This window comes from Argopecten irradians, chromosome 14, assembly GCF_041381155.1.
Source record: "Argopecten irradians isolate NY chromosome 14, Ai_NY, whole genome shotgun sequence".
Classification (NCBI taxonomy): domain Eukaryota; kingdom Metazoa; phylum Mollusca; class Bivalvia; order Pectinida; family Pectinidae; genus Argopecten; species Argopecten irradians.
In genome coordinates, this window is record NC_091147.1 from 30,154,942 (window position 1) to 30,227,030 (window position 72,089).

At 37.4% G+C, this 72,089-nt stretch overlaps 1 protein-coding gene across 1 annotated transcript; it reads right to left on the reverse strand.

Moving 5' to 3' along the window:
- Nucleotides 1-9,639: 9,639 nt before the first annotated feature.
- Nucleotides 9,640-49,139, reverse strand: LOC138307147 (calpain-5-like). The gene is made up of 12 exons (XM_069247777.1): nt 48,742-49,139; nt 37,426-37,630; nt 36,535-36,666; nt 34,345-34,553; nt 34,027-34,219; nt 33,603-33,799; nt 29,104-29,181; nt 26,028-26,208; nt 21,616-21,729; nt 19,630-19,832; nt 17,955-18,073; nt 9,640-9,668 (listed from the first exon to the last, which is right to left on the reverse strand). Exons 1-12 carry the CDS (start codon nt 48,747-48,749, stop codon nt 9,640-9,642), a joined length of 1,668 nt encoding a protein of 555 aa, XP_069103878.1. The 5' UTR covers nt 48,750-49,139.
- Nucleotides 49,140-72,089: the final 22,950 nt, after the last annotated feature.

Genomic DNA, 72,089 nt, shown 5'->3' on the forward strand with positions numbered 1-72,089 from the left:
AGCAGGTTTCACAATGGTGCACCTCTTTTCACAAGGAGGTATATCCATTTTCTGTTCCTTTCCTTTGGGGGTTCATTCAACCTATTGTATTCTCTCTAAATTTGCCATTTGGCTGGGCTGTCTTGCTTCGGACTCTCTACTACGGAAAGATGCTTTCTTATACTAAAGTTGTGGTAGCGCATTGCTGAAGTGCAATTGAGATTTTTCAGTGTAAAACTAATTTTCACAACGTAATACTTTATGGGGTCCCACCCTTGTTTCTCCCCCTTTCCTCCTCAGTTATTTCCCCCTTATGGCTACATAAAGATTTTAGAAGAAGGAATACCACTCTATGTTACTCTCGTCAAGTACGAGATAAGGTACGCTAGGGAGACGGGGTTCACAAATCTTATGTTTGTCAAGGCTACAAAGATGGGACAGATAGCGTGTTTGCATTCTAAAGTTATGGTTAGTATTATATCCTGAAGAGTGGTTTTACATTGAAACACCTCAAATGTCCATTTGAAAGACTTCTTCTCTGAATTTAAGCACGGGATATAACTCATATTGCAATGGTAGCATCTTGTTGGGATGGGAGTTCAAAATTATACAAATGTTGTGGCTGACTTCCTTGGGTTCAGACCCCCAGTTTAAAACAAAATGGTTCCATATCTCTCCAAGGAAGCTTTAAACTAAATTAAAACTTTTCTTTATTCCTACAGAAGAAAATAGATTTTTAAGAATTTTGAAATATTTCCACTGCTAGTCCTCGCCCCTCAGGTCTCCTGGGAGTCAGGGCCAACCATTTACACAAGGAAGTTTCAGCCGAAATTTTGTCAAAATTCATTAAGCCATTCATGACTAGTAGAGATTTTTGTGAAAAAGTTGACAGACGGACTGACGACGGAAACCGGAGGCCGCGGCATAACATAAGCTCATCGGCCCTTCGGATTAGGTGACCTTTATTAATGTCTTTAGAAGCGTGGTGTTGCACGAAACTTGGGTTTGGTTTCTAGTTTCGTATAAGGTTCTACGAAACTCAGAATTGTGTGTCAGCTTCGTTTCAAAACTCGCTATAGAGATTTCAACTGTTTATTGTTGATAAATGCTTCCATTACAATTAATTGATTACATTTGTAATGACACATTTTATCATAAGTAGAATTAATAATAAACAGAAACCCGCTCGTTTATCAAGGATGCAAGCATGAGGTTAAACGGAACTCGGATCCAGTTCCGAGTTACGATTAAGCTTAAACGGAACTGGGGTATGGGTGTTAGATCTGTTTCAGAAAATGCATTATGTGCTACAGTGATTAATTCTGAGTTGTATCGTTGCAGAAAGCTCAGAGTTCGATTCGAATATAACATATGTAATTAAACATGCAATTACAGGTAGGAAACCTATTAAACGGAACTCGGCTCGTTGCCAAGTATTCGTGTTAAACGGAACTCGGGTCTAGTTCCTAGTTCCGTTTAAGCTTAAACGGAACTGGAAGTCGACCGAAAACTAAATTAAAGTGGATTCACCGCTAGTAATCAATGAAAAGGACAACAGGCAACATTTCTCATTTGTCTGATAAAATAATTTTATCTAAATTAAAAAAAAATATCTTAAACGGAACTCTGAACTGGTTCTGAGTTCCGTTTTACTTAAACAGAACTCGGAAATATGAGTTGATCGAAAACTAAATTAAAGTGGATTCATCACTAGTAACCAATGATGAAAGACAACAGGCAACATTTCTCATATGTCTTAGGCATATAAAATGATTTTGTCTAAAATGCTAGAAAATTTCCTTAAACGGAACTCGGAACTGGGAGTTGATCGAAAACTAAATTAAAGTGGATTTACCAATATTAATCCATTGAAAAAGCCAACAGGCAACATTTCTAATATGTGCAAAGCACATTGACAAATTTTATCTAAAATGTTAGAAAATTTCCTTAAACGGAACTCGGAACTGGTTCCGAGTTCCGTTTTACTTAAACGGAACTGGGAAATGGAAGTCGATCGAAAACTAAATTAAAGTGGATTTACCACTAGTAACCCATGAAAATGACAACAAGCAACATTATTCATATGTTTTAGGCATATTGAATGATTGTATCTAAAATGTTAGAAAATTTCCTTAAACGGAACTCGGAACTGGTTCCGAGTTACGTTTTACTTAAACGGAACTCGGAACTGGGAGTTGATCGAAATCTAAATTAAAGTGGATTTACCAATACTTATCCATTAGAAAAGTCATCAGGCAACATTATTCATATATCTTAGGCATATTGAATGATTTTATGTAAATGATAGAAAATTTCCTTAAACGGAACTCGGAACTGGTTCCGAGTTCCGTTTTACTTAAACGGAACTCGGAACTGGGAGTTGATCGAAATCTAAATTAAAGTGGATTTACCAATACTTATCCATTAGAAAAGTAATCAGCCAACATTATTCATATATCTTAGGCATATTGAATGATTTTATCTAAAATGTTAGAAAATTTCCTTAAACGGAACTCGGAACTGGTTCCGAGTTCCGTTTTACATAAACGGAACTCGGAAATGGAAGTCGATCGAAAACTAAATTAAAGTGGATTTACCACTAGTAACCCATGAAAATGACAACAAGCAACATTATTCATATGTTTTAGGCATATTGAATGATTTTATCTAAAATGATAGAAAATTTCCTTAAACGGAACTCGGAACTAGTTCCGTTTTACTTAAACGGAACTCGGAACTGGGAGTTGATCGAAATCTAAATTAAAGTGGATTTACCAATACTTATCCATTAGAAAAGTCATCAGGCAACATTATTCATATATCTTAGGCATATTGAATGATTTTATGTAAATGATGAAAAATTTCCTTAGTTCCGTTTTACTTAAACGGAACTCGGAACTGGGAGTTGATCGAAATCTAAATTAAAGTGGATTTACCAATACTTATCCATTAAAAAAGTCATCAGGCAACATTATTCATATATCTTAGGCATATTGAATGATTTTATCTAAAATGTTAGAAAATTTCCTTAAACGGAACTCGGAACTGGTTCCGAGTTCCGTTTTACTTAAACGGAACTGGGAAATGGAAGTCGATCGAAAACTAAATTAAAGTGGATTTACCACTAGTAACCCATGAAAATGACAACAAGCAACATTATTCATATGTTTTAGGCATATTGAATGATTTTATCTAAAATGATAGAAAATTTCCTTAAACGGAACTCGGAACTGGTTCCGAGTTCCGTTTAGCTTAAACGGAACTCGGAACTCGGAACTCGGAACCAACTTCAGCCTCCCCTCTTCGAATAGGCGAGCTAAAAACTAAATCTTTAGTTACGTATGTAAATACATTAAAGATACGAACCGTTTTTAATTCATTATCTTGCATTTTTTATAGACGCCTCATCTAAATTTCATTGTTTCTTTGTTAGAAATAAATATTGTGCATGAAAACCAGGTAAATCTCTTGAAGTAACGAATAAGAGTACATTGAGAAACAACTGTCAACAATCACAGTTTGTTATTTAAATTTATTTAAACCAACTAACTATCTTAATGTATATTTCAGTACTTAGCAGCAACTAGCCTTTAATATATATATTCTGTATAAATGTTTTGAGAGGCTTATCCATAAGTTGAAAGAACTTGTGCCCGATCCTTTTTGTCAAATACCAAAAAAGGCAAATAAAATATGTTTAAATCAATGAGAAATAGCGGTAGCACATTTTAACTACTGAAATCCAAAATGGCGTCCGGTCGGCCATCTTGTTGACCAATTGGTCCCAAAATGCAATATGCACAACTAGGTCCTAAAGGGAACCTGCATATGAAATTTGAGACGGATCTCTTTCGTACATTGTACTTTCTAAGAAATAGTGGTAACAAACTTTAACTACCAAAATCCAAGATGGCAGCAAGTTGGCCATCTGGTTGACCTATTGTTCCCAAAATGCAATATGCACAACTAGAGCCCTAGGGAAACCAACATGCCAAATATCAAAAATATCCCTTCAGTGCTTTCTGAGAAATAGCGGAAACAAGAATTGGACTGACTGACGGACGGACGGACGGACGATGAAAGGCGATTTGAACAAATGAAAAAAAACTGGAGGTATTTTGATATGATATAGATTAATCACATCTATACTGTATAAGGATTATTAACATTTTGTCAGAATTAACATATTTTCCTTTATACCTCTATATGTAGAAAATACTGTAGGTCTGAAAGTTTGATGAATGTTCTTGAGAAATGATCTACAGAAGTAAATATATACATTTGTAAATATAAACGATAAAAACATACATATATATAAGCGTAGCTTGTTTATTCAATAACGTTGCTGCATGGTGAACAATGGTATAAAATGACCTTTATCCAAGCTGAGGATTATATATCAAAATAACAATAAAATATTACAAAAATCACCTTAAAACATAATACAAAGTTGTGTAGATTATTAAGCTTCAAAAACAATCATTTATTTTCAGCAGAATGCCATATTATCTGTTACAAGCAGCAGTTACTAAAGTCGTAATAAAACTTTAAAAGAAATGAACAGTCAGATCCTAATGCTCACTTTGTTTCATAGAGAATCTAAGAACATCCCATTAGGGGTCACCTTCTACTGACCTTTCAAAATGATCAATAAACTAAACGTTTTGATGGGGACAAAGTAATTTGTAATAGCTGTTAGAATCATTTTCATGTATGCAGACATCTCGATTAAATATTTCATAAATATACATGTTGTGATGAAATAATGGTTTCAGTATAAAGGTCGCCAGAACGTGACCTCTAATAGGATGTTGTCAGAGCTTCTATTACGTTGAGTGATTAAAAGAGTCTGTACATTTTGTAATTCAATCAGAATGCAATAAAATCAATGTTTTCACCTCAAAAGCCAACATCTTGGTAGTAATATAAAATTAAATTTGAACATCCCATGTCAAATAAGTAGTTAAAAGCAAATCAAGAGGCCCAGAGGGCATGTATCGCTCACCTGGTTTGTAATGCCTATGAATGTTCTGAATACAGGTCATTGTTTCTTTTCTGAAGGAATTTGAATATTTACCTCTAATTTCCCTATTGGGCCCCACTCTTTCTTCTCCAGGGAGTCAAAGCCAAAATATATACGAATTCTGTTAACCCCAAAGATGTTTCTGGGCTAAATTTGGTTAAAATCCAAGCAGAACTATCTGACTATTAGCGATTCATAGGATTTACCGCTATTTCCCCTATTGGGCCCTGCCCCTCCTGCCCCGGGGGGGTCAGAGCCAAAATTTATACAAGTTCTGTTCCCTTACCCCCAAGGATGTTTGTGGCCAAATTTGGTTACAATCCATGCAGAACTCTATGACTAGTAGTGATTTAAAGGAAATGTTGACGGATGGACTGACAGACGGATGGACTGACAGACGGATGGACTGACAGACGGAGGACGGACGACGGACGCCGCGACATGACATAAACTCACCGGCCCGAAGGCCAGGTGAGCTAAAAAGGAGGTAGCAAAAATAAAATGGATGATATCTGATCATTTTCACATCATATCGAGCATAGATAATACATAATAGCAGAAAATACATATCAAAAGTTAGCTTCTTTCCAATTCCAATACATTTTGGAAATGTTTTCTTTATATTTGATTTTTTAAACCACTGTGTCTAAACTTACAACGCTCAGATAACGCGGAAAACTGATAATGCACTTGATAAAGAATATGCTTGATAAAAATATCCCAAACAGCTGAAATATATACTAGGCAATAATTTGAATTATGAATTTCCGTTTGAAGATTTCAGTATTTTTTATAAGTTACGCAGACCATGTATTATGAAAATTAAAAGAATGAAGTTATATATTATACAGTATATGACTTTGTGTATAGACAAATTTCTATGAAAATAAGTTCCTCTTTATTTATATAAATATAGTTATTCATTTCATGTAAGATTTGAAGAAACATGTCTTGTTTTATATTTGTAAGCCTAATTTACTGAGCCAATATTAAAAACTTTTATTCTAGCTTCATCAGTCTCATATGAAATGAACACAAGTAAAGATTCTTTTTATCACACAACTACAATGACACTTTGAAGGACTTTAAAATGTAAGCACAGAAAAAAGTACCATGTTCAGCTGTCCTTAAATCCTTTAATAATCACTATCTTTATACCATGGTGGTGAAATGCATCACCACACAGCCCATGTCCTTTAGGGTATACAATAGTGGCATTTACAAAAAGACTATACAGTGACACAAAGTAATATCAGACAGATTATGCTATAAAAATATAAATCAGTATTTGTTCTGCATAGATTTATATTTCACAGAAGATATAAATAAATATATAATTTTATCACTAATTGTCTCCTATCGAGATTACTTTGTAATACTGACCTGGTAGAATACAATAATAACCAATTAATGGATGTACATGTAGAGTCTGAGGTCATTATTTTGGATTCTACAAAGTCAGTATTGTATTGACAAAATTGAAGGCCATTGATTTTTACATTAGATATGGACACAGCATAAATCATTACATTTGCCATTCAGACAGGGATCTTAACACAGACAATAAATAAACAAATGTCTAGAAACAATAAATGCAGCACAATATAAGAAATATGTATATTTATAAGTATACCGGGTATGTATAAAGAAAAATAACAAAAATATCTAGCTAAAAATGAGCAATAAAAAAAATTCACCTTCATAGACAACCTATTGCAACTTTAAAACTATACACACACATTTGATATATCAGACTCAGTTTGTTCAAACGGTGATCAGCTTAATGACACGGATTTAGAAATTTTTATTTTCTTTTAGCTGCAAAATCTGTGATTATATCTTCTCTACAACTTTCAAGAAGGTAAAGAATAAAGTATTTAAGAAATTTTGTCATGTTGACATCAAAAGAAATTACCAGGTATATTCTATGTTTGAATTTGAAAATTGTCTTTAAAATATGATTACCTTTAGAACACCTAGGCACAAATCATCAATAAAAGGAAATACTGGTAACATATTCACAGGTTTCCTTAAAAAAGGTCAGTTATTAGACTATATATAATACTGTTAACTATCTCACACACCTTTATATAAACAAACAAAATCAAAATCAGATCTGTATTGCAAGCCTGCTTAGTATCAAGAGTTATTAGCTACTTAACTAATAATACATATGTTATGATTTTTTTTCACATCTAATAGAATAAAATTTGTCTAAGGGGAAAAAAAGATAAAAAGAGACCAGTTATGGCATCAATAATATCAAAATGGCATTAAGTTAGATAATAGAAATATGATAAACAATAAGAGGCCTTGAGGGCCTGTATTCCTCACCTGGTTTGTAAAATCCAGAAGTTTGGGCAAAGGATGAAACTTAAAGTGTTTGTGGTTGTGGTCTGAATGCCACTATTTAACTCATTCACCCCTGAGATTTCATAATGGACTTGTCTAGCCTTTGATTTAGAAGAGTCTATATGTGTCATCAGGAGTGAATGATTTCAGCAAAATCTGACATCCCTCAAAGCATCACCATCCAGTAGTTTTAACTTAAACAATATCAGTCTGTGACTGTAAGCACTAGTTTGATGCCCATGGCGATGCCCACAACTAGTAATTTCATTGCCGGACTAGTGTTAATTGTAATGAACTAGTCCGATTGGACTGCTGGCTTCCTGCCCAATTAAAATTGTTTTAATTACTATATCTGCAGTGGTCAATTTATTTTCAACATATTTGAGTGCATTCAGACTGGACTTTGGGAAAAAATCGTAAACTAATGATGACCGAATTGCTGAAGCAAAACGGCTGTATATTTATTTTGGACTAGTCTTTAAATGACCGTACTAGTAAAATTTTGAGGTTTACTAGTCCAAAAGACTAACGTCACAGACTGCAATTTATGGCTACTAAAGTAGTGATGTAGGAAATGTTGACGGACAGATAGAGGATGTGAAATGTTGCATCCAAGCATAATTTCACCGGCCCTTCAGGTGAGTGAAACTTTAGTACCGTACTGAATAGTGAATATTGTATACACAAACATATATGACAATCAGAATTTGATATTTCACAATTCCTTGCATAGTTATCAAATCATTTGATTTTTTTCAGAGATACGTAAAACAATGATTTATGATATTAATTGGTATCAATCCAAAATTATAAGTAATGCTACTAATGATTTAGACAGAAAATAAACACATGTATGATACCAAACATAATACCAGACTCCATTTTTTTCTGTCCTATCATCAATGCAGGGGAAGTTCCTATTAGTATTTTCACAAGCACTCACATAATAACAATTTCAATTATGGGAGAACACATTTAATATCATTTGACAGGCATTAACTCATCCATCCCTGAAGACACACTTAGACTCTTCTAAATAGAAGACTAGACCAGTCCATTATGAAATTTCAGGGGTGAATGAGTAAAGCTTTGAAACAGGTCTAACCAGGGATATAACATTCCTATTCTAAATCTAAAAAAGACTTTCACAATAACTAGTCATATGGTTGAGGAAACATAGGTATCTAAAATATTTCAAGTATGAGCAGTTCCTTTATGTACAATAATATAATTTATCATTATTATATAATTCTTTCAGAAGTACATATGCAGGTACCAAATATATCAACTCGCTCCTCACTATATGATAAAATTACTTAAATATCTATATTTGGGAGATAAATAGTTAAAAAAATTCAAAATGAAATGAACTCATTCTAACCAACAAATTAAAGGCACCATTCTATTCTAATAATAGATTTTCTATATTGATAAAAAAAACTATTCTAATAATTGATTTTCTATATTAATAATAATATATTTTCTATAATCAATTTTCTAATATTAACTATAATTCTTCTTAATATTTACAGGTAGTGGTAGATTTCAATCAAAGTTTTATAACATTATTATTCAGTAGTTTTATTTTCAGTATGTTACATCAGGAGGACGATTTATGCTGGTCGGCATGCTTTGGTGGTAAAACTGTAACAAAATACATTTGAACATTGGCACACAGTGAACATGTGTAAAGCAGTAGAACTGTTAAAGGTTTTTTTTATCTATACATTCCCATCATTTGTGACTATTCAGAAGCAACCAACATTAGTCATTTCATCCTTTAATAGCAACTTTAAAGAAGCAAACCAATTATGGCTCGGAATAAGAAATTTGTACGCTGGTTACCTCCCCTTTACAATGACGGCACATTCTTGGTTTGTGTATCATAACTTTGTACCCTGGTTACCTCCCCTTTACAATGACAGCACATTCTTGGTTTGTGTTATCATCACATACAGCTGACCACTGGCCACCTTGTCACCCTGTTTTCCTCGCTGAACAAGCCCCACAGCTGAAATCTTGTCACGGCATTCGTCAACACTGGTAAACACATGCTTCCCCATGTAGGTGTCTCGCAGAACATTGCTGTTCCAGATCTAAAGTTAGAAGTATATATAAGATTTATATATTAAGTGACAAGTTGGGTTACTCTCCGTTGGTATAAGAGGGGTCAACCTGTCACCAAACATAAGACAGACATAACTATACAGTAGGGGGTCAGCTCCTGTCACCAAACAAACATAACTAAACAGACCAAACACAACATAACTAGGGGTCAGCTCCTGTCACCAAACAACACAGTAGGGGTCAGCTCCTGTCACCAAACAAACAGACAGTAACTATACAGTAGGGGTCAGCTCCTGTCACCAAACATACAGACATAACTATACAGTAGGGGTCAGCTCCTGTCACCAAACAGACAGACATAACTATACAGTAGGGGTCAGCTCCTGTCACCAAACAGACAGACATAACTATACAGTAGGGGTCAGCTCCTGTCACCAAACAAACAGACATAACTATACAGTAGGGGTCAGCTCCTGTCACCAAACAGACAGACATAACTATACAGTAGGGGTCAGCTCCTGTCACCAAACAGACAGACATAACTATACAGTAGGGGTCAGCTCCTGTCACCAAACATACAGACATAACTATACAGTAGGGGTCAGCTCCTGTCACCAAACAGACAGACATAACTATACAGTAGGGGTCAGCTCCTGTCACCAAACAGACAGACATAACTATACAGTAGGGGTCAGCTCCTGTCACCATACAAACAGACATAACTATACAGTAGGGGTCAGCTCCTGTCACCAAACATACAGACATAACTATACAGTAGGGGTCAGCTCCTGTCACCAAACAAACAGACATAACTATACAGTAGGGGTCAGCTCCTGTCACCAAACAAACAGACATAACTATACAGTAGGGGTCAGCTCCTGTCACCAAACATACAGACATAACTATACAGTAGGGGTCAGCTCCTGTCACCAAACATACAGACATAACTATACAGTAGGGGTCAGCTCCTGTCACCAAACAAACAGACATAACTATACAGTAGGGGTCAGCTCCTGTCACCAAACAAACAGACATAACTATACAGTAGGGGTCAGCTCCTGTCACCAAACAACAGACATAACTATACAGTAGGGGTCAGCTCCTGTCACCAAACAACAGACATAACTATACAGTAGGGGTCAGCTCCTGTCACCAAACAACAGACATAACTATACAGTAGGGGTCAGCTCCTGTCACCAAACAACAGACATAACTATACAGTAGGGGTCAGCTCCTGTCACCAAACAGACAGACATAACTATACAGTAGGGGTCAGCTCCTGTCACCAAACAGACAGACATAACTATACAGTAGGGGTCAGCTCCTGTCACCAAACAGACAGACATAACTATACAGTAGGGGTCAGCTCCTGTCACCAAACAACACACATAACTATACAGTAGGGGTCAGCTCCTGTCACAAAACAACACACATAACTATACAGTAGGGGTCAGCTCCTGTCACCAAACAATAGACATAACTATACAGTAGGGGTCAGCTCCTGTCACCAAACAAACAGACATAACTATACAGTAGGGGTCAGCTCCTGTCACCAAACATACAGACATAACTATACAGTAGGGGTCAGCTCCTGTCACCAAACAAACAGACATAACTATACAGTAGGGGTCAGCTCCTGTCACCAAACAGACAGACATAACTATACAGTAGGGGTCAGCTCCTGTCACCAAACAGACAGACATAACTATACAGTAGGGGTCAGCTCCTGTCACCAAACATACAGACATAACTATACAGTAGGGGTCAGCTCCTGTCACCAAACAGACAGACATAACTATACAGTAGGGGTCAGCTCCTGTCACCAAACAAACAGACATAACTATACAGTAGGGGTCAGCTCCTGTCACCAAACAGACAGACATAACTATACAGTAGGGGTCAGCTCCTGTCACCAAACAAACAGACATAACTATACAGTAGGGGTCAGCTCCTGTCACCAAACAGACAGACATAACTATACAGTAGGGGTCAGCTCCTGTCACCAAACAAACAGACATAACTATACAGTAGGGGTCAGCTCCTGTCACCAAACAGACAGACATAACTATACAGTAGGGGTCAGCTCCTGTCACCAAACAAACAGACATAACTATACAGTAGGGGTCAGCTCCTGTCACCAAACAAACAGACATAACTATACAGTAGGGGTCAGCTCCTGTCACCAAACAGACAGACATAACTATACAGTAGGGGTCAGCTCCTGTCACCAAACAATAGACATAACTATACAGTAGGGGTCAGCTCCTGTCACCAAACAGACAGACATAACTATACAGTAGGGGTCAGCTCCTGTCACCAAACAAACAGACATAACTATACAGTAGGGGTGGTCAGCTCCTGTCACCAAACAAACAGACATAACTATACAGTAGGGGTCAGCTCCTGTCACCAAACAAACAGACATAACTATACAGTAGGGGTCAGCTCCTGTCACCAAACAAACAGACATAACTATACAGTAGGGGTCAGCTCCTGTCACCAAACAAACAGACATAACTATACAGTAGGGGGTCAGCTCCTGTCACCATTAACAGACAGACATAACTATACAGAAAACAAAACTAGTAGGGGTCAGCTCCTGTCACCAAACAAACAGACATAACTATACAGTAGGGGTCAGCTCCTGTCACCAAACAGACAGACATAACTATACAGTAGGGGTCAGCTCCTGTCACCAAACAAACAGACATAACTATACAGTAGGGGTCAGCTCCTGTCACCAAACAGACAGACATAACTATACAGTAGGGGTCAGCTCCTGTCACCAAACAATAGACATAACTATACAGTAGGGGTCAGCTCCTGTCACCAAACATACAGACATAACTATACAGTAGGGGTCAGCTCCTGTCACCAAACAAACAGACATAACTATACAGTAGGGGTCAGCTCCTGTCACCAAACAGACAGACATAACTATACAGTAGGGGTCAGCTCCTGTCACCAAACATATAGACATAACTATACAGTAGGGGTCAGCTCCTGTCACCAAACAAACAGACATAACTATACAGTAGGGGTCAGCTCCTGTCACCAAACAGACAGACATAACTATACAGTAGGGGTCAGCTCCTGTCACCAAACAAACAGACATAACTATACAGTAGGGGTCAGCTCCTGTCACCAAACAAACAGACATAACTATACAGTAGGGGTCAGCTCCTGTCACCAAACATACAGACATAACTATACAGTAGGGGTCAGCTCCTGTCACCAAACAAACAGACATAACTATACAGTAGGGGTCAGCTCCTGTCACCAAACAACAGACATAACTATACAGTAGGGGTCAGCTCCTGTCACCAAACAAACAGACATAACTATACAGTAGGGGTCAGCTCCTGTCACCAAACAAACAGACATAACTATACAGTAGGGGTCAGCTCCTGTCACCAAACAAACAGACATAACTATACAGTAGGGGTCAGCTCCTGTCACCAAACAATAGACATAACTATACAGTAGGGGTCAGCTCCTGTCACCAAACAAACAGACATAACTATACAGTAGGGGTCAGCTCCTGTCACCAACAAAGACAACTATACAGTAGGGTCAGCTCCTGTACCAACAAACAGACATAACTATACAGTAGGGGTCAGCTCCTGTCACCAAACAAACAGACATAACTATACAGTAGGGGTCAGCTCCTGTCACCAAACATACAGACATAACTATACAGTAGGGGTCAGCTCCTGTTACCAAACAGACAGACATAACTATACAGTAGGGGTCAGCTCCTGTCACCAAACAGACAGACATAACTATACAGTAGGGGTCAGCTCCTGTCACCAAACAAACAGACATAACTATACAGTAGGGGTCAGCTCCTGTCACCAAACAGACAGACATAACTATACAGTAGGGGTCAGCTCCTGTCACCAAACATACAGACATAACTATACAGTAGGGGTCAGCTCCTGTCACCAAACAGACAGACATAACTATACAGTAGGGGTCAGCTCCTGTCACCAAACAAACAGACATAACTATACAGTAGGGGTCAGCTCCTGTCACCAAACAAACAGACATAACTATACAGTAGGGGTCAGCTCCTGTAACCAAACATACAGACATAACTATACAGTAGGGGTCAGCTCCTGTCACCATACAAACAGACATAACTATACAGTAGGGGTCAGCTCCTGTCACCAAACAAACAGACATAACTATACAGTAGGGGTCAGCTCCTGTCACCAAACAACAGACATAACTATACAGTAGGGGTCAGCTCCTGTCACCAAACAGACAGACATAACTATACAGTAGGGGTCAGCTCCTGTCACCAAACAACAGACATAACTATACAGTAGGGGTCAGCTCCTGTCACCAAACAGACAGACATAACTATACAGTAGGGGTCAGCTCCTGTCACCAAACAGACAGACATAACTATACAGTAGGGGTCAGCTCCTGTCACCAAACAGACAGACATAACTATACAGTAGGGGTCAGCTCCTGTCACCAAACAGACAGACATAACTATACAGTAGGGGTCAGCTCCTGTCACCAAACAAACAGACATAACTATACAGTAGGGGTCAGCTCCTGTCACCAAACAGACAGACATAACTATACAGTAGGGGTCAGCTCCTGTCACCAAACAAACAGACATAACTATACAGTAGGGGTCAGCTCCTGTCACCAAACAAACAGACATAACTATACAGTAGGGGTCAGCTCCTGTCACCAAACAAACAGACATAACTATACAGTAGGGGTCAGCTCCTGTCACCAAACAAACAGACATAACTATACAGTAGGGGTCAGCTCCTGTCACCAAACAAACAGACATAACTATACAGTAGGGGTCAGCTCCTGTCACCAAACATACAGACATAACTATACAGTAGGGGTCAGCTCCTGTCACCAAACAAACAGACATAACTATACAGTAGGGGTCAGCTCCTGTCACCAAACTGTCACCATACAAACAGACATAACTATACAGTAGGGGTCAGCTCCTGTCACCAAACAAACAGACATAACTATACAGTAGGGGTCAGCTCCTGTCACCAAACATACAGACATAACTATACAGTAGGGGTCAGCTCCTGTCACCAAACAAACAGACATAACTATACAATAGACATAACTATACAGTAGGGGTCAGCTCCTGTCACCAAACAAACAGACATAACTATACAGTAGGGGTCAGCTCCTGTCACCAAACAAACAGACATAACTATACAGTAGGGGTCAGCTCCTGTCACCAAACAGACAGACATAACTATACAGTAGGGGTCAGCTCCTGTCACCAAACAAACAGACATAACTATACAGTAGGGGTCAGCTCCTGTCACCAAACATACAGACATAACTATACAGTAGGGGTCAGCTCCTGTCACCAAACATACAGACATAACTATACAGTAGGGGTCAGCTCCTGTCACCAAACAACAGACATAACTATACAGTAGGGGTCAGCTCCTGTCACCAAACATACAGACATAACTATACAGTAGGGGTCAGCTCCTGTCACCAAACATACAGACATAACTATACAGTAGGGGTCAGCTCCTGTCAAACCAAACATACAGTAGGGGTCAGCTCCTGTCACCAAACATCACAGACATAACTATACAGTAGGGGTCAGCTCCTGTCACCAAACATACAGACATAACTATACAGTAGGGGTCAGCTCCTGTCACCAAACAGACAGACATAACTATACAGTAGGGGTCAGCTCCTGTCACCAAACAACAGACATAACTATACAGTAGGGGTCAGCTCCTGTCACCAAACAAACAGACATAACTATACAGTAGGGGTCAGCTCCTGTCACCAAACATACAGACATAACTATACAGTAGGGGTCAGCTCCTGTCACCAAACAGACAGACATAACTATACAGTAGGGGTCAGCTCCTGTCACCAAACAATAGACATAACTATACAGTAGGGGTCAGCTCCTGTCACCAAACAATAGACATAACTATACAGTAGGGGTCAGCTCCTGTCACCAAACAAACAGACATAACTATACAGTAGGGGTCAGCTCCTGTCACCAAACATACAGACATAACTATACAGTAGGGGTCAGCTCCTGTCACCAAACAGACAGACATAACTATACAGTAGGGGTCAGCTCCTGTCACCAAACAGACAGACATAACTATACAGTAGGGGTCAGCTCCTGTCACCAAACAGACAGACATAACTATACAGTAGGGGTCAGCTCCTGTCACCAAACAAACAGACATAACTATACAGTAGGGGTCAGCTCCTGTCACCAAACAAACAGACATAACTATACAGTAGGGGTCAGCTCCTGTCACCAAACAAACAGACATAACTATACAGTAGGGGTCAGCTCCTGTCACCAAACAAACAGACATAACTATACAGTAGGGGTCAGCTCCTGTCACCAAACAAACAGACATAACTATACAGTAGGGGTCAGCTCCTGTCACCAAACAAACAGACATAACTATACAGTAGGGGTCAGCTCCTGTCACCAAACAAACAGACATAACTATACAGTAGGGGTCAGCTCCTGTCACCAAACAATAGACATAACTATACAGTAGGGGTCAGCTCCTGTCACCAAACAAACAGACATAACTATACAGTAGGGGTCAGCTCCTGTCACCAAACAAACAGACATAACTATACAGTAGGGGTCAGCTCCTGTCACCAAACAGACAGACATAACTATACAGTAGGGGTCAGCTCCTGTCACCAAACAAACAGACATAACTATACAGTAGGGGTCAGCTCCTGTCAACAAACAGACAGACATAACTATACAGTAGGGGTCAGCTCCTGTCACCAAACAAACAGACATAACTATACAGTAGGGGTCAGCTCCTGTCACCAAACAAACAGACATAACTATACAGTAGGGGTCAGCTCCTGTCACCAAACAAACAGACATAACTATACAGTAGGGGTCAGCTCCTGTCACCAAACAATAGACATAACTATACAGTAGGGGTCAGCTCCTGTCACCAAACAAACAGACATAACTATACAGTAGGGGTCAGCTCCTGTCACCAAACAAACAAAAAATAGACATAACTATACAGTAGGGGTCAGCTCCTGTCACCAAACAAACAGACATAACTATACAGTAGGGGTCAGCTCCTGTCACCAAACAAACAGACATAACTATACAGTAGGGGTCAGCTCCTGTCACCAAACAAACAGACATAACTATACAGTAGGGGTCAGCTCCTGTCACCAAACAAACAGACATAACTATACAGTAGGGGTCAGCTCCTGTCACCAAACAACAGACATAACTATACAGTAGGGGTCAGCTCCTGTCACCAAACAAACAGACATAACTATACAGTAGGGGTCAGCTCCTGTCAACAAACAGACAAGACATAACTATACAGTAGGGGTCAGCTCCTGTCACCAAACAAACAGACATAACTATACAGTAGGGGTCAGCTCCTGTCACCAAACAGACAGACATAACTATACAGTAGGGGTCAGCTCCTGTCACCAAACAATAGACATAACTATACAGTAGGGGTCAGCTCCTGTCACCAAACAGACAGACATAACTATACAGTAGGGGTCAGCTCCTGTCACCAAACAAACAGACATAACTATACAGTAGGGGTCAGCTCCTGTCACCAAACAAACAGACATAACTATACAGTAGGGGTCAGCTCCTGTCACCAAACAAACAGACATAACTATACAGTAGGGGTCAGCTCCTGTACCAACAACGACATACACTATACATACATTAAACAACAACATAATATACAGTAGGGGTCAGCTCCTGTCACCAAACAACAGACATAACTATACAGTAGGGGTCAGCTCCTGTCACAAAAACAGACATAACTAACAGTAGGGTCAGCTCCTGTAGACAAACTATACGCATTGACATACAGTGGTCACCCTGTCACCAACACACAGACATAACTATACAGTAGGGTCAGCTCCTTGACATGTTACCTGTAGACCGCATACAAATGACTTTTGAGATGTTACCTGTAGACCACAGACAAATTACTGTTGACATGTTACCTGTAGACCAGACAAATGACTTTTGACATGTTACCTGTAGACCCATACAAATGACCTTTGACATGTTACCTGTAGACCACAGACAAATGACCTGTGACATGTTACCTGTAGACCACAGACAAATGGCCTTTGATATGTTAGCTGTAGACCACAGACAAATGACCTTTGACATGTTACCTGTAGACCACAGACAAATGACCTTTGACATGTTACCTGTAGACCACAGACAAATTACTGTTGACATGTTACCTGTAGACCAGACAAATGACTGTTGACATGTTACCTGTAGACCACAAATGATCTTTGATATGTTACCTGTAGACCAGACAAATGACTGTTGACATGTTACCTGTAGACCGCATAAAAATGACTTTTGAGATGTTACCTGTAGACCACAGACAAATGACCTTTGACATGTTACCTGTATACCAGACAATTACCTTTGACATGTTACTTGTAGACCACATACAAATGACCTTTGACCTGTTACCTTTACACCACAGACAAATGACCTTTGACATATTACCTGTCCTTTCCTGACGCTCCAGCCCCTCTGCCCTCATGACCTTGACCCTGGTCACCAACTGGACATTTCCACCACAACACTGCCACCAGCTTTTCTGTGGTTTTTCATGAATCAGCGCCCTTAAACAAATAGAAATAAATACGTAGATTTGCAGGAATATGCTCCCTCAAACAAATAAACATATGATCATTCTTTTTTATTTTTTTTTATTTTATTGCATAAAAACATTTTACATATAAACAACTTGTACATATTCATCATTCACTAACTTTCTCATCTCTCATTTTTTTTAAGCATTTTGTTATATGATCATCTTAACTTCAGCATATTATCGCACTATTATTTCCTTTCGTTGTACAAATATATCTCATTCTCTCTCATTTTTATTACAATTACACTAATACTATCGATCTCTTACTTACTCCTATTTCATTCAATATAATGTCTAATATTTCCTTAATGCTTGTTAGGTTGTATATTTTTTTACATCCCTCTCATTGACTCATTCTACATTCTCTCATTCTATTACAATCACACTTCATTTTCTAGTATCGTAGTCAATTTTTCCAATGTCCCATCCAATCCAAAAATGTTTGCTGTTCTGATTAAATTATTTTTAGTGTGTCTGAATATAAAATTTTCGTCATGATCAGTGTTTTGATATTTAATAATATTTTTTGTTTTCCAAATCCACCATTTTGTTGTCATTATGATAAAACTGGTAATGATTTGCTGTTCCTTGTTGAAATAAGTATTCAGTCCTAACATAATGTGTTTTTCTTCCATAATATAATTTGGGGGTAAGTTAAATAGCCTTATAATGACATTTTTAATTTTTTGCCATAGTAATTCAATTTTTGGGCACGAATAAAATAAATGAGTTAAGGTTTCTTCATTAATTTTACAGAATGTACATAGGCCGTTTGATTTCTTCATTAGTTTAAGTTTGTGTTCTGTGCTTACTATTCTTTGTATAAGTTTCCATTGAAAATCCTTACATTTTTTATCTGCTATTGAATATTTGATTGTTTGCCAAATTAGTTCCCAATTCATATCCTCGTTATTAAAGTAGTGTTCCTATTTGTTCATTTGTTTAGTTTTTGAGCTATTGCTATACAGAATGTGTTTAAAAACTTTTGAGGTCCTAAGTGTATTTATAATTTTCTCATTGTATATTAGACATAGATCGTCCGTGATCTTAGTAATTTCTTGGGCATTTTCTTGTTGGTTTTCTAAGATTTGTAACCAGTTTCTAGCTATTGCATTCTTTATTTTAGCAAATTCTGATATCCAGTTATGTCTGTTGATTAATTTATTCTGTAGTGCTTCGGAAGTTATAAATCTGCTTTCTGTATTATTCCATACATGTTTCATTTTAGATATTCCGCTCTTACACCATTGTTTATGATCATATGATCATTCTTCATGAGTGAACCATTCACAAAGTAGCAACTCTGCCTCATTATAGCAATATTTTTTTTGCATATCAAAAAGCTGCCGAGATGCGTCCATGCTTTACCCCATACCTCGCTATATGTACACACAATTCCGGGAGTGTAATAGATTTTCGGTCAGGATTTCAGAAAACCAAACTATAGACAAAAACATGTAATCACTTTTTGTGTCGCAAACCCTTTAATGATGATGATGCATTAAATTTGTAAAGAGAGCTTACTTGAAATTATTTCCTGAACTTGTGTACATCCTAAACAGGAAGTCGCACTCATTTCCAGGGTCGAAGGTACAGGCCACAACAGCGTAACGCCCTTTGGTTAATTTATGGCGAAGGAAAATGGCGCGACTATCCCTGAACGAGCTGGACGTGACCATTTCCTGTTGACTCATGTCATGCATACGGTAACGTCGATTTTCCTCAACCTAAACAATTCACAAAGTTCAATTCACAATTATTCACCAGGAACCTAATTATGGTGTTATAGATACAACAATGTCACGGAGGGATGGCAGTCTGTTCTGATATCAAAATCAAATAGAACATCAAAACAACAGGCCTACAGGGTCTGTATTGATCAATTGGTTTATTTAGTAATTATCACAATTGATTTACAATTGGAAATAGCTAAAATTCATGACACATTAATGTGTTGCAACAAAATGCCGTCTTTCCTTTCAGATATCTTATCATGTTAATTAATTTGTTCATAACGTTCAACTGCTATCTCATTTTGATAATTCTAACTAAGTTTGACTCGATCATAATCAATTCCATGAATTGAACAAACAATTCTCAAACACCTTAGTCTCTGTAAATAAAGATACTGTATTTAAAGCTTTAATATGTTCCATTGAGCAAGTTCTTAGTATATCCAAGCATTTATCCCCAAGCCAACCTTGACAATTGAGAAGCCAATGGTGAGAGCCTACCTTGATAATTGAAAAGCCGATGGTGAGAGTCTACCTTGATAATTGAAAAGTCGATGGTGAGAGCCTACCTTATGGTGAGAGCCTACCTTGACAATTGAAAAGCCAATGGTGAGAGCTTACCTTGACAATTGATAAGCCAATGGTGAGAGCCTACCTTGACAATTGAGAAGTCGATGGTGAGAGCCTACCTTGACAATTGAGAAGTCGATGGTGAGAGCCTACCTTGACAATTGAAAAGTCGATGGTGAGAGCCTACCTTGACTATTGAGAAGCCGATGATGAGAGCCTACCTTGACAATTGAGAAGCCAATGGTTAGAGCCTACCTTGACAATTGAGAAGCCAATGGTGAGAGCCTACCTTGACAATTGAGAAGCTGATGGTGAGAGCCTACCTTGACAATTGAGAAGCCAATGATTAGAGCCGAACTTGACAATTGAGAAGCTGATGGTGAGAGCCTACCTTGACAATTGAGAAGCCAATGGTGAGAGCCTACCTTGACAATTGAGAAGCCATTAGTGAGAGCCTACCTTGACAATTGAGAAGCCAATGATTAGAGCCTACCTTGACAATTGAGAAGCCAATGGTTAGAGCCTACCTTGACAATTGAGAAGCCAATGGTGAGAGCCTACCTTGACAATTGAGAAGCTGATGGTGAGAGCCTACCTTGACAATTGAGAAGCCAATGATTAGAGCCTAACTTGACAATTGAGAAGCCGATGGTGAGAGCCTACCTTGACAATTGAGAAGCCAATGGTGAGAGCCTACCTTGACAATTGAGAAGCCATTAGTGAGAGCCTACCTTGACAATTGAGAAGCCAATGATTAGAGCCTACCTTGACAATTGAGAAGCCAATGGTGAGAGCCTACCTTGACAATCAAAAAGCCAATGGTGAGAGCCTACCTTGACAATTGAGAAGCTGATGGTGAGAGCCTACCTTGACAATTGAGAAGCCAATGATTAGAGCCTAACTTGACAATTGAGAAGCCGATGGTGAGAGCCTACCTTGACAATTGAGAAGCCATTAGTGAGAGCCTACCTTGACAATTGAGAAGCCAATGGTTAGAGCCTACCTTGACAATTGAGAAGCCAATGGTGAGAGCCTACCTTGACAATTGAGAAGCCAATGGTGAGAGCCTACCTTGACAATTGAGAAGCCAATGGTGAGAGCCTACCTTTACAATTGAGAAGCCATTGGTGAGAGCCTACCTTGACAATTGAGAACCCAATGGTGAAAGCCTACCTTGATAATTGAGAAGCTGATAGTGAGAGCTTACCTTGACAATTGAGAAGCCAATGGTGATGTTTCGACTTCCTCCAGCTCCACGTGTACTTTTCTGAATTAGTTGGAACATTGGCTCGTCTTCTTTATCTGTGATGTCAAATGTAAACTGTAACAACAAAAGATGGCCACAGTTTAGACTACCCCGTACAACACACTTATACATACATATCAAGTTATAAACTTTAGCATTAAAATGCCACATCTAAAGACTTCACGGAGCCACACAGCATGGCATTATCACCCACACCCCACATTTGGTATGAAAACCCAAAAACATGTATATAAAAGAAATGCCAAATATTTGAAATTTGCAATAGCAAAAGGCACAATAAGGGCACTTGCCTGATATATACAAAAAGTTTAAAGGAGCTGTGTTGAACGGTTTTGGAGTTATAACGCAGAAACGAAAGGAAACAGTAATTTGGTATTTTTGACCAAGTTTCCATGGTGACAGTAAAAAATACCAAAAATGGAAGGTCTGCAATAACAAAAGGCACAACTAGGGCACTTGTCTGATATATACATAAAGTTTGAAAGAGCTGCTTTAAATGTTTTTCTAAGTTTTAGCCTGGAAAAGAATCTCGTATTGAAAGACAGACAAGCAGACAACCCAGTATACCAACACCCCCTCCCTTAACTTCATTGTAAGGGGTGTCTGAATATCCAATTTATTTCTTAGATATCTTATTCCAATAAGCGGAGGTCTTGTAAAAAGTTGATGCAAACACAGAGTTGAAAAACAAAGATAAAGATACTTCCTAAAACCTTAATTTCAAGAACTATATGAATCTACATGTACAAGGCTCCTGCGGTGAGATATTTTGCACGTACAAAACTGTAACACCTAATTATACTCACAAGCCTATATGAAATCATCCTCGGCAAAAGGTATACGTAGCACTATCGCTCATTATCCTTGGGAGATGGTTTAAGTCCTTGATGTATTGTAATAAATAATTTCCTTTAAATTACTTCATCAGAACTATAAATGTGAAATTACTTTAAACTTTGTTAATTGTGTTCTTTGTTACTTACAAGTTTATTTGTTATCTTATTGATATTGTTACGATAGACTTGTTTCGCTGTTCAAAATAGACGTCCGCTACAGCACTGTTTAGTCTCTGTGCATGTGGCGACTTACCTGTGTCATGCTTGAATGCCTTTCTGGGTACGACAGATCTAGAGCTCAGGCACCCGGACAGATATTGTATAATGTTGTGTTTTTTTTCATTCTGTTTCTCTAACATAAGGCGAGTGATTTTATAAATATTTATTAGAACCGTAGCAAATGTGGTCTATGGTCACTGGGGTTAGTAAGCCATAGGTAGTACAATGCATATGTATACCTAGGACCTAGGATGATGTGATAAATTAAATATAATCTGCTGAGTAACACTACCCCTGCTCGATTCGTCAAGAGCGGGCGCCCGCCGGCGACCCGGCGAGGCGGCTAAGTCGCTCGATTCAAAGAAAAAGTGCGCCGGTTGCGCGATCGGCGTACGCCGGATCAGCCGGTTTTGATTCACCGGCTAATACCGGCGCAAGATGGCGGAATAAAGGTTAGATATTTGTTGACGAAACTCTCTTTGAACAAAACTCATTCCGTTCAGACATAAATTCTCCAAACATTATGATTTTCTTGTTGTATTCATTAACGGACAGGAATTGAAACATCTTTTGATATGCACAGGTATGTAGATATTCATTTATGAAGCGAATACATCGAAAAAGATGTGATGTATAGACTAAGATATATGTACCCCAGGCATTTGGCTCTATAGATATTTTTTTCTCTCTATAATGTAATATGTAAGGTGTCACATCATTTTATAGAACCGAATGCCTGCATGCGCATGTACATTCTGATAGTCTGATTACAATAAAATTTGTTTAAGTCATGTATATAAAAATTGAATGTTTTATTCCAAGTATATGAAATTTTATTGACTTCTTTAGGACTGTTTATCAATAACAATAAAAATATATTTTAAGGTTTATTTTAAGATTTTACACTTTCGAAAGCAACACATTTAAAGTTTTAATGAATTGTTTTCGTCAAGCACAATGACATGTAATTCAGAGTGAAACATAAGAAAATAGATTTATTTGTACAGTATCATACCTACATGTACATCGTAAATACATAATTCAGAAATAATGCTAAAAAGTGAATATGATTGTCAGGGCATTCTGTTAATTCCTACATTTGTAGGTCAAGACATGAGAAGAAGAATTCTACTGGTGGCATGTAGTAAGATATAAATTAATATAATAGTTTACATAAACTTACAACATTACCATACCAGGGTATCAATTCAAGGTATATATTTATTAATATAACTCATGTTTTACTAATCAGTGCTTCAGCGATCTCTTTAATTTTAGTTTGAACAAATAATAATTGGCGTGTGGCCCATTGCAACAATGCATGGAGCGACATAGCTACTGTTGTAGCGGAAAAGATATCACCTTCTGACTGACTTTTAAAAAAAAAGTCAGTCAGAAGGTGATATCTTTTCCGCTACAACAGTAGGTAGGAGCGACAGTGCTTGGAGCACAAAAATACCCTGCCGATCTCACGTGACTGTGCGATAAAACAAACATATCGCTCTGTCGCATAAGCGAGAAAATAAAATTTGTCGCACCGACAGTATATTTTTGTTGCAGTGTCAATCCGCGCATTATCTCAATTTTACTTCGCGTATTGTCTTGTGATGTGTAATTAAATTCCAAGCTATAATGCTAGAAAATTCTCTCATATTATATTATATAATCCTACAATACAAATTGCAATGCACCATGCATTACATCAAATGTGCATTACAACTGGAACGTGCGGAGCGATTTTGTGAGGAGCGATAATTCGCCATGGCCGAAATAGGCCACCATATATGTTTTCTATTTCATAAGAAACTTCAACACAATAGATTTTCAAAAATCAAAACGTTACTAAAGCTCTGAAGAAATGTCCGCAATAATGGAATAGGCCGGTTATGCTTGTTTTGCCAGATCTCCCGGTCACGTGACCGGCTTACACCGGTAGCCGTTTTTCAGAACGAATCGAGCAGGGGGACTGTAGATGTCTTTGGTCGGTTGCAAAAATTATCTGTTTCGTCACTTTCTTTCATTGACTACATAAACCTGATTCGCATTATATTGTTCCGGAGGTTTCCAAAGTTGATCAGATGCTTAGAATATCATGACCTATGCAAGAGTTTGTATGATACGCCGCTTAAAGTTTACACAAAATACACATGTTTAACACTGTTTAATGTCACTGAAATTGTTAATTTACAGAATAACATTGCTGAATGGTATCTCTTATTTTTGAAAGGTTGGTGTTACTAAATCACGGCGAAATCTATTAAACGGTATAAGACAGTGACTTCCGGTATCACGTGCGCAGTTGGTACCTGCATATAGCGCCTATACAGACTCCACACACGACAAGGAAAACAATAGTGCTCGCACTAAAAATTGGGATCATAGTCATAGAATATTTTAAGTATTAAACTATCATACAATGGAATCAATGGTCTATATAGAGAGAAATCTGCAAAGCTCTGGCATCTATGTAGACCATAGATTCTGCAGGAAGATAGTTTAATATTTGTATTTACTTTTTTTTTTCTCATGATGTTGGGTTCTTTGCATTAACATGGTTTAAGTAATGTTAGACAAGAAAATCGTTATTCAACAACGTTTTAATCCATTTTTACTGTGTACCAGTTGACGTTACCATGTCAACATTAGTGATGCCATAATGGTCATGTTTTGAGTGTCAGTTATATACTCTCATAAACTTCACTTTGCCCTGGTTAGTTTGTATAGTAGAAGTGGCAAGTGAATGTAAATATATGTAAATAACTTGAAATATTCCAATAACTGTTATGTGATTAGGTAGAGTCCACTATATAACCTATATTACCTGTGACGTATGTGAATGGGTGTCGTTCGGGTAACCTGTTAATGATAATGAAATTACCTGTGTGTCGTTTAAGTAACCTGTAAATGATAATGTAATTACCTGTGTGTTGTTAAAGTAACCTGTAAATGATAATGTAATTACCTGTGTGTCGTTGAAGTAACCTGTAAATGATAATGGAATTACCTGTGTGTCGTTCGGGTAACCTGTTAATGATAATGGAATTACCTGTGTGTCGTTAAAGTAACCTGTAAATGATAATGTAATTACCTGTGTGTTGTTCAGATAACCTGTAAATGATAATGTAATTACCTGTGTGTTGTTCAGATAACCTGTAAAGATAATGTAATTACATGTGTGTTGTTCAGGTAACCTGTAAATGATAATGTAATTACCTGTGTGTTGTTCAAGTAACCTGTAAATGATAATGTAATTACCTGTGTGTCGTTGAAGTAACCTGTCAATGATAATGTAATTACCTGAGGGTTGTTAAGGAAAGTCTCCTTGTGGTTAAGACAGCCTCCAGCTCGGTTTGGCTTCACCCATTTACTGTGAGCTAGACCTTCATGCCAAGTCTTACTAAAGGCAAAAATGGAGGTGTTGACAACGCAGCAAATCGCAGCTCGCACAAAATATCGACAGAAATCCTCCATAGTCATCCTGGATAAAAATAAATCAAAGTGCCAAGGCCATTCATAGATGCTGTGAATGAAGGACTCAAACAAAGGAATAAAAGAATTGGTTTTTTCATTTAAATTAAATTTAGTTAACATGTTGTTGCCCATCAGAAGTTTCTCAATATCAAGATCTAATATCATTGGATTAGATGGAAGAGAGCGTAGTAATTTCATCAGATATACTTCAGTTTGCTGCAGTATGTTTTCAGAAAAAAAGAAACATGGAATTAATATTAATGTTGACTAGAGATTGACACCACATGTACAATTTCTATATGTATTTGTTTGAATTGATCAAAGTTAAATAATTAAAAGGTAGCTATAAATGCAATGAAAGGCCTAATAGCAATGACGTTTAAAGTGAGGCAACTCGAGATTTCACATGTCTAGATGCAAGAGAGCATGGTAATTTAAACAGATATAGTTCGCAAGGTCAACCAAATAAAAGACTTTTGCAAACACATTTTAATCTTATTTTTTATATAAATCATTAAAACAAACATGATTAATCCTCATTTATAGCATCAATTTTTACCATTCAACTAGATAGATAAACTAAGAAAATCTACTGCGGAGGAATAAATTAAGAAGGCGTTGTGTGTGATTTTCGGGAATACACAAGATCTGAACCAAGATCAAAACGAATAGCTCTAAGCAAACATTGGAAAACATCACTGATTGCATAACTGTACACATCGATTATTGTTGTGACAATTATTATACATGTGTGTTTTATTATTTTATACCTTCAATCAGGGTGTGAAAGTAACAAAACAGCATTTAATTTTCACCGCTGATTCTTATTGTTGTCTTGATGTGCTCAGGCTTGCTTAGCGTACCTATGATTGCTGTTTCACAGAATCAAAAAGATCAATACAATTCTCAGAATGTATAGGTCTGTTTTGGATGGATGGGTATATTATTCTGTCAATATTTGGAAATGTAATGATAGCATCAACAATAATCTGGGAAATCATTTAGGGAATTATTTTTACATGTCTAGACACTGAATTTATTGTAAATTATTAGTAAAATATATATAGGAAACCTTGTAAAGCAATCATAGGATATATATTATGAGAGTCTGTTGAGAAAGGAACAGACTCTCAGGATTACTTTATCAATGTGTAATGTAATATATTTTAATCATAATTAAAATTATCTAACTTTTTTTTAACTCTTGGTTGTATTTGATTAGGAATCATAGGCTCAGTGACATAGACTGTTTATTAATATCAAGATCATCTTGAAACCTCATACCTATGTAAATAAAGTTTGTTGCATCAATACAATACAATGGTCTAAGGGCAGACAACTCCAAGAAAACTAGACATATATTTGAAAACTGAAATGACTCAAGAATTCTTTGTGGGTGCTGCAGCTGCTGTGAAGAAGAAGATCCCTGTGGAAGAAGATGCCTTACAAGAGACCTTTATAACAAATAATAGATTTTAATGAGATAGTCCTTGACCATTAGTCAAGTCCTTTATGGACATGGTATCAATCAGATTCATACCCAGCCTGTGTAAGGGTCAGACACGCTACCTGGATTACAGTGGTTTATGTCATACCACTTGGCCGTTACACACACATTCATTATACATTTTTATTCATGCCTTAAAAAGGAAAATGGAATAATTCTTAAAACAAAAAGTAATTTTTAACAAGAGATCCCAGAGGGATCTTGGCGCCCACCAAAGAATGATCTATGTCTGACAATGGAAAGAGGGATCTTTTCCCTGCTTTTCAAACTTTTTCAAACACACTACATATAAAATTTGAGACAGATCGCTATAGTACTTTCTAAGAAATAGTGGTAACAAACTTTAACAATGAGATCTAAGATGGCGGCCGGTTTGCCATCTTGTTTACCGATCAGTCCCGAAAGGCATTATGGATCAGTCCTTAAATGTACTATGCACAACTAGGGTACAAGGGAAAACTATGCATGGAATTTGAGAAAGATCCCTTCAGTACTTTCTGAGAAATAGCGATAACAAACTTTAACTATCAAAATCCAAGATGGCCGTCAGTCGGTCATCTTGTTTACCGATCGGTCCCAAAATGCAATATGCACAACCAGGGTCCTAGGGGAACATGTATATGAAATTTGAGAAAGATCCCTTTAGCACTTTTTGAGAAATAGTGGTAACAAACTTCAACCATTAAAATCCAAGATGGCCGCCTTGTTGACCAGTCGGTCCCAAAATGCAATATGCACAACTAGGGCCCTAGGGGAACCGACATATGAAATTTGAGAAAGATCCCTTCAGTACTTTTTGAGAAATAGCGGTAACAAACTTTAACTATCAAAATCCAAGATGGCCGCCTGTCGGCCATCTTGTTCACCGATCGGTCCCAAAATGCAACATGCACAACTAGGGCCCTAGGGAAACCTATATATGAAATTTGAGAAAGATCTCTTCAGCACTTTTTGAGAAATAGCGGTAACAAACTTTAACTATCAAAATCCAAGATGGCCGCATGTCGGTGGAAATAGTGGTAACAAACTTCAACCATTAAAATCCAAGATGGCCGCCTTGTTGACCAGTCGGTCCCAAAATGCAATATGCACAACTAGGGCCCTAGGGGAACCGACATATGAAATTTGAGAAAGATCCCTTCAGTACTTTTTGAGAAATAGCGGTAACAAACTTTAACTATCAAAATCCAAGATGGCCGCCTGTCGGCCATCTTGTTGACCGATCCGTCCCAAAATGCAATATGCACAACTAGGGTCCTAGGGGAACCGACATATGAAATTTGAGATAGATCCCTTCAGAACTTTCTGAGAAATAGTGGTAACAAGAATTGTTAACGGACGACGGACCACGGACGAAAGGCGATTTGAATAGCCCACCATCTGATGAAACTTTACCAGAATTCTCCATCATCTTCAAATGTGAGTCCGATCTTCTCACGGTCATCTTTTGAGATTTTGTTCCATTCTGGAGAACTAAACAAAATTTGTGAAAATCATGACTTAGATATTACGGTAATAGTTGGGTTCTTTATAATTTACCAGTTTTGTAAAATATAGCAATGTCATAATAATCACATAACTTTTCAGCCCATTGTGCCTCTTGAAATTCTCTAAATCCAGTATTTTCCCCTTTTAGTGATTTTTCATCATACCCATCACAACAATTATAATCCAAAATCAATGAGGAGTTCAATGTCATTTGCTAAATACTTCATAACAAGAGGCCCAGAGGGCCTGTATCGCTCACCTGGTTTGTAATGCCTAGGAATGTTCTGAATACAGGTTCATTGTTTTTTTTCTGAAGGAATTTGAATATTTACCTCTAATTCCCCTATTGGGCCCCACTCTTTCTGCTCCAAGGGGTCAAAGCCAAAATTTATACAAATAGGATGTTTCTGGGCCAAATTTGGTTACAATCCATGCAGAACTCTAGGACAAGTAGCGATTAATAGTATTTACCTCTATTTCCCCTATTTGGCCCCGCCCCTCCTGCCCCCAGGCGGTCAGAGCCAAAATTTATACAAGTTCTGTTCCCCTTCCCCCTAGGATGTTTCTGGCCAAATTTGGTTACAATCCATGCAGAACTCTAGGACAAGTAGCGATTTATAGGATTTACCTCTATTTCCCCTATTGGGCCCCGCCCCTCCTGCCCCCGGGGGATCAGAGCCAAAATTTATACAAGTTCTGTTCCCCTTCCCTCAAGGATGTTTGTGGCCAAATTTGGTTACAATCCATGCAGAACTCTAGGACAAGTAGCGTTTTATAGGATTTACCTCTATTTCCCCTATTGGGCCCCGCCCCTCCTGCCCCCTGGGGGTCAGAGCCAAAATTTATACAAGTTCTGTTCCCCTTCCGCCAAGGATGTTTGTGGCCAAATTTGGTTACAATCCATGCAGAACTCTAGGACAAGTAGCGATTTATAGGATTTACCTCTATTTCCCCTATTGGGCCCCGCCCCTCCTGCCCCCAGGAGGTCAGAGCCAAAATTTATACAAGTTCTGTTCCCCTTCCCCCAAGGATGTTTGTGGCCAAATTTGGTTACAATCCATGCAGAACTATAGGACAAGTAGCGATTAATAGGATTTACCTCTATTTCCCCTATTGGGCCCCACCCCTCCTGCCCCCGTGGGGTCAGAGCCAAAATTTATACAAGTTCTGTTCCCCTTCCCCCTAGGATGTTTCTGGCCAAATTTGGTTACAATCCATGCAGAACTCTAGGACAAGTAGCGATTTATAGGATTTACCTCTATTTCCCCTATTGGGCCCCGCCCCTCCTGCCCCCGTAGGGTCAGAGCCAAAATTTATACAAGTTCTGTTCCCTTTCCGCCAAGGATGTTTCTGGCCAAATTTGGTTACAATCCATGCAGAACTCTAGGACAAGTAGCGATTTATAGGATTTACCTCTATTTCCCCTATTGGGCCCCGCCCCTCCTGCCCCCGTGGGGTCAGAGCCAAAATTTATACAAGTTCTGTTCCCCTTCCGCCAAGGATGTTTCTGGCCAAATTTGGTTACAATCCATGCAGAACTCTAGGACAAGTAGCGATTTATAGGATTTACCTCTATTTCCCCTATTGGGCCCTGCCTCTCCTGCCCCCGGGGGGTCAGAGCCAAAATTTATACAAGTTCTGTTCCCCTTCCCCCAAGGATGTTTCTGGCCAAATTTGGTTACAATCCATGCAGAACTCTAGGACAAGTAGCGATTTATAGGATTTACCTCTATTTCCCCTATTGGGCCCCACCCCTCCTGCCCCCGTGGGGTCAGAGCCAAAATTTATACAAGTTCTGTTCCCCTTCCGCCAAGGATGTTTCTGGCCAAATTTGATTACAATCCATGCAGAACTCTAGGACAAGTAGCGTTTTATAGGATTTACCTTTATTTTCCCTATTGGGCTCCGCCCCTCCTGCCCCCGGGGGGTCAGAGCCAAAATTTATACAAGTTCTGTTCCCCTTCCCCAAAGGATGTTTGTGGCCAAATTTGGTTACAATCCATGCAGAACTCTATGACTAGTAGCGATTTAAAGGAAATGTTGACGGACGGACGACGGAAGGACGAAGGACGGACGACGGACGACGGACGCCGCGCCATGACATAAGCTCACCGGCCCTTCGGGCCAGGTGAGCTAAAAACCTTAACCTGCATAGCTATTTTGGGTGCCTTAAAATTCTCTAAATCCAGCATTTCTCCCCTTTAGTGATTGTCCATACGGTGACCCATGGCAGCAATTATAATCCAAAATAATCAACACCAGTTGTGACAGATAACAGTATTACAACACTTCTGTGAAGAAGATCCCTGTGGAAGAAGATGCCTTACAAATAATAGATTTTAATGAGATAGTCCTTGACCATTAGTCGAATCCTTTATGGACATGGTATCAATCAGATTCATACCCAACCTATTTAAGGGTCAGACACGCTACCTGGATTACAGTGTACCAAAACCTGGCTATTTTCACCCATTGGACTTCTTGGTATTCTCATAATCCAGCATTTTCTTCCTTTAAATGATAGTCCATACCAATCACAACAATTCTAATCCAAGTTCTCCATTGTATTACTCAAAGCTACCCTCACTCTTAGCCATGATCATTTTGATTACCATCCTGGTATCGAACATATATGTATACATGAGGTATTTTTAGGTATGTAAATCAACACATACTATTTCAAGAATTCTTTACTAATTGATATAATCATCCTCATTAGAAAGATACTAAATGAATAAGGACATAGTCATTCAGATCCCCGCCAATGGAGATATCAAAGCTGAAGTAAGTTTGATTGTGGAGACTTATGTGTATGAAAAAAACCCACGAAAAAGTGCAAAAAATGAAAACCTAATAATAGCACTACTAGACCATAAAATGAATGTGTCTATGAAGTGGAAATATCTCTGCTGGTTTTAGAGTTATGCTCCGGAAATGAACCTGCTACAAAAATATGATATTTTCAGCAATGTTTCTATGGTTACAGAAAAAAGCACAAAGAGTGAAAACCTAAAAATAGCAAAAGAAACTACAAGACCATAAGAACAATGTGTCTATGAAGTTTCATGGAAATATCTCTGCTGGTTTTAGAGTTGTGCTCCGGAAACAATTCTTACACAAAAATCTGCCATTTTCAACAATGTTTCCATGGTTACAGAAAAAAGTGCAAAAAGTGAAAACCTTAAAATAGCAAAAGGCACTACTAGACCATAAGACTAATGTGTCTATGAAGTTTCATGGAAATATCTCTGCTGGTTTTAGAGTTGTGCTCCGGAAACGATTCTTACACAAAAATCTGCCATTTTCAACAATGTTTCCATGGTTACAGAAAAAGTACAAAAAGTGAAAACCTTAAAATAGCAAAAGGCACTACTAGACCATAAGACTAATGTGCCTATGGAGTTCCGTGCATATATCTCAACCGGTTTTCCAGCTATGCTGCAGAAACGAACCTGGTACAAAAATATGATTCTCAACCGGTTTTCCAGCTATGCTGCAGAAACGAACCTGGTACAAAAATATGATATTTTCAGCAATGTTTCCATGGTTACGGAAAAAGTGCAAAAAATGAAAACCTAAAAATAGCAAAAGGCACTACTAGACCATAAGAACAATGTGTCTATGAAGTTTCATGGAAATATCTCTGCTGGTTTTAGAGTTGTGCTCCGGAAACGATTCTTACACAGAAATCTGCCATTTTCAGCAATGTTTCCATGGTTACAGAAAAAAGTACAAAAAGTGAAAACCTTAAAATAGCAAAAGGCACTTCTAGACCATAAGACCAATGTGTAAGTTTTGTGGAAATATCTCTTCTGGTTTTAGAGTTATGCTCCAGAAACGAACCTTGTACAAAAATATGATATTTTCAGCAATGTTTCCATGGTTACGGAAAAAATGCAAAAAATGAAAACCTAAAAATAGCAAAAGGCACTACTAGACTATAAGACCAATGTGTGTATGAAGTTTTGTGGAAATATCTCTACTGGTTTTAGAGTTATGCTCCGGAAACCATTCGTACGGACGGACAGACGGAACCCATTTGTATATCCCCCCGCCAACGGGGGATAAAAACATTTCATAGGGATCTTAATTTACATCTTAGCAGAGTTTTGCAAAAACATAATGGGACTATCTGTGTCCCATAACAGAATAATAACATAATAACAGAAGCCGCATGTATCAAAGTTTGGTCACAATCAATTATGATTGTAAACCCTGTTGTACCGCCATCTCTGTTATACCGTCAAAATAGGCACTGGACACAAGGTATAACGGGGACTACTGTAAGTGAAATTTGAGCTTCAAAAAGGAGAGAGGGGCGCTTACAGGGACAAGGGCACTTACTGGGTCGAATACAGTAACATATTTATAAAGCATAACATAGAGTTGGATGGTATGGCACACACCCATCACTAAACGCCCCCTTCCATTCCTTCTCTCCCCAGGGATTCCGCAGACGGACCATAGCAATTTTCTCTCTATTGAAGAAGCTGAAGAGTCCAGATCCTTCCAGGTGAATGTTTTTTACTGCAGTGATTCCGTAAGCATGACCCTTGACCAGTCCAATGTCTGTTGACGCCTCCATCTCCTCACTGCTCTCAGCCTTCACACACAGATAAATATATGTTATTTAGTCATTTAACTCATTCTCCCTTGAAATCCCAAAATGGACTATTCCAGCCTTTGTACTAGATGAATATAAATGTGTAATCAAGGGCAAAGGGGTTCATCATAAAAGCATATTATTATTTATTTAGTTGTTTGCCTCGTCCATGAAGAGCAAAAATATCAAATTTCACCTACGACTTAGATCATTATGTGAATACATACTGGTATAGAAGCTGCCATCAGAGATTTCCGGTCCATCTGTTTCTTCATTCGCTCGAACAAGTCAGCACGCTCTTCAGGTTTGTTAGCGAGGTCGCGACCACGAAGGTCAACCTGCTCTGACACGCCACCAGTGAAATCTTCAAGAGCCTCACCAAGTTCTCCTCCATCAAGAGCCTCGTAACAGCCAAATAACCTATAATAATTCAATACACTAAACTATAACAAACACACAAGATTCCATAGAAAGCTGGCACACTCGCCATCAGCTGTGTGTTATGATTTAATGATAGTTCTCATTATCTCAAACTCTCAACTTACTTTGCATAAGCTTTTTCCAGCAATGCACTCCAAAACTCATTCTTACTCTGGGAATGAATGAAGACCAGTTCATTGTTGATCGTGGGTAACATGTCATCAATAACAACATCAATCCACTCTCCATATCTCCAGAACCGAAAATGGAATATTCCTTGGTACTTGTCTGCATCATTGTCATCCCATTCCTGTTCTTTCCATTCTGGAATTACCTGTAATAAAGGGTACCTGAATTACCTGTAAATATGGTACATGGAATTACCTGTGATATATGGAACATGAATTACCTGTAATATATGGTACCTAGATTACCATTAATATATGACCATGGTAAGACAGAAGGATTGTAAGACAGCTGACAGACGGTTGAAGGCTGGACCATGATAGGACAGAAGAATGGTAGGACTAACTGATGGCTGGAGGCAGAACCATGTTAGGACAGAAGGATGGTAGGACTAAGACTAACTGACGACTGGACCATGTTAGAACAGAAGGATAGTAGGACTGACTGACAGCTGGAGGCTGGACCATGTGAGGACAGAAGGTTGATAGGACTGACAGATGGCTGGACCATGTTAGGACAGCAGGATGGTAGAACTAACTGACGACTGGACCATGTTAGAACAGAAGGGTAGAAGGACTGACTGACAGCTGGAGGCTGGACCATGGTAGGACAGAAGGATTATAGGAATGACAGATGGCTGGAGACTGGACCATGTTAGGACAGAAGGATGGTAGGAATGACAGATGGCTGGAGACTGGACCATGGTAGGACAGAAGGATGGTAGGAATAACTGACGACTGGACCATGTTAGGACAGAAAGATGGTAGCACTAACTGACGACTGGACCATGTTAGGACATAAGGATAGTAGGACTGACTGACAGCTGGAGGCTGGACCATGGTAGGACAGAAGAATTATAGGAATGACAGATGGCTGGAGACTGGACCATGTTAGGACAGAAGGATGATAGGAATGACAGATGGCTGGAGACTGGACCATGGTAGGACAGAAGGATGGTAGGACTAACTGACGACTGGACCATGTTAGAACAGAAGGATAGTAGGGCTGACTGACAGCTGGAGGTTGGACCATGGTAGGACAGATGGCTGGAGGTTGGATGGCTGGAGGTTGGAACATGTTAGGACAGAAGGATGATAGGAATGACAGATGACTGGAGGCTGAACTATGGTAGGACAGAAGTATGGTAGGAATGCCAGATGGCTTGAGGCTGGACCATGGTAGGCCAGAAGGATGATAGGAATGACAGATAGCTGGAGGCTGAACTATGGTAGGACAGAAGTATGGTAGGAATGCCAGATGGCTGGAGGCTGGACCATGGTAGGACAGAAGTATGGTAGGAATGACAGATGACTGGACCATGGTAGGACAGAAGAATGATAGGACTGACAGATGGCTGGACCATGGTAGGGCAGAAGAATGGTAGGACTAACTGATGGCTGGCGGCTGGACCATGTTAGAACAGAAGGATGATAGGACTTACTGACGACTGGAGGCTGGACCATGATAGGACATAAGGATGATAGGAATGACAGATGGCTGGAGGCTCAATCTAATTAAAATTAGACTTGTAATTCCGCTCCACTACCATACTCTACGTTACGCTCCAATACAAGATCTAACAATGCCCTGTTCGGGGTCACCTCAGCATGACCCCTATGGTTAGCCAATCAGCATGTCGCCTACGGAATCTTCAGTGTGGTTGATTCATTTGGAAGTGTAAACTGATAATAATACGTCCTGAGATGTTCCTATTCTAGGCCAGAGGTCATGCTGAGGTGACCTCGAACGGAGCATTGTTAGATCTTGTATTGGAGCATAGCGTAGAGTATCGTAGTGGAGCGGAATTACAAGTCTAATTTTAATCAGATTGGCTTGAGGCTGGACCATGGAAGGACAGAAGGATGGTAGGACTGACTGACGGCTGGAGGTTGGAACATGGTAGGACAGAAAGATGATAGGAATGACAGATGGCTGGAGGTTGGACCATGGTAGGACAGAAGGATGGTAGGAATGCCAGATGGCTGGAGGCTGGACCATGGTAGGCCAGAAGGATGATAGGAATGACAGATGGCTGGAGGTTGGACCATGGTAGGACAGAAGGATGGTAGCTATATGACTGTCTGCTGGACTGGTATGTCTGGAGGCTGGACCTTGGATGACATACTCACTCTATCCCACACATCTTTGTTGGCAGATAGACAGGAGGAGGCAGCAACAAACCAACAGTTACCAAGGCGACCCTGGGTGACATCTCCAGCACTGGCGCCCTCCACAAACAGCTTGGGATTGTCACAGATTTGCTGTCAGAAATATACAATAATAAGGTACAGACACAAATCAGGAATGACCATCTAAAGATACCGAAACACCTTTCAATATTTTTAAAATGTAAATGTAAGACGAGTTTGATAATTTTGTAGGGACGTTAAACTTATCAACTTATCTTTAGCTTCCAAACAATTTAATGAAAATTAATAAAATGATCATTTTCAAAATGAGGGTCATCTTATGTTTCCTACTGTCATTTGAATTACCATGGCCAGATCACTGCAATAAATGGCAAAACAGAATCAAATTAATCTACATTATTAACATAGATTACCCGAGATATCTTTCATTTGTTTGGTATTATAGCATTATCTTAGACCTTTGATAGTATCTTCTTATATTATTATTGTTTAAAAATTTTTTTTATTTATTTCGGAAATTTAAATATAGTGTGCCTTTAAGTCAACAGAGATACATCTACAGACTTGATATAAATGCACAGAAGTGATGATCTTGATGGGTAACTTTTTACCAAGTTGCCGATCATATATATGAAGTCTGTTGATGTATGTTGTATTTCTGTTGGCTTAAAGAAGTTTACTTTTAACAATAAATGTGGTCAGATGGCCTGAGGTTATAGAAAACCTGATCAGTTTATATGTAAAATTTTACTAGTGTTGGCCAGAGCTACATTAACTGAAAACAACATTTCATCCCATAAATTACAATAAATTTTCAAGTGGAATCTGCGAATTAAGCCTGACAAAATATTTAACCTCTCTAATACTTACCTTTGGCCTTTTCCACACAACATCAGCTAACTTTCCTTGACTATAAAACAAGGAACGGTCATCTGGTGGAAATTCTAAGTCTATAAATAGATTTCCTTTCGCTTTGCATTCTTTTTTCAGTTTTGCATAATCTTGGTTTTTATAGGTCTTCATGGAGCCAAAACAAGGCAACAGACTCATTTTGGTTTTCGGTGTAGTAGCAATTCTGCAAAACAATGAAGACAACTCCTACAAAGAAATTAGGTGTATTTGTGAGGAGCTTCTTGAATCTATGGAAAATTTTATATCATAATATGGTAAACCTTAGGTTAGTTCAAACAAAATTTGAGATTTCAGCAATTTTATCTATTATTAGTAACAAATTCATACTCCAATCGGGCTATAATACTCTAGTTAGCGTATAATATGCAAGTTGGTGGTTTTCCCCGACCTGATATTAGGCAAAAATAATTAATTTACATTATATATAATAATTATAATAATAATCAAAGTACTGAAAGTACTAAATGGCTCGGTCTCGAGGATAGGAGGAATATATTTCTAAGGTCATTACTACTGTAGTTTTGTACAATAAGAAATAAATTTGGCTGGTGTTCCTTCCAGTTTGGACTTTGAGGATTCCTTGGACACCAAGATGTAAAATAAGAGACACATACTAAAATCTTGGAAGCCCATTCTAATATTTCCTATGATGTTATATGTCAAATGTTTTTATAACACCGTTAGCATTTTCCTTGTTAATTTGATGTTAATGAAAATATCCATTCTTAATGACTATTGTCATCAAGTTTCTGGGACCACAGTATCAGTTAACAAGTATTGTTTTGCAGCAGAGAAAGACGAGGCAAACTTTTCTATGTCAAAATGTCTTAAATATAGAATATGTCTGTCCTCTTGAAGACTTATCAATATTACCATGTGATTTTTGAATAAATTGGTCAATTGGTCTACTCTTAACAAGTTTTGTAATTATTCCTTTGTAAAACAGCAAGTTGATTGATATACATTGTATCCGAACTTCAATTCAAACCGGATAACTTGTTAGCTCACCATAGACCATGAAATTGTTTGTACACTTTCTTAACTTCAGGATTGTTTTACAAAATTACAAATGAATTTTTCTAAATTTTTTATTTTCAAATCCCCATACCTCTGATGAGTATAATAAAACTGTCATTACAAGTGAATCAAATATTTTCAGTTTAAGATGAACAGGAAGAGATACATTCCTTTATTTCTTATAAATAGCAAACACCGATTTAATTGTTTGTTCAGCAGGTTTTTTCCCTTTCTTTAAAAACGCTACCATTAACATTATTTTCTTTACCTAGATATGTAAACAATTCTTATAAATCTAATTCTGTATTCCATAACATCAACTGGTGTTGTACCGATTTACGTCTTGAGAATATCACAATTTTTTTTCTTTCTGATATTAAGTTCTAATTTCCATGTTATGCAATATTGTTAAAATTCATGTAACATTTGTTGTAGACCATCAAATATTTCTGATATCATAACAGTGTTATTGGCAAATAATATGATAAAAAGTTTGGGATATATTCCAATATCATATACCATAAAAACTGGTATAATTTGTGCAGGTACTTTTTAGGGCTGAAAATGCTTAAAAAATCTACTATCAGTATATTTAGCGCATCAAAAAAATGGGGAAAAACAATGTCCAGGGAGTCCCAAAACCGATGTATGAAGGTGACAATTTCAATGCAAAATATTCCCCATAAATGCTTGACAACTTCCACAAAAAATGTTGTATTTAGAAGAAATAACATATGAAAACCGCATTGTGTTTGTTTTCTTTTATTGGCCACCGTAACCTGAAACTGAAATATCTAGCAGATGTCCAAAACATCGGCGGTCTGGTCCGCCGTACTCCGTGCACATGTCAATGTTTTAAGATATCATACATGAATAGTAATCAGGAATATTTGAAAAGAGTAGAATATATGTACTTAAATTTGCACAATAAGTAATTAGTGTGTTTGAGATCATTAACAATCAACAGCAATCAGCTAGCGGATACGTAGTTTAGCTTGCAACAATCATAGTGTGCATAATTTGTCAAGATTTGTAAGACAAACTATTCTTTTCCACCAGGTAAGATTCTAAGTCATAAAGGTAGATTGAAAATAGGAAGGGAGATAAAATAACCAGATAAATATTTGTAGCGGGATCAGACTGGGTTGATTATCAGTGATCAGGTAGCTCAGTCGGAAGAGCTACATTTTCTTCTCTCCTACCAACGGCTGTGGTGTTTGAAAGGGTCTCGTATGTATTCAAAAAAGGAGGGAGGAGTGTAGTGGGACTGGACTGGGTCGATTGTCGATGACCAGGTAGTTCAGTCGGTAGAGCACTCAGCTAGTGTTCGGAGAGTCCCGGGATCGAATCCCGGTCTTGCCGCTAAATTTTCTCCTCTCCTGTTACATATGGTACCATACTGTGCATGTAGATATTCAAGGTAAATCAACAATGTTCGCTGATCTTGCAGAATTGCCTTACAGTATTATAATGAATGTAGTAAATGTATGTCTCATTGGTGTGATTGATTTAAAGGCAGTTCATGTGGTGACCGAAAAAAAAGGTAAAATCAATACTTTCAGAGTGATCAAGGAACATTGATAGTCAAGGCGGGGAAAACATAAGACGACCTGTGTTATACAAATTAATGTTTAATTGATTTTCATTAAAGCGAATAGTCGGGCAAGTGACTGTAAAATCGGTAAAAATGGTATTAATATATCCGGTATAATTTCTTATGAATTAGAAAAATAAAACTTTCCATCAAAATCGCTGTACATGCGAAGAAAATAATAATATCTATGGGAATCCTAAAAGTCCTCCCGACCGGCTATGAGTGCAGTTCAACCTTAACGCATGCGCAACACCCACCACTCTCCGTAGTAAACAAAACATGGCTACCGTAGTTTTGAACCAAAATGTTTCCGCCAAAACAACCAACTGACTCACCTAAAATGCGAAAGGAAAGGCAATGGAGCAGCGACAATCCCAACAACTGACTCGGTAAACATTACAACGCATGGACAGTGTTAATACAACTTGTTATAGTGAAGAGAACAGTTCAAACGAGCACGCGGCTCCGGACCGCTACTGTACGTACCTAGGCCTACTACCCGGTACTCCCTGCTCAGCTGATAGTGAGTGAGTCTTCGTATTTTGATCATTATGTAAATAGTCCCTAGCAGTATTTTTTTCATAAATGAGTGGTCACATATGGTCACATGTTTCATACCTGTTCCCCAATCGCGTAAAACGTAACCCTGGGGTAAATAGCGGTTCTTTAGTGGGGCCTCTTTAGGGGTAATGAATGCCCTGTATATTTATAAAATGTACCGTTGTAATGCATGTACAGTTAGAATGTAACCGCTAGTGCATTATCAAGCTAAGATTTGTTTCAATTAATCTATAATATTATGCTACCGGTCAATTCATACAGTTCTGATGTATATATTTATAGATTTTTAATTTGTAAATTTTTGTTCTGTACATGTTCTGGTAGTGTTATACACATACATTGTATATAGGATTTACATTGTAGGTTAATTGGTAAAATTGTATTGTATATGTTCTGATATACACATATACATATGTACATGTAGGTTTTAGCTTGTTCTTTAGATATATTTGGAGGACACATACAGTATTATTTCTGGTCATAATAATAAATAGTGTTTGTACATGTGTATGTACTGCCAGAAACATATATACATGTATATATATTTCTGGTACTGCAGCCATGTATCATTTATAATTATTCTGAATTTTTGTTGGAACTATAGATAATGATTTTTGTATCTTTTTTGAAACAATATTTTATTTCTATCAAATGCATCAGTGACACATTCACAACTTATAAAATGTTTTCTCTAAAATAAAAAAAAACAACTGTAGAATGAACCTACATTTATTCATTTATATATATTTGAAATTGATCATTTCAATTTTTGTCACATTCAACAGATATAAAAAATTGTTGGTTCTTTTTTTCAGGCACCATGCATGCATAGTGACATGAATACAGAAAGTTCATCCCTTGGACCTGTATACAAGTGTATGTATACATATACATACAATTAGCATCATATGAAGACTGAAGAATGTTGATTTGAGTGCTCTTGAAAGTAAACTTTTCCAATATGGACCTAGAAGATCATAAACAGAAACATTTAAACAGTATTAATTTATTAAATGTTCCTTTCAACTGTAATCATTAAATAAAATTATGATGCAATACTTTTTCATTGTTTAACTTTGTAGAAATATTTGTTTATATTAGTCCTCTAGATCCAGTGATTATAATTCTTGCATCCATATGCCTGCCCATTTGTTTGTCAGGGCTTGTGAGATAGCTTTTCAATTACTTTTAAAATATAAGGATTTTTTTTTTTACATATAGCAATATAGATACCATTGTCTTAGGATTTCTAAATTCTACTTTACATGAGAGTAGACTCAACATATAAATAAAACCATAAAACTAGCAAGTTATCTGAAATGTTAAAAATCTTTTTGTCTGAACCAAATTTCACATTTATTGTCTATGTGTAACTTGTACATAGACCATTTATGTATTAATACTGTAGTAACAGTGATTACAAACACAAAGACTAAAATGTAGTATGTAGTACTATGTACATCTGTCTTTGATTTGAGTTCTAAACAAAAAAGTGGTACCTATTGGGAAGTTGTGACTTGGGCGAAGGGTGAAATACAGAAGAAATAGCTACACATGGAAAAAAGAAAGATATACAGTACCATATGGATTCAAAATTGCTCCAAAATCAATGAGACTAAATAACCAAAAAAAAAAAGCCATGTAAACCCCAAATATGCAATGACCAGATCAATGATAAAGCACCCTTCCACTTCCAGTTATCTGTAGCTATTCTATATTTCAACCCCCCACTCAAGTTACAACTTCCCAACCTCATGATTCTTCTGTCTTTTAGCCCCCCCCCCCCCCCACCCCCCAACACACACATACCTGATTGATTGTCATGTTATTTCAGGTTCCTATTCAGGTATTATTCCTAAAAACCAAAAAGGGTATACACACTGTGTACTCTCAAAGGAGGGGAACCACTTCATTCAAAAATGGAATTTACAATTTCATCTTAATTTTGAAATTTTCAATTTAATTATTAATTACTGGACTATTAAAACAGTATAGAACCCCTCGGCATCAGACAAAGTACTGTGGTACACATTTCTCTTAATTAATTACTTTTCTTCAACTCAATCATCTTTTTCTCCAGAGCACAAAAAAGAACAGGAAACAACAGAAAAGGAAAGTAACATACATGTAGGCCTATATGTTTTCTGGAAATATATATATGATGTGTTAATTCTCACAGCATAGGCCTACATGAATGTAAAGAATTAAATATTATCAATGTTTGAGAGAATTTCCTAGTTGTAATTCTATAGCTGCTACATGGAATGTACGTTTACATATATACATTGTACGATACATATACATCATAAAAGTTTCTTTCCTTCCAGCTGGACATTCATGTCATCTCTCTCCAGAACTCAAATATTGTTTACAAAAAAAAAAAAAAACCAGAGACATAGATAATTTAATTAAATCTCTGCAAAAAACTACACGAATAATTGAACACATATATTGTACTTGTAAAATATCCATGTATGAGCTAATTTATTTTCACATCTGTGACAGCTACATGCATGGACGTTCTATGGAACGTTTTCGTGTGGTTTTAAATGGGAAATTATGTTACGATTATTTGTATTTAACCTTCATGATTCGGTTGATGTAAAATACGACGAATGCGATGCTGCAATAATTGCCCCTTGCCGGGGCCCCATCTCTGCATCGGCCGAATATTTGTGTCGATTTCCATGTACAAGATGCTTTTATCGAAAAATGATTACAAAGCATTGTCATTGATGTAAGAATACTTCTTTTGCATCAAATGTATCATCTCAAAACAACAATTTGCATACCGCATTAGTGGTTTATCACACGAAACGAAACCGACACGACTGAGAAACACATGTCCATGTTGACATTTCCACGCAGCCTCGTTTTCAAAGAGTTTGGCGAATTTATATTTAGAACTGTGCTAAATTTACACGGGGCTTCCCCAAAATTTCAATGGTCAAAACTGGACACCGTAAGCAGAACTTGACCATCATTATGGTATACAATGACTTTTGGAAGGCCAAAGAACGCATTTAGACTGGTTTCCTTTGCCCGACTATTCACTTTAAATTGTCTCAAAGGTGATGATTAGTGTGTTATGAACGATAATTAAGCTAAATATGTTTTTGACAAAAAATATAAACAGCTGATGTCATATTGTGTTTTAAATTTAAATAATCTTTTATTTATTCATTTCATTTCAAGCATGTACATGTCAAAGAATATAAACAAATATCAGGTATATGCTTAAATCATATTACAGTTAAATTCACAATAAGGAATTTGAAGATGATGATAGTAATTATTTTCGGATTGAAAATGATTACAATATTAAGCTTCCACAGTTGAAAATTACTTCTTTTTGTTCACACAATTCTTCTCCTAGACTGTTTCCAGTTGAAATGATACATACATGCTGACATTCTGTAAAAAATAAGGAAACAATAAATGTATTAACAGAGTAATTACTGAAATTACATTGTTCACACCCTAAGATGTAATCGCACTAAAAACAGTGATCATGTGGGCTTTTGTACGATTGCATTTGTAAGACTGTGCCAGGTGGTAGAGATTAGTTCCGCTCGAGTGATCGCACAATGCAAGTGAATATGTTTATGTAAGTTTTAATTGCTAATCTCAGATGCTTGTTGGTAAAATATAACTCAGGATAATTGCTAAACAATTAACAGTTTTCTCTACATTTTTACAAATTGAAACAGCTTTTTAAGTGCCGTTTTACGGAGGTTTTACGGAAGAATTATGAAAAAGAAATCGACATTTTCGTCGATCTAGTAGTTCAAAAAATATCACTTCGAGTTATATGAACATTCCATATATGATTTATGTCATTCGGCCAAAAATTTACTTCGTATTACCTAGTTTAATGAATATGCTGTATGTATATGATCAGAACGTCAAGCTCGATCCTGTGGTGAAAAAAACTAAAATGTTTTAAAAGTATGGTTAAGTGGTAATCTCTGAACGTGCTTTTACATGTGCTTATGAAATTATCGATAATTATGGATGTGGTAAATATTCATACCTTATTAACTGCCGTTAGTTTTAAGATTACGCCACCTTGGACATTTACAAAATGTTCACCGTCTGTCACGTGTTATTTTATCAGTAGACCAAGTTTGTCCAAAATTTTGTTAGAGTTGTCTTTCTTCCATTGTAGTAAGGCCATGTGCCATAACACAGCCGTGATAAAAGCATCTCCATTTCGCCATGGATTGTATTTGCTCCGAGACAAATTTGATTCAAATTACAAAATCATTATGGTATCAATTTTGATGTTCGAGGTGAAATATTGATTTCTTTTTTTTTCCGTTGCGGAATAACTGTCTCTAATAGGGAGTAAACGTCTGGGGGCAACCTAGCTGCGATGACGTAGCTCTGAACGACGGACGGAAGATTTCTGACAAATGGTCGTCGTACGGAGTGGAGGCAGGGTATGATTATTCGTTCTAGGGGGAACCAGCTTCGGAGTGAAGCATTTTTGGGACGAAACGTCTTCATTCATTGTAAACACCATTTTGGTGACGAAAAGTCTAGATACTTTGTAAACAATCAGGTGAAAATTTTCAAACAGAAGATCTTTTGGATAGTGTACATAGTAAGGATATGAAAGCCGTAATATACTATTCCTATTTCAACGTTACAGATACGCTTATTTCAGTAACTTTCATATTCAAAATTTGCTATTTAAAATTCCCGGTAAAATCAAAGTTGTTGAATACACTGCCGCTAGGAGCGCTAGTATCTGCGAGCAATTTCTAAGCCAATCATATTGAGGAAATTGACTGTAAGAGAATTTTGCAACCACGATCATAATGGCGAGGTGACCCTCGCCAAAAATACTGTAAGAGATATCTTCATAATTCCAGTTGTTCTGAAATCAGAACGACTTTTTAAAGTGAACAGTCGGGCAAGGATGGCTAAAGTCGGTAAAAATGGTGTGAATGTATCCAGTATAATTTCTTATGAAAAAGAAAAATAAAATCTCTCGCCAAAATCTTTCACGGTGCGAAGAAATTAATTTAAAGTATAGGAATCCTAAAACGTCCTCCCGGCTGACTATGTCCGTGGTTACATTTACACGCAGCCTCGCTTTCAATGCTTTTAACTTTCCTTTTCTTTAATGGTCAGAACTGGGAAACGTAAGCAGAACTTGGCCGCCGTATTAATATGCGAGAACTTTTGGAAGGCCAATGAACGCATTTAGACTGGTTTTCTTTGCCCCCGACTATTCACTTTAAGTGTTCCAGCAAAATTAATGTAGTGTAACTTACTTACTTTTGGAAAAAATCAACTTTTTGTGTCCCTATTTCCCTGATGCAAATATCCACTGTTGTCATACTTGAAAGGTCTTTATCACTACTGTGTTTATTCCCGTTGAAAACAAGCTTTCTGACGCCCTTCGCGGGTTAAAATTATTTCACAAACTTACAGTCAACAAAACAAGCGGAACAATATCAAGAAACAATGCATTTTCAGCACTAATATATCGACATAAGTTGGGCACAGAACTCGATACCAGATAATAAGAAATTCCTGTAAGAGTTGTTATATGAAAATATTACGATATCAGTAAATAAATGTTTGATTTCTTTCGTTTGATTCAATTTCTAAATTCGATGACTTGATCTCGAACATTCCAGTGACGTCACTTCTAGTAGGAGTGAATGAAACTGCGGTCAGTCCGTCCAAACAGTGACGTCACAATCATCGGAATGACGTCGCTTACATATTTCCCATGGTAGTAAAAAGGAGTACACACTCATTATGTTTAGTGAATGCATCTTTTCTTGATCGTCAAAGAAGCGTTTCACTCTGAGCGAAATCGTGTAAAAACAGGCAATTTGTTTTCGTTTTGAACACCATCTTCTGTATATATTATATAATGAACATGTTGCAGGATAAAGAGTATACGGTCACTATCTTACAATACAAGTTTTATTTTGGTGTCAACAGGGAAAACCTCCTCATCTCACCTCATATTAATTATAGCAAAATAAAAATGTCCAACGTTGGAAATATTGCAAGTACATTCATTATTTACATAAACCAGTAATTAGAATAATCATTTATTTCATCAAGACTAAATAATTTGCAAATCCCATATATCGCCTGCAAGGAGCCGTCCTTGGCGTATCGCTACCCACGATGCTCTCGATCGTGGTCTTATATTATGTAACTTTTCATGGGATATTAAATCTAGATATATCTGTTTTCGACAGTTAAATTTCTATGAACATGTGTAAAACAAGCAGTCTCAACTGCTATTCCGAGACCGTAAAATGCAATTTTGGTCACCTCAGCCAAAACACAGGGGCACGCAAATTATGACAGAAACGTTTACTAGTAAAACGATACGTATGTCATTTAAAAGTATTGGAGACCTTTTGATATGCACGTGTATATCATGACGTTTCAAGTGGCTGCCCGTATTATTTTTGTGAAAAATGAATTATACATACATGTTATAAAATTAGGTTGGCTTTTTATTATCATTATTGTTATATACACTCTTTGTATGTGATATTTAAACGGAAACACAGATCTAAGAAGCCAATGATATATACAGTCAAACCTCGATGTATCGAAGTTCAAGGGACCGTCAGAAAAACTTCGAAACACCGAGACTTCGAATTATTCGTGGTTGAAATTAGACCGATGTTTTTTTTTTACCATGACCAACTGTGGTAGTTGTGTATATGTCGTCTCGGTTCCGTAAACTTTATAATCATTGTATTTACCACAAGCAGAACAAAATAAAAACGAAGTATGCGATTAATCACATGTATTGCTATCGTTAGCAATACATACGTATATTATAAACAAGACTTACGTGTACTAGGCCTAACCCATGTACAAGTGTTCGTTTGGTGACTATTTAAGCGATGGTTAATATTACGGAATAAATATAAAAAACGAAAACACGTTGTAAAAACGAAACTAAAAAGGAGGAACCGAAAGCGCTACAACACCTACAAAATACTTCGATTTAGAATGATCGATTTGCTCCAGTATTTATGCCAAAGTTGTGCAATGAAACAGTTTTGAGTATGAGTTACTAATAATGTGGCTCGCTATTTACCGTTCCGTAAATTCTACAAACCGCTACCAATGGCGGCGGCGAACATCAAAAACGACTAACTGTATCTTTGCCGTACTAATGATTTAATAAAGCAGCTTGTAAAAACAAAGCACCGGGTATCGGCCTGATTATTGATATTAATTATCTTGATGATATCAAGCTAGCAACACAAGCTGTCATAATCCCTATTGTCCGGCGAGACAGCTAGGTGTGACAGCATGCCACAGGGTATCGGCGAACACCTGATCTGCACAGGTAAATTTTTATTCGAATCATCGAGTGTCAGTTACCTATGATTCTATAACAAATGGTCCATGAAAAAAGTTCAATACATCGAGAACTTCGTTTCATACATGGGTTAGTTAGTAATGTTATATTGTGAAGAAATTCGGGACCAGACAAAAAGTTCGATACAGCGAGAAATTTGATTCATCGAAGTTCGAATCATCGAGGTTTGACTGTATAATGTAAGTATCGGTTAGCTTGATAAATAAATAATAATAATAATAAATAATATAGACAGGTTTAGCGGACTAGTTCGAGGCGGTGGAGGGGAGTTATTCCAGAGGTGGATAATAACGACTGTGATAGTTACAACTGAAGTATCGAGAATGTGTTGTACCCAACCCGACTAATGTTAGATAGAGGTAACAGACGAAGATAACGCGATATTCTATTTTTAGTTTCGTGTAATTAATGCATACAATACATCTTTAGTCAAAGCAATCCCTAAAATATTATATTCCACAGCGTCATATCATAATGAATAAATCAAAAATTCATAACATAACAACAAAGCAGTTAAACTCCTAAAACAACATCATATAACCAGGTCCGGTAGCACCGCTAAATCTGGCTATATAGCTAGATTTGACTATATAGCCAAATCTGACTACACGTATAGTGGACAAATGTAAACAAACAGGTGAGATCTGGTCACATTTTTCTCGTGCAATATGAAAGCATAGATGACGAAACATGTAAGTCGGTGATATGAATAATGTTTGCCTACTTGTTCATTTGCAGGTGACTTTTTATAATTCCATCGTTGCAATTATTTAGTATCCATTATCACTAGTCCCCGGTAACAAAACTATAGCGAGGCGAACCAATATGGCGTCGTTGTGTCGTCTGCAGATAAGCATCCACCTGATGAAGATTCAGGCCACAGGTGCGCTTGAAGCATGCAGATCCCGTGCAACATTATTCATGTGCAAAAAGTGCTATAGACGGCTCATAAACAAAAAGATATTTGGCATATTTCAAATGGGAAATTTGGATTTTATATCGTTTACATCAGAACATGAGGATGAATGGATGCGAGTACCAAAAAATGCAACGACGGATTTTTAAAAAATCACCGGAAATTATCTTGGATGACAAATATATTTCGTTTTGCCGATTTTCAAGATTCGTCATTCAATGTTCGATGTGTACGCTGATTTTGTTACCAGGTATGTCACTTTTGTTTACATTTGTCCACTATACGTGTTGTCAGATTTGGCTATATAGTCAAATCTAGCTATATAGCCAGATTTAGCGGTGCTACCGGACCTGATAACCACATACCTGTCTGCCCCGCCTTTCCCAACTTGCTTGTTTTGACGGAAGTAGACAAGGGAATTAACTGTGAACAACTTCCGGTATCTCGGTAGAGGTGATCTCGTGTACGCTGTGTCCGACCCGCTCCCATATACCCAATCCCCGTACCAGAGATAATGTTTATTACCGGTTTCTTGGCATTTAACAAGCTACAATAATGATTTTGGCTATATTTCAATTTTACATCATTGTGTCAAATATCAACTACAAATTGTCTTTACGTTCGTCATAATTTCAGATGTTCGTTTTTCAATCGGGGATTTCTGGTGGTGGAGGTGATTTCGTGTACGCCGTCCCCGATACCGTACCCGATCCCCGTATCAGGAATGATGTTTATTACAGATTACTCGACAATAAAACAAGCTAATAACGTTGGTACGGTTAGATTTGGAATTCATTTTTACATCATTGTGTCAAATATCAACGCACAATTTTCTTTATTTTTCTCATAATTGCAAACAATAGTTTTCAAGCGGTGATTTCTTGTACGCCGCAATCAACCGTGAAATTTCATTAATTTTGGTGCATACTAACTATTTAAAGGCTTTTCATAATATTTGTTGTATTCTCGTAATCAATTATACACATATGATTGAAATTGCAAAGGAATTTTAAAGATTTCAGTTGATACATGTGCAAAACCTTGCCTTTATCATGTATCACGGCGATGGCGTACAAGCAGTCTCAAGATCCCCGAACCCGTACCACGGGAGCTAACTCTAGTATACTTATATACAGTTGTATGTAGAACTTTACATGTATACTGTAACGTATCGGGGGTCCGATCTCAGTCTGTCACACCAAAGATCCCAACAGTTATAAGTATTCATCAACTAACAAACTAACAAAGAGCCCGTTTGCCAATATATACAGAAAGGGCCTACCTACATGTACAGAGTGAATATTTACAGGACATGCTGCTTACATGAAATACTAATATACTTGTTCTACACACTAAAATGGTTTCCTTAAAGTGTACACGGAACGGTTTGGTATATAAGGCTTGATAAATGCGTCTTTGGATAGAATTTAGAATGGAGAAATTACGAGTTTCATAGCGAATACGGTATTAGAGATAATGCGACTTTTCTCTAAAACACACCTGAAGCCCCAAGCCATTGACCCCGATTCAGGACCCCTGACCTGTGACGTCACGAGGACAATGGGAACTATTCTACTCGCATAAGATAGAGAGGCGATTTTTGGTGTCTGCCATCTAATATAAACTATCTGTTTGTAAATATCAATTTTGAAGACACAAATACCTGTGTTCATGTCCGATACCTATTTAATATTATCCTTAATCACAGATATGAGCTTGAAAAACGCTTGAAAACAGGGATTTATGCCATGCATACATGTAAATTGATGTACCTGTCTTAGATAAATGAACATATCTACGCAATTACTGCATAATTTTACACAATAAAATGTTCATAATAATCCACGTACATGTACGTTGTATATCTGCGGTGGTTGGAACCACATATATGTGAATATTATATCAAGGATTCTTGATTATGTTATCCATTATATATATAATTAAATCGTCAACATAACTGTATACTGTATATATATTTGTAAAATTCTCGTAACCCCATTTCAGGAATACATATATGTCCCCCTTTTTGCTATAACCCCACTACCAAACACATCACTGCCGTTGTCCTCGTGACGTCACATCCGGTTATTCCTGAAATCAGCGTGAGCGGCCGATTCCCTGATTATCAGTCGATATACAGGTAAAAATCGAGCACTTCGGAGGGCTGTATTTCGATACTGAAGCGGCCGATTTTGATGCGGTTTTCAACATTCTTGTCAGGAGATCAAACAGAATAACATATCTAAATATTATTTTCCGTTCCGTGTACACTTTAAGCTATATACTCTAACTAACAAACATAACCAAAATACAGTACATACATTTTGTACTACAACCTAACCTATGACAATAGAAAGTATATATTTACAGGTATGGACAAGCACTTCCTTTGCTCGGCCTCCCTAAACCATCTACAAGTATCTCACCTAAATATTAAATGAGCTCTCAAATAGCTGCAGTGCTGTTCTAAATACCCGTGGTGCTTTACCACACCACAACGGAACACTAAGTACTTAACACCCAGTACTATAGCTACCGCTACCCACAGTGTTAAACCACACTGCTGAACCCTTCAGTCACAATGTACACTCGTACTTTAGCCCCAATACACACCCTGACCCTGGCTGCACGGCTGCACCGCTGACCACTACAGGCCAAACTGGGCATGAGCTCTCTCTTTCACCCCGTGCATATGTGATGAAATACGGTTGTATTACCATGCTATCCGGAATCGCTGTCTGCTCTATTTTGTCTGTTAGTTTCGCCGTCAAGTAGACGCTTGTAATGTTAAGCTATATGTGAGTTAAGCGTTCTAGAGCCTAGGATTATTGTAAATAGATGGCGCTAATGTCGTTGCCCGGCAGTATATAAAGCCGCGGTTTTCTACGAGATTTTTTTTTTTTTTAGTGTTGGACGAGCTGCTGAAGTGAAAGCACCCAAGTAAATACAAGGTAAATATAGATGTGCCTGAACAAGGCTTGCCTATATACGTCAGTTGATAATAACTTACGGTAGAGTTGAGATCGGAGATTGACGTGCCTGAATAAGGCTTTCCTCCTCCGCGTTATATACTCTGGAGAGTAAGTTGTAAACTGAGCCTTGGGATTGCTCGTTGAATGATTACGTTTACATGAATCATTGAGAGTACTAGTGATTACTCTGTGAGTACTCGGTAATATGTAATGATTGTGTGTGAATCATTGTTGGAGTGATTACTCTGTGAGTACTCGGTAATATGTAATGATTGTGTGTGAATCATTGCTGGAGTGATTACTCTGAGAGTGCTCGGTAAACGTGAGTGCTCAGTAGCAGTGAGTACTGTGAGTGCACAGTGATTTTGAGTACTCGGTAGCTCGGTAGTGTTAGGCCTTAGGGAAAGGTTCTTAATAGATAATATAACATTGATTTTATCGTAGTCTGGTTATATATGTACGAGTAGGGATTATCGAATCACCCGAGGTAGGGGAGACTACTCGCATAGGCTTATAGATAATTCAGTAGTTGTTGCTAATCATTTAATAATTATTCTGATCTGTATGATTTATGCTGTTTGTATATTTTGAAGTTAAGTTATCATGATCACTCAGAGGCACTGAGTGATCAGTAGGATTGATATTGTAAATCATAATATTTAGGGATAGATAGAATCACAGCTAGATCAGCTGTGTATTATTTGTATATATTTGCACTGAGTAATTTGATAGGAACAGTACATAATATAGACACTATAGATCATCAGTTAATTGTGACTGGATCGGACCCGGTAAACGTCACATAATTTGGTGGCAGCGGTGGTGATCTTGTCTATATTTTTGTGCTGTTCGATTACTCAGTTTTAAATAAAATGTGATTTTAGATTTAACTGTTATATTATTGTGAATATGATTTCTGATGAGACATCTCGCACTCAGTTGAGAAATTCTGAGATGGATTTTGGTGAGGATAGTGGACAGGGATTTCACTCTACACCAAAACTACAGATGTCGAAGGGGAGCAGTCATTATAGAGATTCTGGTATAACATCTATGTATGCAGATGGCAGAACTTCTGAGGTAAAGGCAGATATTGCTGATTTATATAGCAGTATGAGCACGCCTGAAGATATTTCATCTCATGAGATTGATAGGGAGATAGAGAAAATGCAGGAACAGTTACGCCAACTAGATGTTCAGAATCAGAGCCTGCGAGAGTCTGCTAGTCAGCAAAGACTGAAGAAATCATCACACGAAGGAAATTTTGGAGTCCGAAGTAAAGGGGAGAGCACTCCTAAGGTGAGATTCTCGGAGAACACCCATTCCTCGCGATTTGATGATGATAGAGCAGACAATATCACTTATCGAGACAGAAATCAAAGAGGTACAGCTCGATTTATCGAGAAAGAAGATGTATCAAGCTATTATTCCCCTCAGCGGAGGAGAACGAATCCAAAGTCGATCGCTGATTTGGATGATAGTGATTATGAGGACCAATCATTGAGTAGGAAACCCAATGTAAAGCATGTGTCAGTAAAAGCCCTACATATGATGGCACGACACCATGGAGGGATTATTTGTCTCATTTTGAGACATGTGCTCGAATTAATCGCTGGTCAGAGTATGAGATGGGACTATATCTTGCTGTGAGTTTGAGAGGACAAGCTCAGGGTATACTTGGTGATTTACCTACCAGGAAGCAAGATCACTATTTCTCATTAGTGAGAGCTCTCGAACAAAGATTTGCCCCACCAAATCAAACTGAACTTTATCGAGTACAGTTGTTGGAAAGGAGGCAGAGGGCTAATGAAACACTTCCAGAGCTGGGTCAAGCTATTCGTAGGTTAGTTAATTTAACCTATCCAACTGTTGAAGGTGGAGTGAGAGAAACTTTGGCCAAGCAACAGTTTCTAGAATCACTAGCTGATTCGGATATGCGTATTCGCATTAAACAAGCGAGACCTGAGAACCTTACAGATGCGATTCATCTAGCGGTTGAGTTGGAGGCTTATAAGAAAGCAGAGAAACATGGAAATGATGGTCATGCCTATTTGAGGAATACAAGTACTGAGGGTACTGATGCCAACCATCCAGTAGAGACTGAGAAGTCTGGGATGGAATCCATGTTGAGAAGTATCCAACAGAAGTTGGAAAAGATGCAAGGAGATATCAGCCAGTTACAATCGGGAGTGAAAAATCAGCCCGATCAGCAAAAACAAAGTGGGAAGGATTCGAACCTTGAGCGACGCTGTTTTAAGTGTCATGAAACAGGACATTTTCGTAGGGATTGTCCTCAGCTCAAAAAGAAATCGGATAAGAAATCAAATGGAGCTGCTAATCCAGTCAGGACTAGAACAAGAAGGCGCAGGAGTAAACAATCAGCCGGAATCGGAGTATCCTCTGCTGCTCAGGAGGCTGGACTGTATATCAATGCAGAAGTTCAGCATACCAATGTAAAGCTGTTGGTCGATACCGGAGCTACTGTGACAATCTTGTCACAAGAAGTGTATGAGAGAATTCCACAAGAGCGGAGACCAAAACTGAGAGAAGTTAAAAAGGATGTCTTGGCAGCTAATGGAAGTGAACTCAAAGTCCTTGGTCAGGGAGGTTTTATGATAAAACCTGAAGGCTGCAGGGATGTTTACTTTGAGGCAGTAGTTGCACAAATAAGCAATGAAGGAATCCTTGGCCTTGACTTCTTGAGATCAAGAAATGGTCTGATTGATCTGAAACGTGGATCGCTTGTTCTAGACGATATGCCTGTTGACACAAAGTACGAGGGAACACTTGGATGTTTTCGAGTTGTCGCTACTGAGAAGATAACCATTCCTGGTAAGAGCGAAATGATCATTACGGGACAAGTTAATTTTCCTGTGGGTAAACAGATGAAGGATGAATCACTTATTATAGAAGGTACCAACTCCTTTCTGAAGAATGATAAAGCTCTGGTAGCCCGATCCTTGGTGAGTAGCGAGACTACTGTTCCCGTGAGGCTCATGAACCTGCAGGAGGATCCACAAACCATTTACCCAGGAACCAATGTCGCTCATGCTAGTCCTGTATCGACTGTGATGGAGACAGTGCAATCCTCTAGTGATGCACAAACAGGAAAACTCCGAGAAGATTTGGATCAACTATTAGAGAGATCAAAAGAGCATCTGACTTCAGAACAGAGCAACCAGGTCAAGGCTTTACTATTGAAATATAGTAACTTGTTTGCAGCATCCGACAGTGATCTTGGACGGACTACAGTCATAAAACACAAGATAGAAACAGGTGATGCTCGACCCATCAAACAACCTCTCAGAAGAGTACCAGCACATCTGAGTTCTGAAGTAGATAGACAAGTTAAGGATATGCTCGATCGAGGAGTAATCCAGAAGTCTACCAGCCCATGGTCTTCTGGTATTGTTCTGGTACGCAAGAAGGACGGAAGTCTCAGATTTTGCGTTGATTACAGGCAACTCAATGCTGTGAGCGTGCATGATGCATATCCATTGCCACGCATTGATGAGGCACTGGATCACTTGTCAGGGTGTACGTGGTTTTCTACACTCGACCTCAATGCAGGATACTGGCAAGTTGAACTGGAAAGCGAAGATCGTCCTAAAACTGCCTTCTCGACTCGAACTGGATTATATGAATTCCAGGTGATGCCCTTCGGATTGACGTCTGCCCCAGCTACATTCGAACGGTTAATGGAGACTGTGTTGGCCGGACTTCAATGGCAGATCTGCCTCATCTATTTGGATGATGTGATTGTGGTAGGAAAAGATTTTGATGATATGCTACTAAATCTACAAACTGTGTTTGAGAGACTCTCTGTTGCAGGGCTGAAATTAAAGAGCCGGAAATGCCAACTATTTGGAAAGGAGGTAGTCTACCTTGGACACGTGATATCTGAGAAAGGTATAGCCACTGATGATGAAAAAGTGAAAATTGTAGAGCAGTGGCCCATTCCAAAGAATACCAAGGAAGTGAGATCATTTTTGGGTTTCTGCGGATATTACAGAAGATTTGTCAGAAACTTCTCACAGATTGCGAGCTGTCTACACAGACTGACTGAGAAGGGCAGGGCATTTGAGTGGACTGAAGCCTGTCAGGAGGCATTCACTACCCTGAAGAATCACTTGATTAATGCCCCCATACTGGCTCACCCAGATTTTAAGCAGCCTTTCATCTTGGACACCGATGCGAGCGACAAATCTATCGGTGCAGTTCTTTCACAGAACATTGATGGAAATGAGAGACCAGTTGCTTATGCAGGTCGTACGCTGACCAAAGCGGAACGAAGTTACTGTGTAACAAGAAAAGAGTTGTTGGCAGTCGTACACTTCGTGAAATATTTTAAACACTACCTATACGGTAGGAAGTTTACAGTGAGAACGGATCACAGTTCTCTGCGCTGGCTGCTCAATTTTAAGACACCAGAAGGGCAAATGGCCCGATGGCTACAGGTTCTGAGTTCCTACAACATGGACATCAAACACAGGCCGGGAACTCAACACCGCAATGCCGATGCATTGAGTCGGATACCATGTCGACAATGCGGGTTTGACCCCATGTGGGAGAACCAATCAGAGACAACTGCAAATGTTGAGGCCTGCAATCCCGTAGCAATGGTGGATTCAAAAGATCACAAAATTGAAATGAAGCCATCCCTTCAGCAGAAGCAGGAAGATGATGCTGATATTGCAGTAGTGGTTGAATGGGTGAAGGGAGGAGCAAAACCTCCGTACAAAGAAATTGGTGACCGGAGCATAGTGGTGAAAACACTATGGGCACAATTTGAATCCCTGGTGATACATGAGGACATGTTGTATCGGAAAAATCCCCATTCAGAGGCAAATCTACAGGCAATTGTACCTGCATCGGAAAGACGAACCGTGCTGACTCACAGTCATGACAATCGGAGTTCGGGACACCTGGGAATAAAGAAGACTTTGGCAAAAATCCGACAGAGTTTCTATTGGCCAGGGTTACAGGCAGACGTAAAACAATACGTAATAGGATGCCCGCAGTGCAGTAAAAGAAAGAATCCAAGTAAAACTAAACGAGCTCCTATGCAAATGGTGGAGTCAGGGTTCCCCATGGAAAGAATTGCAATCGATATCTTGTGTGAACTCCCCCTCACACAACAGGGCAATCGGCATATACTAGTTATATCAGACTACTACACAAAGTGGACGGAAAGCTTTGCAATGCCGAACATGGAAGCCCAGACAGTGGCCAGGATTCTCGTTGAAGAAGTGATTGCTAGGTTTGGTGTTCCTTATGCCATTCACTCAGATCAAGGATCTCAGTTTGAGAGCGCGTTGTTCCGGGAGATGTGTAAATTGCTACAGATCAACAAGACGCATACCACTCCCTACCATCCAAAATCAGATGGCATGGTTGAAAGATTCAACAAAACCCTCGTAACCATGCTGAGTGCGTTTGTGGATACCCATCAAACGGATTGGGACGAACACCTGCCGTATGTGATGATGGCCTATCGCTCCACAGAGCATGAGACAACAGGAAGCTCTCCGAACGCCATGATGCTAGGAAGGGAAACGAGTACTCCATTAGACATACAGTATGAAATGCCTAGGAACATCAGAGCGATTCCCCAGAATCAGTGGGCTTGGCAATTGAAAGAGAAAATGGAAACTGCACATGAGTTAGTAAGGAAACACTCAAAAGGTGCGATGCTCCGACAGAAGCGTTATCATGACCAGAAGCTGTCTTGGACCAAATTTGAGTCCGGTGATTCTGTGTATGTCTTTTTCCCGAATATTCCAGCTGGCACCACGCACAAGTTAGCAAGTCGTTGGCGAGGACCATTCAGGGTACTTGCTAGATTGACAGATGTGACTTACAGAGTCTCATGTGGGTACAAGGGGAAACCTAAAGTAATCCATGCTGATAGAATGAGATTGAAACATCCTCAGGTATTGCGTGGTGAGAGCAAAGCAGAAGCTTTTGAGCGCAAGGATGTGCAAGTTCAAGTTGATGAGTCATGTTTTGAATCTAGTTTGCCTGAGAGTGATGAGCAAGAAAATGTCAGTGAATCAGAAAAGAAACTCATATGTGTTGAGAATGAGTGTGAATCTGACAGGGCAATCCCAAGGCGAACACGACATAAACCGAAGTGGCATTCTGATTATACTTCGCGTTATTAAAATGTTTATTCTGAATACAGATATCGAAGATGGTGAAAAGACCTCCTGGTACTCGGAGAACAGCCGAGATGTCGAATCTATTTTGTATCTTATAGTTATCTGTAATGGCACGTGAGGACACGTGTTGCTCGGAGGCGTGGGTAGTGTGATGAAATACGGTTGTATTACCATGCTATCCGGAATCGCTGTCTGCTCTATTTTGTCTGTTAGTTTCGCCGTCAAGTAGACGCTTGTAATGTTAAGCTATATGTGAGTTAAGCGTTCTAGAGCCTAGGATTATTGTAAATAGATGGCGCTAATGTCGTTGCCCGGCAGTATATAAAGCCGCGGTTTTCAACGAGATTTTTTTTTAGTGTTGGACGAGCTGCTGAAGTGAAAGCACCTAAGTAAATACAAGGTAAATATAGATGTGCCTGAACAAGGCTTGCCTATATACGTCAGTTGATAATAACTTACGGTAGAGTTGAGAATCGGAGATTGACGTGCCTGAATAAGGCTTTCCTCCTCCGCGTTATATACTCTGGAGAGTAAGTTGTAAACTGAGCCTTGGGATTGCTCGTTGAATGATTACGTTTACATGAATCATTGAGAGTACTAGTGATTACTCTGTGAGTACTCGAGTCCAAGGTGAGATGGAGGAAAGGTTATTGGGCGAGTCCAAGTGTTCGGCCATCTCCGTCATTGTCCGGAGAGATAATATAGAATTCAGTACCAGGTCAGCAGCCTGCTCTCATGACCCCGATAAGATACTGTACCTCCCCATGACCAAGTCAATGTTTACGCCCAGTTAGGGTTTGTGTATTGCCATATTCATCACAATACAACGACGAGGACGTGGTTCTACTCTGAGTCCATTCTTATTTATATTTTGGTATAACGTGCTTATTTAAAATTTATAGTTATACAGAAATCTAATATTTATTTAATTTAAATGTCTTATAATTAAGTATTTGCATTTATATTTAAGGTGCATTAATTATAATGAACCATATCTTTTAAAATGATTTAAATGATAAGGTGAAAATTCCCACGCGTGCAATGATTAAAGTTACATGGTAATTAGTTGGTTAATGACGACGATGTGTTCAAGCCTGCTTGGCTTTGTTTGGAAATGTAGCAGATGTACCTAATCACACTCTTAGCAAAGCAAAACAGCTCGTAAATAAAAGTATAAAGTATTAAGACAGAAAGATAAAGCATAAATAAATATATATTTCATTTCAAGAAATTGTATTACACATGTAAACACAAATAATTTGGTTAAATAAATAAAGCAATTAAGGATTAACCTATTAATTTGTTACAGATACAGAAACAGTGGCAATATTGTAAATAAACGTCAAATAACTTAAGATTGTAATAAGTTAGCTATTGAATAGACAATTAAAAAAAATGGACGATATAACATAAAAATAAAATAAAAATGGACTCAATCATAGTATCTCCCGTGGTACGGGTTCGGGGATATTGAGACTGCTTGTACGCCATCGCCGTGATACATGATAAAGGCAAGATTTTGCATATCTATCAACTGATATCTTTAAAAATTCCCTTGCAATTTCAATCATATATGTATAATTTATTACGAGAATACAACAAATATTATGAAAAGCCTTTAAAGGGACAATTCAGTCTACATTAGAATTTGTACATATATCGGAAAAAACCTATTTCTAATGGAAATTAGATCAGTCGTTTTACTGTGATATGCCAGAAAAGTCCATGGTGGTGAAATGCGTGTGAGATGTTCAAACTCGCTCGCTGTCCGCTATTACACATTGTGGTCGAACATCTTGTATGCCGAACCATGTCCCTTGTTCGTAGAGTAATGCTACTTTTGTCTAGAACTGCTCCAATCGCTCTGACAGTAGTGTGTTTACCTTATTATGTGAATTGTCTTGTCTAAAAAACCGTTTCATCACATCCTCAAGTGGTATGTAGTTCATTTGTTTAACGTGCATGACTTTGGCTCAGGTATGGGTACAGCGTACATATTGTACCTGCTTAATCGTATTGATCAACGATTTGTAATTACAGCGGCATCAATTAAAATACTAAACAATGACGTGGAATTTGTCAATATGTTATGCTATATGTTTCATAAGAAATGTAGAACAACACATTTATGCCATATTTTGCTTCTTGGTTATGTAAAAGAATTAGCCTGAGTGAATTGTCCCTTTAAATAGCTAGTATGCACCAAAATTAATGAAATTTCACGGTTGATTGCGACGTACAAGAAATCTCCTCTTGAAAAACTAATATTTGCAATTATGAGAAAAATAAAGAATATTGTGTGTTGATATTTGACACAGTGATGTAAAATTGGATTCCAAATATAACCGTACCACAATCATTACTGTAGCTTGTTTTATTGTCGAGAAATCTGTAATAAATATAATTTCTGGTACGGGGATCGGGTACGGTATCGGTGCTTGTTGTATCCATTATACATGTATAACCGTTAACACCTTCCTGTTCGGGTGTTTTTGATCTGCTAAATAAGTGAGATTAGCACTTTTTTGTATATCTTATATTCCAAACGTTGGCTGCATAGAACCATAAAGTGCTATGCATCATTGATTAGTATATCACCTGAATTTCATTTTCCTAAATATAGTTTTCACTTTTGACCTTTATGGTAGTAAAGGTCAAAGGTCAAAGATCACCAAAATCACCTTTTTATTGAAAAAAAAAATCACCATTTTGCTTTTCTGGATCATTTACCGGGCGGAACAACAACACAAACTGTATATTTGAAGATTCAATGTAAACTACAGATAATTCTGAAGATAATCCTATGAGATAGCCCATTAATTACGATCAACAAAGTTTTGGCAAAGAGATTATCAGTGTGACCTTTGAAGAAAATAGCAGCTAAAATGACAATATTGGCAGCAAAATCATGTATTGATTAAGTAAGTAGTTACACATAACATAGTAAAACCTTGGATTGATAAAGATATGAGTTACCTACGGTAATTGAAAAATCAAAGTAGTATAAAGAATAAAATACATGTATATAATATTAATATTATTATATATGTACATCGGCAAGACACAAGGGAGGTAATTCATATTCTTGCACACTACTCATTGTTTTGGAGGAAACGTTTGCATTTACTCCCAATTTGTCATGAACTTGGAACATGAAAGATGGTGTAACATCTTCGTCGCAAGACTTTGTTTCCATTCATATTACAGAGATGACATGTTTATTTTTACAAGTCGACATAAAATGTATATAGTATGTACATGTATATATTAAAACGGGAGATTACTTTTGGTATTAATTGAGAAGCAGAAGCAATAAAAGTTTTGTTGTAAGAACATTTTAATCCCTTGGGAACGTTGGAGATCTATGGTTACGACCAATTGTTATGATATATGTTTGCATGAGTATACACTTCAACATATATCATAAAATAAGCATTGTCAAAGCATTGATGAATAGTATGTAGGCTTAACTCATACATACTACTAGAGTGGATCCAGGAATGACGGTATTTACTGGGGTTTTTTAGCCCACCATCTGATGATATTGAAATCGCCTTTCGTCCGTGGTCCGTCCGTGCTTCCTTCCGTCCGTCCGTCAGTTAACCATTCTTGTTACCGCTATTTCTCAGAAAGATCTAAGGGATCTTCTTTCAAATTTCATATGTAGGTTTCCCTAGGGCCCTAGCTGTGCATATTGCATTTTGGGACCGAACGGTCAACAAGATGGCCGACCGGCCGCCATCTTGGATTTTGATATCGAAAAGCAGCGAAAAAGATCCCTCTGCCATATGTCAGACAAAGACCATTTTTTGTGGGCGGCAAGATCCCTCTAGAATAATTTGTTTCTTTGTAGGAAAGGAAAACACGTGATTAAACAGTACCGACATTCTGATAACCAGTACCTACATATGTATATCGTTAGTTGACATCTTTGTGACCGACAGGTTTCTTATTATTGTGGTAAGAGCGAGATAATGCACGACCAGAACCGTTTCAAACCCGGGACCATCCGAACTCTTCCCGGATGCTCTACCAATTGAGCTGCTTGGTTGTCGGCTATCGATCCGATCCAGAACCATTACATTAGTATTATCTCCTTCCTTTTCACTCATCGCCCCTCAAAGATTCAACATACTAACCGGGTTTTTTTATATTCGCCTTTTTAGATTCCGAGACACTCCAAACACTATCCTGATGCTCTACAAATTCAATTGAGCTATATAAATAATATATATATTTCAAACAGATGAGTCGAAGCTCAGCATAATAGAAAGCCGGAGCAAATGGAAAAAAATACTCTTGTGTTATAGATTAAGAGGGAAAACATTCTTTTTTATGCCATGATATATATATGATAAGCAACTAAGTCAGGTTCTGATTTTCTGTACATGTATGAATTTGACTCAAATTCAATTCAAATCACTACATTTACGAATTAGTATCAATCAAGTGTTGTATTCATCTAGATCCAAGAGAAAACCGTATGTTTAAGAAAATAGCCGCTGCCCTTTGGTCAGTTCCTTAGAGCTGTGTAACCATTTATAATCACATGTACACATTAAACATTAAATCGTTTTATTTACTGTTAACCGTTTTCATATGGATGTTGTCGATCAATTGTGAGAAGCATTGTTGTAAATGATATCTATAAATATAAACCAAACTCTTTATATATTTCATTACAGGCTGTTATTGCAAAAATGATTTGTAATCTGTTTTCTTTTTTTTTTAAAAACTATGTAGCAGAGTCATCCATGATATCTCTTTCTCCGACATACTTTCAGTTTTCATTTGGTTGTGTAAAATAGTGGAAATGACAGATCTGACTTGTAATCAGTATGACTTAATTATATGTTTATGGAGTTATGAACCACAAGATTTCTAGTATATAATCTATATTTTACATATGAACCACAAGACCACAGGGACCTGACAAGAACATTTTAACCAACAGTATACATATATATATTATAGATACTATAATATGTATGTACAGTTGGTTAAACATTTTCGTGCCAGGTCCCTGTGCACAAGACTACATTTTTTATACTGATTCTGATACTAGAGTCAACATTTTAAAGCAAACAGATTAAGAGAGCATTATAATGTATATGCATATGAACAATGTATATACATATAATTATAATGCACCGGTCGTCACTCACAAAAAAAGGCGATTTGATTTTACCGACCAAAACGTGTATTACAAATAGTTCGTATGTCAATCTATTACGAATAGTTCTATATTCATCCTATCCTAAGACTATTTCAAAACGGATCCAGAGCCCCTGTTAATTTGTGCACATGTACATGTACGTACAATAGAACTATGGCTTTCACGACTTACCCGTCACAACTACGTACATGTACACTGTACACGTATTACCTACGTGTGCTGCACATGTACCTGCTACTAGTCCCGCTATTTCACATATTTAAGTAAACAAGTTGAAATCTATCCGTTTCATAAAATGTTTGATGATTGAACTGGTTTCAACGACGTCTAAACCTAACATTAATTGCTAATGCTTCAAAAATTGATGAGTTTATTATGCATCGTTTCTATGGACGCTCAAGGACAATACTATAGATTGATTTTTTCTATACATGTACAAAATTTGAAGTACTTTCACAGACGCTTTAGCTTAAGGATTATTTTCAGTGGTAATAATTACCTATAATTCCATCAAAAAGGAGTTTCCGGGGCCGCAACGTTGACCGTCCGAGGTCAGAATCACCGTAATCTCACATTTAACATCCCATAATATGAAGGCGATGATATTTTCAGATTACATAGTGTATTTTGAGTAGTTTCTTTAAATTCTATATCTGTAATCTTCAGCAGCATTACATATATATATCGGTATATCTATTTGATTTAGATAAACAATCATCCAATGTGCTTCTCCAGGATCATGATCATAACGTTACGATAAACGTAAATGAAACGTAACGTCATAATGTTACACATTTGTAAGTAATGTCGCGAATTTTCGTTTGAGTAGGGTAAAGTAAAATCGCGATAATTTCGTTTCAAGAAACCCAATTTTCAAATCTAAAGCAGTATTCAACTAAGTTTGCAATGGCGAAAACCCCACAATCTACCCCATTAGTTTGTTGCTGGATATTTGGAAGAATAGTTTTAACTGATTTCACTATCTTCCCCATACGCTAATGAAATCTGCATTTCTAGTGAAGCTCGCAAATTACTCTTTTGTTTTACATTACCTACTAAACTATCAAGTAAATAAATATCCCCATCGTCGTTCTCTTTTACTGAAACTACCCAATGATCCTCACCTGTATGATGAATTTGTGCTGCTGGCAATATGTTTGGTTTCATTTTTAAAGCGTAATCCCACCTATTGTTTATTAACACTGGAACATAACCTGTATCCTGCATTCCGCCTATACTTGGGAATAGTTTTTTTAATAAATCTTGAACATAGAACATTGTGTTTCCGCACAGTTTTTTATACATTAAAATATCACTTTTCTCTTAAAAACTTATAGTACTTTTACCGTTATCCATCCAGATATGTTTTGTTTTGGTTACTGCTGGTTTAATTGGTGTTGGCCTATCGTCAGAAAGATCTATCATTAACTCGCCTTGTGTCTTTTTGGTAATGATAACCTACATAGTTCGAAAACCCTCGGACTTTATCTATCTATATGTTCCGAATAGAGAAATATGGCTGCCAATGTTTACAGTGGCGAAAGCACAGCTCAGTAAGTTTGATAATGTGGTGTTTATGACACGACTCAGATTTCTGTAGGTTCACTTGTTTATTTCGCAAATCTCCCCAGAGGAAGGTACATCTGTTTACATTGAACTTTCCGGAGGAAGGTAGTTATTCCTTTCACTGAACTCCCCGGAGGAAGGTATTCGATTCACAAAACTCCCTGAAGGAAGGTATTCGATTCACAGAACTCCCCGGAGGAAGGTAAAAGACTACAACATATGAAAATAAAGCACAATAAGACAGATGTACAATGTGTCCTTATAACTACACATGCCTAATTGAAACTTAATCTATCTCAGTACCCTCAATACTTTGATAACTATACACATAATTGACTAGAGATAATAAGAGTAAATAATGAGATATGAGAACAAAATTACACATGTAAATTACCTGGATTTCCTATTTGACAATATTTCTATATATGAACACAATATATATGCATTCACCTTCAGACAGAATGTCTCTAAGTACATTATTTATAGTAAATTGTTATCTATAACAAAGTTTGCCTTGTAAGACATTTCGTCCCATGTATACACATGTAATTATAAGAGGACGAATTGACTAAATCATACCTCGACCAAAACAGTAATTATATCTATCTAAAAGGCTTATTCACATTATACCTATCTAGTAAACATACTATACATACATCCCATAATACCTCTAATCAACATATGCTATACTAGTGACACGCAGGGTCCTAAAGCACTGAACATGTGCTCCTGCAGACGATACATGATCAACGATAATCAAATGACTAAAAATGGCAAATAAACCATCGTGAAATAATCACAATGACTGAATAATGTTTACAATCATATGGTAGACAAAAATACATATAAACAATATATGGACAGGGAATAAACCTACCCTGTGGGGGACCTAAATTTTCCTTTGATTTAGCCGTGGCCCGGCATGTTGACAACCTGAGTCGAATCTAAAATTAGGCTAGACTAACATCCGGACTGCAAATTCCGGAAAGTTCCGGATTGCAAATAAAATTGTAATAAAATACAAAAGTCTAAATATAGGAACATGACAGATAAGGACACGCAAACTGAAACAAGGGCGAAATTCCTGTCAGTTTCTTTAATGATCAGTTGCCAGCATGCTGAGATAGAAAATCTACCAGAGCAGGATTGGTGCGATACTCGTTGTTGTTATTTTGAATGCATTGTCATTCATTTGTATTTTTCTGAGTTAGTAGCGTATGTGATTAACTAATTCATCGATTTGAAATTGCAGACATTAAAGTGACCATACAAACGTTTCTTTATGTTTTATAGTTTTGTCATGTCACATGTGAAATTTATTTGTATCTCCTTGGCTACAGATGATTGCAGACTGAACTCCAATCAGTCAATATTTTTATGTAGAGACATAGAACACAGAGGAAACATAGGGCCTATATACATGTAGACGGATACCAAATTTATTAGGATACTATGAATGTAAGTTTACTAGTTTGTAGTAATGTTCAACTTCAGTCCAGAGGTGGATATAATGTCAGCTATAGTAAACCCCCGAGTAGCTATCAGCATGAATGAACTACATGAAAAGGATCCTTTGCAGACCACCATCAATTCTTTTAATCAAATAACTCTTATTGTCAGGTACTATGGCATATTGATACCCATTGAATATGGATATCTTTATTTCAATTACAGATATCTTCAATTTATTTTAAATTGATATGTCTTTGAATTTAGAAATGTAACAATTCTGTATTTTACAGATATCTGTGATATAATACAGATACTTGTTTAATATATAGTTATAGCAATAAATATAGATATCTGTATTTTATATGAAGATATTTAAGAGTATTTTATATGAAGATATTTAAGAGTATATATATTGTTAATTCAGATATCTGAATTTGTGAACTGAAGAAATAAAGATAAATGGGTTTAAAATCAGAAAATGGATTGAATTCTTCTGCCCATTCATATATGAATATGAATCTATTTGTGGACATGCAAGTACACTTTCCACACTTGTTTTATTTCCTATAACTGGAAGATGCCATTTATTCATTTAAGGATTATATATGACCACATGTTGTGGTTGATCATAACTTATAACTATGGCTTAAATTATACCTTATATAGTTACAGGTTTCATTTAAAACATAACACACAGTCACATTCCCAGCTCCTCCCTATCTATTTAGTGTTCCATAAACAATTAATTTACAACACTCCACATGTGGTTACATGTATGTTTAAGCCTACAAATCCAAATAACAATAACTAGTGTATGTACAGTAAAACATTTCATAACGAACACTCTTACAATTAAGTTCAATAGCACACAGTAATTTTCAGTCCCTGTCAATATTCCTATACAATATCTGTAATTTGTGTTTACATATAATGGGTTTGGGTTTCATTTGATCAACCTCCTATTAACAGTCAGGGTCATGTTAGGACGTGCCAGGTTTGTTGGTGGAGAAAAGCAGGAGTACCAGGGGAAAAGCCACTGATCAGCGGCCTGTACCTGGCATTACCTTGATTCGAACTCGTGACCCAGTAGTGAAGGGCTTGTGGTATTAAGTCAGAGACATCAAACCAGTCGGCCACCGTCGTGTGCATATAACAAACTACTGAAAGTATATTTGTATAACAAGGTTGTTTTGTTGTTCTTCAGAGGTTAATTATAACTATGGTTTTCTGTATTTTCCAATATTAAAAGGTATATGTAAATAAGCGAACACTGACGACTGGTATGTATCAATTAGACTCCCCAAAATTTAATATTTCAAAACCTCATAAGATGATTAGATATGATTTGGACTTAAAGACCCTAACTATAGAAGTTTCCCTCACATCTGGTAGAGGACATTCTTTTCAGACTCTCCAAGGATCTTTAGGTTATATTTGATTGGCCTAGGACTTATAATACAGTATTATTTTTCCAACGTTAACGCATACTACCAAAGAACCAATATATCACACAAACAATATATAGGTTGAATATTAAAAAGTAATAAAATCATAAAACCCCTTTGGGCTGAGACAGGATAACAAACCAAGGAGTAAAATTCTTAAGTTGTCAAACAAAAAGTATAAAAATCTTATCCCGAGGGCCAAGATCTCCTCTCACCAAAAGAGAGTGAACGATTCTTTTTCTCTTACCCTATGTGAGTATTTGCAAAGATCTTTACTGCCTATTAAATTGTACCTTGGTGAGATGACCTTGTACCATGTTTAGTTGGAGGAAGCTGAATTATCCAGAGAAAATCAATAAACCGATGATCAGTACTTTGGTAGCTTTCCTATTAGGGTTCAAACTTGAAACCCAGAGGTGAAGGAGTAGTGGCACTGTTGGAACACCTTGACCACTCTGCCTCAAAATTTTTAAATGTAAAAGTAATTTATTTACTAGATGACACATCTGATGTACTGTGTTTTTGTGAGCATTTGATAACTATAGTCAAACTTATCTATAATATAGATTTTTACACTTTATACACAGACCAAATTGTGTTATTAACATCCATTTTAGACACTTAAAAGTGGTTTAAAAATTATAAGCAGGTGGTCTTTATATATAGATTGTGCTAAGGCAGAATTTGTAACAATAATCAACATCTATATCTCAAATGTTGAAACATCTATATATCAAATATTGAAAGAAATGCTGATGCTAAGCTGTTTTATTGTTTCAAATCATATTGGAATGATTTCCATGTACAGAATGTACATACACATGTGTTAGCTACAATTTGTACTCCATTCTCTTGTGAGGATTTCATTATATCTGGGTTCCAATGTATCTTGATGCAAGGAAAGTAGGAAGTCATTAGGAATAAAATAACTATTTTGATTTCAATAATGAATTCTGACTCTAGGTCTTTGGTTAGGATGTTTTTGGTGAGTGTGAAAAAGAAAACAGATACTTTGTTGCTTGGTGTGGTTTGATTAGCATGTTTAATAGCCAGGATCGAAGAAATCTGGAGTACCTAGAGAAAAAAAAACAAAAAACAAAAACAGCATTAATACAGGAAAACTGCCACAAATGGGATTCAAACTCTGTGACATTGAGAGTCTTGTTGTATTTTGTCATATCTTAACCATGCACCCAGGCACATGCACTGCAGCTCCAATAGAATGTCTTGTAGTTTGTTGGTTTTTTTCTCTAAAGAATAAACAGGAGTACCGGGTAATAAGTATTTAAATCACATAATACCACAGCTATTTATTACTAAATACATAATATTAATGTCTTTTTTTACATGTATACCAGTACTTGGCTTGAAGGGGAAACTATACATACTGTACATATTATCAAATGAAAACACTTGGACAAGAAAAGTAAATATTTTTGATTTTCCATATACATGTATTAGTAGGTTGTACCCTGTATGCTAAATTACCTTAAAAGGAATCAGAATCTTTGATTTTAATACTTTTTCTTTTTATTTACTTATCAATTTGGCAATTGCTGTTCTATTCAATAGTGAAATCTCAAAGTCAATTAGGTTACTAAAAAGTCTGATGAACTGGTGTATGTTTTAGTGACAGTTATTTTACAATATCCAAGATTGGTAGGGCCACTTTTTCGAATTGGAAACACATAGGTGTATTAAAAGGTTGTTGCGATGACAATGGATTCCAGATAGCCTTAAACTTGTGTCTTTTCCATTTATCTTATGCTATGTGCTGTCACATCCAAAACAAACTGCTCTCATGGCATTCAGTGGTATCTTTTGATAACTTTTCCTGGAAAGAGAAAATCAAATACTGGTAAACTATTGATCAGTAAAAGCATAAATATTTCAAGTTGTATATTTTACTGTTGCATTGCACCTTACACTTCTTCGTCACAAAGAATCGTCATGCTTTTTTTCATATTAAGTAGTATGTATTTTGTAATATTAATGGAAGCAAATATCTACAAAATAGACAAACTTGGGGAAAACTATAGCGGTTCTTGATCAAGCAAGTGATCTTATTATTATTATGACAATTCAAAATAATTCTGACTTAGTCATTAAAACCTAAACCAGACATTTTAATCACTTAACATTCCTCAGAGGCTCAGATCATATTAAGAAAATAATATGTAATGGGAAAAAATGAAGATTTGCTGACAACTTTTCAAGAGATAATATATACATGCACATCTATATAGGCATTCATGTACATTCAGAATCTCCTCCATCATGCTGTATTCATGTTTCGCTGGATAAGGTAATGTCTCCTTTTAGTTTTGATGACTGCATACATGGTGCATCTTTGACATCCCATATTTTGAAGTGATAAGTAATGGCCTTTAATTTCCATATGTCAATCTTTATAGGCCTGCAAAACACAAATACCATCATGATCAACAGTATTTGAAACATAATTGTAACTATAGGTAAGTTACAATTTGTGATGATCCAGATATCAAAATAGTATTAGACTTGAATATTGAATAAAAAATAATGTGAACTTATAAATGTTCCATACATGCACGCAATAATACATACAATGCAGTATATATATATATATACATGTATATATTTTTGGCAGAATGTCAAACCCATGTGCATGTATGTTTTGTTCAGGTATTGTGTTACATGTATCTTACTCTTAGGAATACATGATTGTTACATGAACGAACAACAGAAATGAGAAACCAGCAGCTAAATTCAAAACACAATTTAATTATATATACAATATTATACAGAGATGGTTTACAATATCTAAAGTAATTGGTGGTGGTACAAGAGTAATACGATGATTTAAAGTGTTACTTATCTGTATGCGAATGTCCTGGTATAGTCCTTGATCCTTCCAGGTTTCAAGTTAACAATAATCACAAATCCACGAGGAAAATGAATGTCCACAGATGATTTGTAGTTCCAGGCAATATGAATAAATTCACACAAAATGTTGTAATAATCCACAGATAAAGTCACAATAGCTCTCCCAATAGAATCTAATATGGCACTGTACAATTCTTGATATGTCTCATTACAGGTCTCATTACAGTTCTGATTAGCATTGGACACTTGGAGTATATATAGCTAAACCCTAATTCAAGAATATTGGAGAACCTTCTACTTCTAGAAATATCTAACTAAAAACAGTAAACAAATAAACACACAGAACTTTCTGGAAATAGATCATTCTAGATCTCTACTTATAATCAACATGTTTACAAACATATTTGTTTATACATGATAATATTCTAGAAAGTTCTATAACCTAAATCAATGATATGACCTTTATAGGATGTATTGATAATAAAGCTATAGGAGTTATCTCCCTTATAAAAACATGTATTTAGTGTCATACATAACACACCCCTCCTTAAAGAAAAGAAAGTTTTCTTGAAAAGGAAACTTTCTTGAAATATCAAGTAACCTTTAAATCCTTGATAAAGCATCAGCCAGAATATTGTCTTTCCCTCTGATATGTTTGATGTCAAGATTGTACTCTTGCAAAGTCAAACCCCAACTGAGAATTCTTTGATTTTTGTTTTTCATTTTCCCAATGAAAGTCAAAAGGTTGTGGTCGGTGAAGACCAACACAGGCACAACTGTAGTGCAGAGATATACATCAAATTGGTTCCAGGCCAAAATCAACGCTTAACATTCTTTCTCAATGGTGGAATAATTTCTCTGGTGTTTGTCAAACTTTTTCGAGAAATAACAAATTGGATGGTCAATTTGTTCAGAACCTTCTTGCATCAAAACAGCACCAACACCTACATCGCTGGCGTCAACAAACAGTTTAAACTGTTTATTAAAATCTGGAGCAGTCAGAACTGGTGAGTTTGATAGTATGGCTTTCAGTTTCTCAAAGGCAGACTTACATTCGTCTGACCAGGCGAATTTGACATTTTTCTTTAACAAAGCAGTAAGTGGAGCTGCTATTACAGAGAAATTTTGACAAAATTTTCTGTAGTATCCAGCCATACCAAGAAATCTCATCAGCTCTCTCTTGCCTCCAGGAGTTGGAAAATCTATAATTGATTCTACTTTGGCCTGAACAGGTTTAACCTGCCCCTGTCCTACAACATGGCCTAAAAATTCAGCAGTTGCATGACAAAATTCACATTTCAATAAGTTTACAGTCAATTTCATGGTAGTGAGTCTTTCGAAGAATTCACGAATCCCGCGTAGATGGTCTTCCCACGTGTCGTGGTAGTTGATGACGTCATCAATGTATCCATCGCAGCCTTCCAGGTCTGATATAACGCTGTTAAGAAGACGTTGAAATGTTGCCGGGGCATTCTTCATACCAAACGGCATAACTTTGTACTGGTACAAACCTTGCGAG

What these genes read in the sequence shown, in the direction of transcription:
- LOC138307147 (XM_069247777.1), bottom strand. An exon ending in GAAGATGATGGAGAATTCTG is followed by an intron (nt 26,209 to 29,103) that starts GTAAAGTTTCAT and finishes ATTTTTATCCAG; the next exon opens with GATGACTATGGAGGATTTCT. An exon ending in CTTTCCTTAACAACCCTCAG is followed by an intron (nt 21,730 to 26,027) that starts GTAATTACATTA and finishes TTGTTGTTACAG; the next exon opens with TTTACATTTGACATCACAGA.